Genomic DNA, 72,089 nt, shown 5'->3' with positions numbered 1-72,089 from the left:
AATCACACAATACTGGGAATCATGGCCTAGTCAAGTTGACACACATTTTTGGGGGACATAATTCAATCCATAACACCTGGACCTTAGAGTTCTCTCTTTGGGGCCTCCTGGATCAATGATAATACCCATGCACAGAAGAGGAAGTGGCATGTCCCTGGGGACAATAGAGGCCCCCTGGTGCCAGGACATCTCCCAGACTTTGCCTGATGTGTCTCTACTTGTATCCTTTCTGTAATAAATGGGTAACTGTAAGTATAGGTAATAGCTTCCATGAGTTTTGCAAGTCATTCTAGCAAACTATCAAACCCACAGGAACAATGAGCAAACAGCAGCTGGCAGTCGATTTGGTAGACCCAGCTCTAGGTGGTTAGGTGATAGAGAAAGGCTTCATAGGAAGTTGATGAAGAAGGATAGACTCCTTCTAGCCTGTGACCTAGTCCCAAAACCTAGCGGCCTTGCATCAGCAGAAAAATATTAATAGCGATGACAGCATTTCTATAGTATCTAAAGGCAGCTTGGAGCAGAGTACAAATTTAGAGGATGTCATTAATTCACTATTATGTCGTTACCGTATATTTTAAACCTCTTTAAAAAGTACATAATCACCATATAGAATATCATACAGAGAACAAAGGTTTTGAATGAACCAATGGCGTAGTGCTGAAGAAACTGAATAAAGCAGATCTGAAACAGAATCGCAGCAAGGTCACCAGGTGCCCCACTCCAAGCCAAGTTCCAGCAGAACAGCGCCTGCAAAGCTGCCTGCACGAAAGGCCATCCATGGGGACCCAATCAAGAACAGAAATTTTTTCTACAGATAGGACAGTTTTCATCAAGGTGGAGCCCTAAAAAACAAAATGTATAATGAAGCAAGAAAATCCAATGATCAAAAATGTTAAATAACATAAAAAGCCATGAGAGATTAAAAAAAAAAAAAGACCTGTGGATCGCGTCCACACAGCCGAGTATTTTCCCCTCTGAATAGCCTGTATCTGTAGAACATTTCCTCAGAAGGCTACTGCTGAGCAAAATGCAGAAAAATACCCTTCTCCTGTGGATTCTGTAGGTGAAGGGATGAATGCAATCAAACTCTGCCTGCCCTTCGATGGCATTAGTTTTGGTAAAGAGGAAGCAGAGTGATCCTGAGGTATGGCATGGTGGTGAGCTCAATGAAGCAAGAGAAAGACAGAGAAGAACCTGGTTCTAGCTGTACTACCCACAAGCACACACACAAAAAAGAGGTAAACTCTTTGAGCCTCCATTTTTTTATCTTCAAAATATCTTCCATGCCTTATTTTTCTCTACTCCTCTTCCTCTACTGCCTACATTTCCTCTTCTAGCCACTATGTTCTCCTTTCTTTTGCACCCACCATTCCCTTTGCCAAGGAGCCCTAGTAATGCAATTGTTAGGCACTGGGCTGCTAACCAAAAGGTTGGCAATTTGAACCCACCCAGCAGCTCTGAAGGAGGAAGGACTTGGCGATCTTCTCCTATAAAGATTACAGCCTAGGAAACCCTATGGGGAAGTTCTACTCTGACATGTAGGATCAGTCACTATGAATCAGAATCAATTCAACAGCACCCAACAATAACAACATCCCCTTTGTCAGAAATCATCGCTGTACACTCGCTGCCCCTCCATGCCCACTTAGCCAATGTCTATTTATGGTTCAGTTCAGATTAGACATTACTTCAGAGTAGATAATACTTTCAGGAAGGCCTCTCTGATACCTCAGTATCAGCTTGTGTGTACGTCCTATGTATCTCCATAGCAAGTACTTACCCCCATCTCAGTATTCCCTGTACTGAAACCCTATCTCATGCTCTGCTGCAAAACTCTTGGCAAAGAGTGAGCACTCAAAAAAATACATGTAGAGGAAACGAAAGGACAGGACAAAGAGTGGGGAAAGCAAAAGAGACCAAAGAAAAGGAAAACAGCCCTACACACTTTACCAAGTTCTATGGAGGACCAAACAAGACAACGTTTACAAAAACACCTCAAAAACTACATGTTTCAGGCTATTAAATGAGGCTTTTAAGGTTCTCTGGAATTTGGAAATTTCTCTTGAGGATTCAAGTTGAGAACAATGGGAGATCTAAGTGACTATGAACTCAGTCAATCATTCAAAAAAATATGGATATATCCATATACATCTATATCTATTGTACATCTAGTCTATTATGGGTGAAGCACCATTGCAGACACTTAGGATCTGTCAGTGAACAAAACAAAGACCACAGTCTTTGTGGAGACTGTATTTATAGGAAGAAGCAGACAAGAAAAATAAACATAATAAATAGGAAAATTACACAGTATGTTAAAAGGGAGAAGAGTTTTAGGGAAACAGAAAAGAAAAGCAGCTTTAAAGATCACAAGAGTGGCAGGGATCTGTGGATTTTAAAGGAATGATGATGGCAGTCTTCACTGAGAAAAATGGTCTTTGAGAAAAAGCCTAAAGACGAAATAAGAGTTAGTCAAATGGATAACAACGGAGAAGACCACCCCAAGGGGAGGAAATAGTGCAAAGGCCCTAAGGAGGTGTTGACTTACTAGTTATGATTGAAAAACAGTGAGGAGGCCCGTGGGGGTGGATCAGAGGGAACGAAGGGTAATATGAACAGGAGATGAGGTCAGAGGGGCAAGGGAAGAGGCCAATCATGCAGTGCCTTGCAAGAATTGTAAGAACTTTGTCTTTTACTGAATGAAATAGAGAGCCACTGCAGGTTTTCAAGCAGGGGAGGGTCATTATCTGACGTTTTAAAAGGACCACTCTTACAGCTATATTGAAAACGGATTGAGTTAAATGGTGACCATTGCACCAACTCAGGTAAAGATGGCAGTTCCTTGGACCTGAGTGACAGCAGTGATGGTGATGAGAAGGATCAGATTTTAATTATATTTGAGGGGTGAAATGCTAGGATTTCCTGATATATTCAGAATCTTTAATGCTGTCGAAGGTAAAAGATTTAAATCATCTTAAAAGGGCTCTGCCCAAGATGGTTCCCTGGTAGAATGAGTTGACTGTAAACATACATAGCCAGAGGGCAGGAGGCCAGTCTTGAAATGGCACCATACAAAGGAGTCCCACAGGAACTTTTCAAAGAACCCACTGGCCCCTTATATGAGAACAAAAGCATTAGTCTTGTCAAGTCTAGAACAATGGGTGACCTAACAACAACAAAAAAAAAACTAAACCCATTGTCATGGAGTCGATTCCAACTCATACTATGAATTCAGTCAGTCATTCAAATATACGTATTTTTTTCAGGAAACATGTGAGAGCTGAAACTCGATAGAACTGCCTTGTTCTTCAGGGTCTCCCAAGTTTTCCACCTTTGACAGGATGCACTCTTACCACTTTTCTATAGCTCACTTTAGGCGAAATATTTGTTTTCCTTCCCTGGCAGGTCCCCACCTTACACAGGTGCCAGCTTTCACAGGTTCTACTCTATCTGTATCTGCATGACATCTAGCCTATTATGTGAAGCACTGTTCCAGACTCTTGGGATACATCGGCGAACAAAACAAAAGTGACCGAGGGTACACAGCAGCCAAGAAAATCTATGAACAGCACCAAGTGAATTAAAAGGCATTTGCCCCTTTCCTATCAGAGAAGCTTACTGAGTAGGGGAAGAAGAATGGATGAGTAAGCTACAGGGATATGAAACACTATCTCTGATCTGCAGAATCGTGGTTCAGCCTTGAACTGGAAGGCAGGGAGAAGTTTGAATCAGATGAGACTGAAGTTTTAGATTGGAATGGACTTTTTGATACCTGAAAATTATACCTACCTGGGAAAAGGATAGGGATCTACTCAAGATACAGAGAAGGTATGAAGAAGGAAGGTTTAACAAATCATGTTTTAAAACAGTTGTGAGAGGAAAAGAAAAAATTTTTTTTTCTATTTGTACCCTATAAATTCAGGTTTCCAATATGCGTATATATAACATACATATATATATGTTATATATATACATATATAACAACAGTAATAACAAATACTTATTGAATAATTACTACATGCCATGCCCTTTTCTAAGCACTTTCATTTATTAATTGTTTACCCTATCATGTGGGTATTGTTATTTTTCCTACTTTACAAATGAGAAAACTGAAGTACAAAGAAATTAAGTAGTTTGTCTAGGGTCATTGAGAGGCCCTGGTAGCACAATGGTTAAATTTAAAGCACCAGACTGCTAACCGAAAGGTTAGTGGTTTGAACCCACTAGCTGCTCCAAGAGAGAAAGATGAGGTATTCTGCTTCCGCGAAGATTTACGGCCTTGGAAACACTATAGGGCAAGTCTACTCTGTCCTATAGGGTCACTGTGTTGGAACAGACTCAACAGTAGTGGGTTTGGTTATGGTCTGGGTTTTTCCTTTGCTTTTTTGTTTGTTTCGTTTCGGTTTGTGGCCTAGGGTCAAACGGCTAGTAAGTGGCATTCTCTATATAGATGTCTCTGGTAGATAACCCTGGTGTTTTTTGTTTTATATTACGTTTATATTTGTATTTTGATTGCCTTGAACAGTGTTTCTTGTTTGCTTATTTATTTTTTTCTTTTTAATTTGAATAACTTTAAGCTGTGTACAAGCTCCTCAGGTCAGCACCACTAAAAAAACACCCACTGCCATCAAGGTGACTCCAACTCATAGCGCTATGTAAATCCTTATAGAAGTATACTGCCACATCTTTCTTCCACGGAACAGCTGGTGAGCTCCAACCAATGACCTTTCAGTTAGCTGCCGAGCACTTTAACCACTGCATCACCAGAGCACCTTCCAGGACAGCACACATCCCATCATTCCTAATTGTCTTACATTCCTGCTCCGTACATTCCTTTACATTACCTGCCTGGCTCATAGAGGCATTTGAGTTTGCAGCTCCTGCCAATCAACCTAGTCTTGTTCCTGTCATTTGCCTTTGTCCCTTACCCATCTGCCTACACTTACCCTTCTCTCTTTAATAGTCCCCATGGCCTCCTTTACAGATTCAACTACCAAACTTCACATCTAGCTTAAGATCTAGCTTGGAGCCTTCCTGGATTAACCTCAGTAAACAATAACCTTTCAAATCTCTTGAACTCCTACAGCACTTGCCTAGCTTTGGATTACTCTCTTACTCAGTCCCTTCATGAATGCACACCTCATGCCCCGCTCAGAGAGTAAATGTAGTGTAGTGACTTTTTTGATGTGTAGGCTACGATCCCCAGTTATTCAATCAAACACTAATTTAGATGTTGCTATAAAGGGATTTTGCAGATGCATTTGGGGTCTCTGATCAGTTGATTTTAAGTGCTCACATTTGGGTACTTAATTAACACTGATGAATAAACCTAAGACACTAAAATTGTAAAAGGCAAAGTATTATATGCATAGAGAAATATGCAGGATAAATTAGATAAATAAATGCTGAATAATAGAGGAAAAAAATAAAAAAGGAAACCATTAGAGCAAGCCAGTATCAATCAAGGAAACCTTCTGGAAAGAACAGTTTTTAAAATAAAATCATCGAGTAAGTTTTAAACGTAGATTAGCAGCAATAACAGAGGAGAAGAGACTGAGAAACACTTCAGCAACACTAGCAGTACAAGTAAAACAGTGAACCGTATGTAGACCCATGTAATTGTTTGAATAGCTTTTCAACATATAGAGTTCCAAATAATTAAAATGCAACAAAACATGCATTAAAACTATCTAGAGTCCAAATTTTTTCATTCATTCTACCAAGCAGTCATATTGATAGCTATAATTGATGTTTACCATTTTAATATTAAAGTTTTCTCACTAATGGCATTAGATATAAATGACTTTGATTTGTGATTTTCTCCCAACACTGTGCTTTTAGAATGCATGACATGATTATGTATGAAATGGGAATTGAAAATTCCCTTAATATCCATGAGCATGTATTTATGCAGTCTTTAAAATTTAGAATTATGTAGGATGCCTAAGCACTAGATTCAAATGTTCAAGTATAAATGATTACATATATATGGTAATCTTCCCATATGTGAAGGAATTGCAAGAAGGGAAATGAGCAGGGAGTATGGAAGTTCAAGGTCGCAACCTTCTGGACTTCCAGCATCTATAAAGCACGCATATTTTTTAAATATTCTAAGGCTCCTGCAAGGACTCGGAATTGGCACACAGTGTCACTAAAACCAATGGATAAGCTTTTGGTTTGAAAGTTGGTTTCTTTTGTCATTAAAAATCCAGAAACACATTTTCTACTCCATGTCAACCTCATTCTACCCCCTCACCATTTTGTAAAATTATTTTAATCAAATGAAACTATGCAGATCAAGCTTAACTTTTCACCAAGTAATAAACCTTAAAGGGAGATGTTATAGAATGGAAATACTGACATTCCACCCGGTGAAGTGAAAGAAGCAGCCATTTTATTATATTATTTTAGGGGCTAGGAAAGATCTCCTGCCCCCAAAAGACTAAATTTAGTTCAGATTGAATTTAGCAAGCATATATGAAGTATCTACTACTTACTAGGTGCTAGGTCAACAAATGTGAATAAAACAAAGACTTTGCCTCAATCCAAACACTGTGTAATAAAAGCAACGCTGTAAAACAATATGATAAGTATAATAGAGGCCTACGTCAAGCATTATAGGATCAGCAAAAAGGGTCTTCTAAACTATTTATAAAGGAGGGGAGTGTCGGGGATAAGTTCCTCAGGCAGTTATCCCTGAGCTGAGTCTTAAAAGGTGAGCAGGAGACAACCAAGAGAAGAGGGAGGAGGCTCTTACAGACAGAGGGGGCACGTAAGTAGAGCAAAGGGCAGAGCCAGCATGCTGGGTTTAAGGTGCTATAGATAATTAGGGTTGTTGGTGCATAATGAATGAGGCAAGGAGGCAATACACTTACTTAAGTCCATACCAAACTGTAAATATGATGACTAACAAAACCTTTCTTGATAGATGTACTTGGCATCAGAGAACGTGGAGAATGGAAAAACAAGAACCAAAAAAAAAAAAAAGACTTAAAACATTAAAGACAAACTTTGCTCCTTTGTAATTTTGGTTAGGCGAGTCCTAAGCAGTTGTAAAGACAAACAATTTCCCCACTAACATCAAAACACAGCATTCACAGATGATTAAGCTTGCCCTCAACATAAACAAAGGGGCCATAAACACACTTACACAATTTCAAAAATATCATTAATGTTAGGATTAATCAATATAATATTTTGAGGGCTTTATTTTTTTTTATTCATTCTCATAAAAGAAAATTTTTTCAAGGTGTATAATCTCATACACCCTTAAATCATTATATCGACACATATCTCCCTAAAAATTAGATTCCCTGATTGTTTTCTATGTAAACAAACGAAAGCAATAACAGTATATGTAACATGTAATGCTTTTCTTAAGAGATCTTAACTGTAACAACATTTGTTGTCACTAGAGGGGGAATGTGGGGCCTGGTGGTGCAGTGGTTAAGGGCTACGACTATTACTTAAAAGGCTGGCAGTTTGAATCCACCAACCCTTCCCTAGAAACTCCACAGGGCAGTTCTACTTGGTCCTATGGGTTTACTATGAGTCAGAATTGACTCAGCACAAACAGGTTTGCTCGTTTTGTTTTGTCCTGTTTTGCTTTGTTTTGTTTTGTTTACGGGAGAATAGAGCTCTTGTGGCCCAGTGGTTAAGAGCCACAGCAAGCTACAAAAAGGTTGGCAGTTCAAATCCATCAGCCGTTCTTTGGACACCCTATAGGGCAGTTCTACTCCGTCCTATAGGATTGCTATGAGTCAGAATCAAATGGATGACAATGGGTAGAGAGAGAATTACCGGTGGCAGGCAAATCTATTTGTTATCATCTCAAATTCTGGTGACAGTCTAATGATGGACACAGAATCAAAGATACATAATACATGCATAATACAATCAAAGATACAAGATACATAATCACATGACAATTTCAAAACGTATTCCACTGGAGATCAAATCTATGCTTGATAACTAAGAATGTGTGAAAGTTTTGCTCTTCCCTGCCATCTAACTGTCTTCTAGATTGGTGGATTTTAAACAGGCACGAGATTATGTGGTTTATGAATATAGGCAAGCATCATAGCCTGGTATTTAGAAGGAGGGTATAGAGAGCCACACAGCCCTGGATTCAAAGGCATCTTCTGCCACTTACTAATCCTGTGACTTGAAAAGATGTACTGTACTTCCCTAAACTTGGAGAACAACAAAAGAGACACATTTCATAAAAGCTCCCCAAAACTCAGGGCAAGGCTAAGCCCCAGTGGTGCCTGGGCATGGCCAAATCAATAATGCATCCAATGGCATGCCTGAATTTCCCTCCTTCCCCATATCAACCCCTCTCCTAAACTCCAGCTCCCTGAGATCAAATGTCTAAATCAACTACCTCACCCCAAGCCTTAACCCTAGGCTCAGCTCTCAGGACAGCTCAGTTAAGACAGTCCCCTAAAGTAATTGCAGCCTATAGGCCTTAAATGTAGAGCAGAATCAAAAGTTTCAGTTTCTTACCACACCAGATAGATGCCCCAAGGACACTGGGTCCTTCTTCAAGTGAATGGACTGGAAAGACTGCTTCTATAACAACTACTTCTTAGGCCTCTCAGGATACTTTGGTTGGAGGTTCCTGGAAGAAAGCTCTGGCAATCTGCTTCTGAAAAATCAGTCATTAAAAACCCTATGGAGAAAAATTAAATACTTACAAACCCACTGAGTAGATTTTGACTCATAGTAAACCTATAGAACAGAGTAGAACTACCCCCTTAGAGTTTCCAAGGCTATAAATCTTTACAGGAGCAGACTGCCACATCTTTCTCCCATGGAGGGGCTGGTAGGTTCAAACTGCCTACATTCTAGTTTGCAGCCAAGCACTTTAATCACTCTGTCACCAAGGCTCCTTAATTAAATACTTATACTAATCAAAAGACTTTTTCAAGAGTAAAAAGACTACTTAAAGGCTGGGAAAAAAATCTTCAGGAACAACATATCCAATAAGGGTCTAACATCCAAAATACAAAAAAACTTCTACAAATTAATAACAAAAGACAACCCAATCAAAAAATGGGCTAAGGACATGAACAGACACTTCACTGATGAGGACATTCAGGTGGCCAACAAATACATGAAAAGATGCTCACTGTCATTAGCCATTACACAAACCAACTCATTGCCCTGGAGTCAATTAGGAATCATAACAGCCCTATAGGACAGAGAAAAACTGCCCCATAGGATTTCCAAGGCTGTAATCTTTATGGAAGCAGACTGCCACATCTTTCTCCCACAGAGTGGCTGGTGGGTTCCAATCAACTTCTCAGTTAGTAGCCAAGTGCTTTAACCAATGCATCACTCCTAGATATATATCCTAAGGACCTAATAGAAGAGATAGGAACAGATATATGCACGCATGTGTTTACCAAAGCACTATTCACAATACCCCACAAGTCAGTCAGTTTGTCATACTGTGGGAGCTTTCATGTTGCTGTGAAGCTATGCCACTGGTATTCAAATACTAACAGAGTCACCCATGGCAGACAGGTTTCAGCTGAGCTTCCAGACTAGGACAGACTAGGAAGAAGAACCTGGTGGTCTACTTCTGAAAAAAGCTAGCCAGTGAAAACCTTATGAACAGCAGCACGACATTGTCTAATACACTACTGCTGGAATGTTAACCCCTCAGGTTGCAAGGCACTGAAAATGTGACTGGGGAAGAGGTGCCTCCTCAAAGTAGAGTTGACCTTAATGACATGGATGGAGTCAAGCTTTAGGGAACTTCATTTCCTAATGTGGCATGACTGAAAATGAGAAGAAACAGCTGCAAACATCCGTTAATAATCAGAACCTGGAATGAACAAAGTATGAATCTAGGAAAACCGGAAACCACACCTGAATTTAGAGACCATCTCAAGAATAGATTTGACACATTGAACACTAATGACCGAAGATCAGAAGAGTTGTGGAATGACATCAAGGACATCATACACGAAAGAAAGAAAAGACCGAAACGGATGTCAGAAGAGACTCTGAAACTTGCTCTTGAACATCAAGCAGCTAAAACAAATGGAAGAAATGATGAAAGCAAAAGAACTGAGCAGGAGATTTCACAGGGTGGCTCGAGAAGACAAAATAAAGTATTACAATGACATGTGCCAAGACCTGGAGTTAGAAAACCAAAAGGGAAGAACACGCTGGGCATTTCTCAAGCTGAAAGAACTGAAGAAAAAATTCAAGCCTGAAGTTGCAATATGTAAGGTTCTATGGGCGAAATATTGAATGGCTCTGGAAACATCAAAAGAAAATGGAAGGAATATACAGAGTCACTGTATCCAAACAAATTGGTCAACATTCAGTTATTTCAGGAGGCAGCATATGATCATGAACCAATGTACTGAAGGAAGAGGTTCAAGCTGCACTGAAGACATTGACAAAAAACAAGGTTCTAAGAAACGATGGATTGCCAATTAAGATGTTTCAACAAACAGATACAGTGCTGGAAGTGCTCACTCATTTATGCCAAGAAATTTGGAAGACAGCTACCTGGCCAACCGACTGGAAGAGATCCCTATTTATGCATATTCCAAAGAAAGGTGACCCAATGGTATGCAGAAATTATCAAACAGTATTAGTAATATCACACAAAAGTAAAATTCTGCTGAAGATCATTCAAAAGAGGCTGCAGTAGTATGTTAACAGAGACCTGCCAGAAATTCAAGCCAGATTCTGAAGAGGACGCAGAAGGAGGGATATCATTGCTGATGTCAGATGGATCCTGGCTGAAAGCAGAATACTAGAAAGATATTTACCTGCGTTTTATTGACTATGCCAAGGCATTCGATTGCATAGATCATAACAAATTACAGATAACATTGCAAAGAATGGGAATTCCAGAATACTTAATTGTGCTCGTGAGAAACTTGTACATAAATCAAGAGGCAGTCTTTCAAACAGAATAAAGGGATAATGCATCAGAGTTGTGTCCTTTCACCATACCTGTTCAATCTGTATGCTGAGCAAATAATTTGAGAAACTGGGCTATATAAAGAAGAACGGGGCATCAGGATTGGAGGAAGACTCATTAATAACCTGTGTTATACAGATGGCACAACCTTCCTTGCTGAAACGCTTGCTGATAAAGATCAAAGACTACAGCCTTCAGTTTGGATTACACCTCAACATAAAGAAAAAAATCCTCACAACTGGGCCAATAAGCAAGATCATGATAAATGGAGAAAAGATTGAAGTTATCAAGGATGTTGTTTTGCTTGGATCCACAATCAACACCCATGTAAACAGCAATCAAGAAGTCAACCGACACATTGCATTAGGCAAATCTGCTGCAAAAGACCTCTTCAAAGTGTTAAAAAGCAGAGATGTCACTTTGAGGACTAAGGTGCCCCTGACCCAAGCCATGGTGTTTTCAATCACCTCATACACAAGCTAAAGCTGGATAATGAATAAGGAAGACTTGATACCTTTGAGTTGTGGCATTGAGAAAGAATATTGAATATATGGTGGACTGCAAAAAGAACAAATTCCTCTTAGAAGAAGTACAGCCAGAATGCTCCTTACAAGCAAGGATGACAAGACTTCATCTCACATACTTTGGACATGTTACCAGGAGGGACCAGTCCCTGAAGAAGGACTTCATTCTTGGTAAAGTGGAGGGTCAGTGAAAAAGAAGACCCTCAATGAGATGTATTGACACAGTGGCTACAACAATCTACTCAAGTATAACAATATCATGAGAATGGAGCAGAACCCAGCAATGTTTCATCCTGTTGTATATAGGGTCACTATGCGTTGGAAACGACTCGATATATATATCCTATAAACAAATAGGGGCTACAGATGCTAACACTTTTTTGACATAACCGATCACCTCATCAGATTAGACCACAGGCATAGAGGTTAGGAGTTACAATGTATATTTTAGGGGGACACATCAATCCTTAACAGCCTCTATTCATCTGAAGTAAAAGGGAAAGAAGGAAACCCAAGAATCAGAGAAGGAACTGGACTACAGGACCAATTGTCTCCATAAACCGTGGCCTCCTCTACCTTAAGACCAGAAAAACTAGACAGTGCTCAGCTATTACTACTAAACATTGTGCTCAGGATCACAATAGACAGATCCTGAGAGAAAAGGAGAAAAATGTGGAACAGAACTTCAAATTTTCAGAGTCTAGACTTACTGAGCCCTTTGAGACTGGAGGGATACCCAAGACTATTGTCCTGAGATACTCTTTAAACCTTGAACCGAAACTATCCCTGAAGTCACCTTTTAATTAAATAGCAGTTAGCTCAAAAAGTAAAGAATTTCACCCTTGAGTACTGTGCTCTTTTAAAAAATTATCTATATGAGACCAAATGGACAACAGTTACTCTAAAGCATGGATGAAAAGGTTGAGGGGCCAGTGAGACTAAGTTAATACGAAGGGAAATAATGAGAATGTTGACACAATGTAAATAATGTAAACAGTGTCACTGAATATTATGTATATAAATTGTTAAATGGGAACCTGTTTTGCTGTGTATACTTTCACCAAAAATACAGTAAAATATTTTTTTTTAAAAAAGCCTATGGAACACAGTTCTACTCTGACACACATGGGGTCATAAGTCAGCATGGACTCCATGGCACCTGGTTTTTACTGGTAAGCTAAGAAAACGTGTGTTAGCAGATCACAGAATGTAACGAACACACTCTGGGAACATTTTGTGGCCTCAGGCTGTCCCGGAAAGTTGGCACAGTGAATCAGTTGGATGAAGCCCTGACTCTGATCATGAGTGGTCAAGCCATCTAGGCCTGAGCTGGCCAGGCTCCGGAAATGTCACTGTCCATTTAAAACTATAGCTAAATGTAAATCTTACATTTACATTTCAACACGGCATTTTAAACACAGCGCTGGCCAAATTCAAGCTGTGGCATCATAATCAAGTTACATCAGCCGGATTTATACTGTCTCCAGTCTTCAGCTGATTTAGGGGCATACGTGGCAACGGTTTGGAGGAACCACAGCCTCAGTGAGGTATTATTCTTCTGACCCTTTACCAAACCAAATCCCTAGCCACAGGCCTACATTTAAATGGAGGGAACAAGATGCATAACTATGAAAATTTTGGTGCCAGTACAATTCTATAGATGTTATAGTTTTACATATTTATAGTTATTATTACAAAAATGTATAAAGGACTAATGTAAGCAATTTAGACAATAGGACAGTAAAACTGAAATTTAAATTACAGGAAAAAGTACAAGAAAGATGCAGAAAGGATATAGCTTAGTGGGTAGTGGGTTACCTGTTATTCCTCTGAATCGCTAATTTAAGGCCACATGGAGATAGAAAAGGCAGACACTGATAAGAAAACAAAAGGTGGCAGGTGTTAGTAGCCTTGCCCACCAAGACGGAAGCGCCACAATTCAGAACCCAATATTCACCAGTTGCTGAGGGGCATAACTTGTAGAACACATTCCCTTTAATGTGAGTGTGGTTTTATTTGGTAGGGGTTGGAGGTAGGATGGGAGCAAGGGAGGATTTGCTAAACTGATACTGATTTGAATGTCTGTAATTTGCCAGGGTTTTTGCTAAGTGATTTACACTCCCTACTCCTTTTACTCATTTAACTCTTTGGAACATTCCTATAAAATAAACACTATAAACCCATTTTACAGATGAGAAAACAGAAACTTAGATTTTAAAGAACCTTCCCAAGACAATTAGTAAATGAGGAAATGGTAGAGTCAGACACGGCCTTGAAAACCCTATGAAGCTAGTCTACTTTGCACATATGGAGTTACCATGAGTTGGAATTGACTCCTTAACAACTAACAACAGAGTCAGGTAGCCCTGTCTGACTCGAAAGTATCTGTTCTTTTTCACTACAACGAGCTGCTCAGCTTTCTTTTTTCCTAAGTCACAGCAAATTATTGCCAAACTTTGAGTTAACATCACATTTTTCATCAATGAGAAGTGAGCGCTTTGTTTCTACAAGGATGCTACAGCATTATATGTGGCATCAAGCTAGCTCAGTAACAGCAACAAGAAGAACAATCCTTGTATGCTCCAGTATTGATACCCACATTTAGAAACACAGACCTTGTTTCTGAATTAAATTGAGTTACATGGAAATTGATTGAAATAGGCCTGGTTTAAAGACTTTTGAATGTAAAGAATTTCGGTGAACATTATACATTAAAGAAACTCTTTGAAGAGGAATAAATAGCCAGGGCTGATATCTTTCCTTAAAAAGGGAAAAAGCAAACACTGAAAGAGAAGTGCCATTTCCAGACAGAGAATGAAATTTAAGCTCCAGGTCTTCAGTGATTCTTTCTAACTCTAAGACTATTCTCCAGAGAACGATCAGGAGGGCTCTCCGCTCTGAGCAAATCTCTTTGGAGACGGCTCTGCATCCATCCTGCTCAGCTTCTTCCCTTTCTAAAAATGTCTCAGCTTGTCTTTGAAATATTTTTGACATTAAAATGCAATTCTGTCTTCTCTCTTGCCTTTTCTCTGAACAGCAGTCCATAATTACTCACTCTACCACCACCCATAAACCCCTAGAATGTCTGCATATATAATATATCATGCATGTGCTCAACAGAATATGTTTTTGCTGCGTTGAGAAAGCCTTGGAAATCTGACAAAGTCTTCAAGTTTCTAAAACAGAATTTTAAGCACAGTATCTCTTTTATTCTGCATTTAATATTGGCCCCAGGCATCTGCTGTGGCTTTAAAGTCTACAAAATTATTATTCAATTCACATTCTTAGAGTTACATGAGTACCAATTCCTCCCAGGCATTGTGGTTGGCTTGTTCTGAGATCTTTGAGTTGCCTTATCCCCATTTCTCTTGCAAACTTAGTCAAGACTTTTAAAGTTTGTGATTTCTATTAGCCACTTGAATGTCATGTTTCGAGAGCACCTCGTCCATGGTCTGGCGTTCTATCTTAGGAGTGTGCGCGGTCACCCGCATCCTTGACAGAAGCAGCTTTGCTGAGGGTGTTACACCAATTGGGAAAGCCCCAGATAGAGGATAATTTATCACAATAACAATAGAGTATGAGGTTATTTTCAAAGAAATGTATTAACAGATAAATACGTAGCATGGATATCAGGGTGGATTAGCCCTGCATGCCATTTAAAGAAAGAAAACTACTTTGTAATAGGAAAATTATTTTTATATCTCTGATCTCACCTGCTGCATTTCCCTTCCATTCTGCTGATGATTTCATACACTTTTGTGAAGAGCAATTCCAGACTTCATTATTGTTCCAAGCTCTGACATTCTCATAGAAAATGAAAAACTGCCATAACCTTCCCTCCTGCTCATAAAGTCCTGGAAGAGGTGGATCAGACCAGAGAATCTTCTGACTTAGGGTAAAATTTTATTCTTTTGCATAAATCCCCCAGGCAGGAATAAGGAAGAATTATTTCAAACCCAATTCCAAATATTTCACTTGGAATTACTCCCTGAGAATAATGGAACAGCTGCCAATTAGCATATCTGTAGACCTTCTGAACAAACTCAGTAATATTTTCATTAATAAGTTGACTGAACAGAGCCTCCAGCTGTCACCTGGGTACATACCCCAACAGGTATATATTTTTTTTTTTTAAAGAATAAGGCCAGTCCACTACCGACTATTCTCACTGTTCTTACCAGTGACACAATAGGAGGTCCTGGATAGAATGGGAGAAAAACGTAGAACAAAATTCAAATTCCTAAAAAAAAAAATAGAAACTAGAGGAACCCCCAGGACTATTGCCCTAAAATACCTTTTGAACTTGCAATTGAAGCTATTTCTGCAGGATAGCTTTCAGCCAGATAATAGATTGACTCATAAAATAAATATCACCCATGAGAAACATATTCCTTAAACAATTAACTATTTGAAACCAAACAGTCAACGTTTACCCAAAAGCAAAGATAAGAAGGCAAGGAGGGGAAGGGAAGCTAGGTCAATGGAAATAGAACAAACAGAATGAAAATAATGAGAATGCTGACACGTTGTAAAAATTATAACCAATGGCACAGAACAATTTGTATAAAATTCTTAAAAGGGAACATAATTTGCCGTGTAGACTTTCACCTAAAACATAATAAAATATTATTGTTTAAACAAGAATAAAGCCAGATGATTACTATTTCTTAAAATGCCTTCCTAAGACTTGGAGTATCAGAGCTGAAAGGGTCCATTCAGCCCAACTGGTCCCTCATTGCATAGGTGAAGACATCAAGGTCAATGCCGTTAGGATAGCTGAACAAGGTCATGTGGCTCCTTAGAGGCAAAACCAGCACTGGAGCCCAAGTATCTTGACACTTGACCTAGGTCTTCTCTCACATTGATAAAAGTAATTTCTAATATACTATTTCATTACGTTCATATCTTAGAGATTTAACATAGTGATTTGTTTTATTTTTCTCAAGAGCTTAATTATACCTAATAATCACGTATCATTGTTCTTTCACATAGCCGCTGAAACAACTGTCATGTCACTGAAATATAAATGCTGTGGCCCCATTTTCTTAACATCATAGTCGTAAGACTTAGTCCATATTATCTCAAAAAGACCTCACATTAAGAAAACGAAACTATATATTGACCATACCAGCTATCTCATTTTCATTTTCTATATTGTTTTATGATTATTTCATGGGTGCAGCTTGCCTCCCTTTTATCATGTCCTTGCTTTTGTGCACAGCCCTTGACCTATAACAGGAATTCTTTTTCCATTAAAATAAATTGAATTCTTACTCAAGACTTCAGTGGTGGGCGATAAAAACAAAGTCATATATTCAAGAAGAATGTTTGTATAGCCTTGAACATTTGAACAATAGTGAACAGCTAGAAAGGAAATTCATAGGGGCAAGAAAGTCTCTGGAGTAGCCGTGAGCTCAGCAGTCCCTACATCAAGCTTCAGAACAGCCAATTTGGGTAGCCTAGTTCAGAGGATCCAGGAACAAAACCAAAACAAGGTGGCTGAATGAGAGAAAAACTGCTTGTTGAAACAAGCTACACCCTTGTTTTGCATTGACACCCTTCGCAAAAAAAAAAAAAAAAAAAGGGCTGACAGCCAAAATGATATAGTATGCACCCAAAATTAAGTCTAAAAATAGTCTTTTTACCCTAGATAGTAAAGGCTAGAGTTGCCCAGAGCACCCTGAGTGGCTATAGCTCCCCAACTTCAGGATGCCTATGACAAGTGGGGAAATTAAACTAACTACGATATTTACCTGATTTTCTCAGGTACCTTCAAACATAGTTAATAGCTCTAAATTCCAGTATTCACAGGAAATCTGAAACTTGGGATAAGATCAAAATAGGTCAATACCAAGAAAAAAAAAAAAAAAAGAAATAGGTCAATACCAGAGGTGGTCTTTCTGAGTCCCTTAAATGAGCAGAGGAGTTAGGCAGGGACAGAGGGTGGATGCTATATCCTAGTGCACGTTTGCACAGACTAGAAGGAAACATCTATTTAGACTCTAGATCTAAAAGGAAAAGGGAGTGTGTATTCTGGGAGTGTTCACTCAATTATGCCTGTATAATACAATGTTCCCAAATATTTAAATAAATGACATTAGTTCCTTGGGGCTCTGGGAAAAGAGGAATTATCAGGAATTAAATTATAAATCTCCAGGAAGAGAATGCATCAATGAGTATCTCTTTTGGTTTCCTTAAGTGTCTGTTTGTACTCTTACTTCAGTTTTAAAGCTTGGTCAGATAAATCCTTATAACCCACTTCAATTTTTTGCTACTTCAGCTATTACTCATCATCTGCTCCAAATTGAAATGTTCTCATTTGTACTCGTCAGTATAGACAGAACTCTTTATGCGTAGAATTTTTTTCTTTTTTCAAGGCATTTGTACCTCTCGGATAGTGAGTCTAAAATATTCCATATTTAGAAAAAATAATAAAATGTAAAAATGATATGACTAATATTATATTGCCAAAACCTAGAAAGGGCAAATGTGCTGTACAAAATTTCGACCATCTTACCCTGATTTACATTTTTAGATTAAAAAATCATATCTGTACATTCGAACAGTGTCCTAATTGCCGTTTGATGGCGGGGTTCGGAGACTGAATCGATTGGATTTTAGTAGCAGTTGGCAGTGAGATGCTGCATTATTGGAACAGGAAAGTGGTCCCTTTCCTTTAACAACATCCTCTCCTTTTAACTTAGTGCCAAACAAATACAACTCCTAGGATGAAGATTTAATAGGAAAAAAAAGAAAAATTTCCCAATAATAGCGGCACCACCTAAAGCACGTCAGGAATTAAGATCCATCTCTACCACCGAATGAGTAGTGAAGAAATCGGGCCCGCTGATTTTTACTGTGCCTGCAGTAAAACAGACCACACAAGCCTTCTCCTCTAGAATCTGTAAGCTGTGCTTTAAACTCCTTACATGGCTTCTAGCACCTGCAATGACAGGATGTTCAGGGATGTCTAGAGGAAAAGGCACTCAGCATTTTCTTACATACAAGGTTAAAAATAATTTCCCCACTGTTAGCAACTGTGACCCAGAGGACAGCTGCAGGCCCAAACTCCGGAGGTATTATTCTCTACTCACCTATTATCTACATTAGCTTTTTTTAATGTGACTCATCAATTACCCCTATATAAATTCATCCCCTAGCCCTATGATTGATATAAATGTTCCCCATCCATGATAACATAATTTACAGTACTAACTTCTTTTCATCTACAATTCTGCATAGGTTTCTGACTTATACATCACTTTAATTTTTCATATTGAATTCATTTCAAGAACTGCACCCCGGGATCCCCTCATATGACGATTCATTTTCAGGACAATCTGTAAACACCATGGCAAGCTATAAGCCAACCTGATAGGAGGCGATGTTTATAGAGACCCCAAGGAACTGCTGCTGCTAAAGGGAGAATCTCACTTACCATGGGTGCCCCCATGTTTCTGACAGTTCTTGCTAATGGCATCCTGACTGATGTCAGCACAGAGTGCACTCCAATACAGCAGAAATCACCGTGGTGAGGTTTAGGAAAGTGTACAACCTTTAGCTTTCTGGGAGCGAGGCAGGGATCAAAGTGTTTATACAGAGGTAGAAAAACCGTATTCTCCCCCCCACACACACACCCTAACCCCCAAATTCCTGCTATCCAGTTGTGTCCTGTGTTATGACAGAAGTTTGACAGCTAAGAATTTGAGGAGAACTCCACAGGTTCTGCGCATTTGCCATTATTTTCCTACAGCTCAATTCTAAACCTGATCATGTTTAAAACAGACATGTCCTTGGTAATTATAACATGGACCTAAGACTTATGCCGTGGGAAACCCACCAAAATCACTAGGAGGCACATATATATGACACATATTTAAGTGGGCATTAAACAGTTAAACAGCCAAAGTCTGTCAAGGCAGCAAACTAACAGCTTTTAACCAAGGGCTGCTGATGTCATGGGGGGTAGTTGATAGCAAGACACAGGAAGTTAACAATAAAGTAAATTACTTCAGAGTAGTGGGGGAGACTTTTTTTAACTAGTGCTCAGCCTGAAATTTGTTCTGTTTCCCGCCCCTAAAATCCAAGACAATCTTCAAAAGCTCTCCATTGCTACAGCAAAGGAACAATATTTCTAGGCAGCTGTAGGAGAAGTAAGCAAGTTTCAAGCAGGAAGCTAGTCACATTTCCAGTATTGACATAATTTATACAGTAGAAGATAGAATGAAAATAGCAAAAACCATGAAGGTCATTAGACAAAAGTTTTGCACTTCAAATGCTTAACTTTGGAACCGAGAATTCTCTATAATTCGTCTATCAGCCCTGACACTAGTACATAAGTAGCCAAGCCTAGAAGGACCACTATAAGACAGAATGCATCAATGTGGGGCATGGATCAATGTGGACACCAGGGGTTAATAGAGAAAACAAATACCTAGCCACATCTGCTACTTCCCTTCGATTTGGTAAGAAGAAATTGAGAGAAAATACAGAACCACAATACCATTATTTCCAAATATTACTTTGAGTTTTACCTATTTAAAAAAAAAAAACAATTGTAAAAAAATATCCATTGCTGTGAAGTCAATTCCGACTCACGGCAACTTGATGTTTTACAGAGCAGAACTGCTCCATAGGGTTTTCTTATCTGTAATCTTTACCAAAGCAAATCTTCCAGGCCCGTCTTCTGCGATGCTGGTAGGTGGGTTCGAACCACCAACCTTTAGGTTAGTAGACAAATACAAATAGTTTATGCCACCCAAAAGCCTTGTTTTACCTATGTGTTGTTTGTTGTTGTTAGGTGCTGTACAGTTGATTCCCACTCATTGCGTCCCCATGTGACAGAGCAAAACTGCCCCACGGGGTTTTCTAGCCTGTAATCTTTTTTTTTAATCTTTAGGGAACCAGATTTCCAGGTCTTTCTCCCATAGAGCCACTGGGTGGGTTCAAACAGTTGGCCCTTTGGTTAGCAGCTGAGCACTTAACCATTGAGCAGTGACGCTCTTAATTGTTCTTAATTAATATATTCATACCTTTATGAAGTATCTTTACGAATATTTCAAATAACTCCATTTCACAAATTTTTTTTTTTTTTTTTTTTTGCCCATTTCACAATTTTTTAAAAAAGGAAATCAAAAGGTCCCATATTATTTTTCAATCAAGATCTTTGTGTCCGGTAAGCACATTTAACAAAATAATGTTCGATTTAGGTCTAGCTCTGTGTGGCTGCATCCCACATTATACCTTTTATTTAGAACATGATTTTATCTCATATATTACAAATGTATGAACTATGCTGTCTGACCAAACTGAACCTTCAAAACTGCCTAACTTTTTGCATTTAATGTGAAGACATATATTATCTAAACCTGCTACTCTTACCTACCAGTGTGAGCCAAAAAGTTATTGCAGAAACACAGCCCAAATATATAATCCAATTTTCCTCTCTTCAGCAAAAAAAAAAAAGTTATTTTAGAAAAAAGAGTGATTTTCCACTTTTTAAAAACTTTTTATGTAGAAATATACTCACACTTAGAGTCACAAGAATTGAACAAATTTCCCACATATTCATCCAAATTCACCATTTTTCCACATTTGTTATGCCCCCCATTCTTTTCTCCCTCTTTCTTGCTCTCCTGAACCATTTGAGAATTAAGATGCACACATCACACCCCTTCACCGTAGTACAATTATCAAAATCACAAAACTTAACATTGATTCAATATTATTTTTTTAAATATATTCAAATTTTAGCAATTTCCCCCAATAAATCCTTATAGAAATTTTTTCTTTGATTTAGGTTTTAATCCAGGATTATGAATTGCTTTTAGTTGCATGCCTCTTTAATATTCTTTAATCTGAAACAATTGCTTGGCCAGTCTTTATCTTGCATGACAATGATGTTTTTGAAGTGTGCAGACGACTGGTTTTGTATAACACCCCTAATTTAGGCTTATATGATGTTTCCTTATGATCAGATTCAGGTTACGCATTTTTTGCAAGCATACCACATAAGAGACATTGTCCCCTTCTCACAGTTTTACATCAGGAGCTAATTAAGACTGTGGTAGCCAGTTTTCCCCACTGATAAGTTAACATTTTCTCCTTTGTAACTAATAATCAATCATTGGGGATATACCTTCAGATAATATAAATATCTTATTACTCATCAAATTGTATACATTAGTTTGAGGATTCCCTGATCATTCTTGCCTAAATCAATTTTTACAATGGTGGTTGCAAAGTGGCTTAGCTGCTAGCTGAAAGGTCAGTGGTTCAAATACACCAGCTGCTCTGTGGGAGAAAGATGTAGCAGTCTACTTCCGTACAAATTGCAGTCTTGGAAACTATATGGAGCAGTCCTACTCTATCCTATATGGTCACTGTGAGTCGGAATCAGTTCAACAGCAGTGGGTTTGGGTCTACACCTTAGTTCATTGCTTAGTGCTGGGAGTCTTAAAAGCTTGCCAATGGCCATCCAAGTTACAACAGTTGGTCTCTGTTCAACTGGAGCAACAGAGGAAGAAGGAGAGTCAGGAATAAAAAGAGGAAATGGAATGTGAGGCTAATTGCCTCCATGAACAACTGCCCCCTTGCACTGAGACCAGAAGAACTGGATAGTGCCCAGCTACTATAACTGCACGTTTTAATTAGAGATTCTATAAAAGAGTCTTGATCAAAAGGGGGAAAATGTAGAACAGAATTTCAAAATCTCATGGACTCCAAACTTTCTGGAGCCAGGGAGGCTGGATGAACCACTGAAATTATTGCCCTGAGATAATCTTTAAACCTTAAACCAAAAATATCCTCAGCAGTCTTCTTAAAACAAAATAACAGTTCAGCTTAACTAGTAAACGATGTCTCCCTTGAGCATTATGCTTTATTAAGAACTATCTATATGGGATCAAATTGACAACAGTACCTTGAAAAATTAGATAGGAAGATTAGAAGGCAGTGAGTTTATGTTAATAAGGCAGGAACAACTAAGAAAAGGAGTGTGAGACTTGTTGCACAACTCAAAGAATGTAATCAATGTCACTGAATTATACATGCAGAAATTGTTGAATTGGTGTGTGTTCTGCTATGTATATTCTCAACAATAAGAACAAAAATAAAATAATTTTTTATTTAAAAAAGAACTTCAGCATGCATTAGACTCTTCTGAGCACTTGATTAATGAGATTCACATGCTCCATCCCAGGGACCCTGATTCTGTAGCCCTGGAGTAAGACCCAGGCATTTGCATTTTTAACAGGAAGTCTAGGTGATTCTGATGCAGGTGGTCCTTGGCCGCCCATTGAGAAACAGTATTCTTCAGGTTCGTCTTTACTGCCACCAAGACTAGGGGAAATATAAAGTTTATTTGGTTTCCTTCTCTTGGCTTTATATGTAACCTTAACCAAATCAATTTATGCTCCTCTCCTTTCACATACAAAATAGGAGTTCTAGTCACTTTTTTTCCATTTTGTAAAATATGCAATGGCAATAAATGAAAAAATTCAAATTCCAAGTAAGTTAACATTATAGAGCTACAACTTCACACTTGCTCATATATTTGACTCAATTAACCACCACAGCAACCCTAGGAGAAGTGCTTACATGCCCATTTTATAAATGAATAAACTTAGGCAGAGTCCCTTAAAGTCACAAATAGCAAGTAACTAGACTTAAAGTCAAGTTGCCTGTCTCTAACCACCTAGTGCTTTTTGCTTCAAGATTCATGTCTTCCTTCTTCCCCGTGGATACTTTGACAAGTATACAAATCTGGCATGTTAGGACTTTGTTTTCATGATGGACTACGGCAAGAAGAGCATCCTTTCTGGGAACTAAGTATCATTTCTGCTAAACAGGTACATGCCAGGCTTGCTGATTTGCTTTGAGGAGCCAGAAAGCTGATACCCAAGGGAAAAATATGTAAGTAAAAAAAAAAAAGTGTATGGAGAAAGGAAGAAAAGGGGAGAAGATGGAAAGAAAGCAGAGGGGAGGGAAGAATAGAGAAGAGAAAGAAAGGAAGAGAAGGGGTGGAAGGAAAACTTAGCTTTGAATGATAGATTATTTTTTTTATTTCTCATCATCCAACCTAAGAATTGACATCTCATTTCTCAATTTGACCCTGCATTCCTTTGGAATAGCTATGTCTCTTTAAGTTTTATATCCTCCACAGTAGCTAGTGCATTGCACTATATATAGTAGAGTTTATGTTGAAATTAAGTGAATCACTTGCTCAAGGTTATATAAGTATTCAACGGCATGATGTAAAGTTTCTGAATTTTTTTCTAGGGTTTGAAGTTTCCCTATTGTTTAGAAAATCCATTGTCCTCTACTCCCATCGTTTGACTGTGTATCTGAGATCTATGCCTTTGAAAGAAGATCTGACAGGCCACTTCAGAGTAGACTCAGCCTTATTACCTACATCAACGCTAAGACACTTCTATGAATACCCTATTTGCCTGTATGCAATGGCATGGATGGGACCAGCTATAAATTGTGAAATCAGTAAAATATATCTTCAGGGTTTCCAGTGACTTTCTTCTTTCAATTTCAGTTCAATAGCATCTTCACCCATTATCCTAGGTACAAAGAGTATGGTATTTTGAATCCTTCCCCATATCCAAATAAGAAATAAGCTATAATCATCATTATACTTTGACTGAAAATCATTCATACTAATGGACTGCTTTACCTGTAAGTTTGTGTTTTAAAATCTTGAATTTGTAATAGAGAACTGAAAAACTTTACCTTATGTCAAAGAAATTTCTGGCATAAAGAATCATGTAGAAGAGATATTTAAGGGGAAGGAAGCATTTTATTTTCTCAGAATCTTATTAAATTTCTGGCTGACCCTAATTTAAATTTATTATTTAAGGGTCCTAAACGTCAGGCTTTTAGTTAGAAAGAACAGTGGCATTACTAGCCATTTTACTCACTTCCAAACCAAAGCAAACTCATTGCCATCGAGTCAAATTCCAGCTCAAAGCAACCCCCTAGGACAGAGTAGAACTGCCCCATAGGGTTTCCAAGGCTGTAAATCTTTACGGAAGCAGACTGCCACATCTTTATCCCATGGAGTAGCTGGTGGGTTTGAACTGCCAACCTTTTCGTTAGCTGCCGAGCACTTAACCACTGAGCCACCAGGGCTTCTTTTCATTCAGTTACCCACTCCTTGATCTATTCTTTCCTTTATTACTTCTTTTTGTCTTTCTGTTGTTTTTCTTTTTCATCCTTGCCTTTATCCCTTCCCCCTTTGCACATTTAACCTACCCCTTGTCTTCCTGTGCTTCCCAGTCCTGATGCTTAGATGCCAGAAAGCAGAAGTCTTTCTCAAAAACCAGTTCTCTCTCTTCCTCCTGCACCCCCACCCAAGACCTGGACATACAACCCCCCATTTGGCATGAGAAGATTGAACACACGTGCACACACATAAACACACACACACCTTTAAAATCATCTAATTCATTCTTTCCTTAAAAAAATCTACCTAAATTATTGTAGTCAACTTGATCAATGTGGATTTTCTATTATAATTTAGAGAACTCTTTAGTGTGGCAGAATGTCCATTGCCAATTAGAAGACTTCCAGACAGTCAGCTGAAAATCTCTTTTTAATTGTGTGTCCCTAGACAAGACTATTAACTTTTCCCAGCCTCCCTTTACTCAACTGACTCTCTGGCGGCCATAGTATTCCAAGTACTTGTCTTGGAGGATTAAATGAAACAAAACGTGTGAAGGCACACCTTAACTGTAAAAAGCTAAACAAGTATAAACTCCTATTTTCATTGTACTTTTCAACAAAAGATTTTCTTTTGAGTTTGCTTAAGGCCCAGATCTTATATATCTATATGCGTTTGGTTCTGAAGATGTCAGTTAGAAGAAAAAGACATAGTGTCTGTACTGAAATGATAAAATTTAAAGATACTGAAGTATATTAGCTTTCCTCTATGTATATCTTGGAAACTCTACATCTGAAAGTGAAGATTTGGTTGGCTCTGTGATCTATTTAAAACAGAAGAAGAGGAAGAAGAAAATGAAGAAGAGGATCCTTTATATATTCTCTGTATATTGGCTTCATGTATTAAATCTCTCAAGAAGAAGAAAAGGAGGAGGAGGAAACTATAAGACAGAATACCCCTGAGTCTGGCAGTTCTGATTAAACACTCTGTGGAGTTCTTGTATAAAGGACCAAACTCTGATGCTACTTCTACAATATTCTTGATGAATGTTAAGTGTTAAGTTGCTTGTTTTTCTTCCCTAAACAAAGAATCCAAATGTATTGCCTGTGCTTTTTCAATGCCACTATTGTGCAGGGATTCGCTCAGCAAGCTAGGGGAAGAGTATGTGGGTTTTGAATACAAAGAGGCAGCAGGTTCCAAAAGCAGCCTCCAAAACCCACACCCGGCATGGGTCAGAAAGAAAGTATGTTTTGTCCAAAATAAAAGAGCTTGACCTGCGGGTCCTTAGAGGAGAAAAAGATGTCCTACAAAGGTGACACCTGGATTCTCTCCTTGTTTCTGCTTTTACTGCTGATTTTACTACCGTTTTCCATATTCCCATTTCTTTGCCACAACTGTCAGAGTTCATGTTTGAACATATCATTTTAGCCTGCCCTCTTGCATGAAATAGTTTGGGGGACGGGAAAGCTTAAGATTTCTCAAACGGATGCAGTCATCTTATTTTAAAAGGGTTTAAAGGTTCCACCATTTCTTCCAGCAATTTTAATAAGCATATAGAAATAGCCAGCTGGCTAATCCTAGGACTATCCCTCCTCCCTGTTCATTTTATAGAAAGATCCTGTGGTCAGGAAATATAAAGCTTTCAACACATTGACCACAGCTAGGATTATAGCCTCATATGGTAGAGCTTTTTCCTACTGTCTTTTTTCTGGATGTTGCAATATCCAGCTGTCCTCTCCCTGGTGTTTAAGTCACCTTCCCCCTTCACTCACCGGGGAGAACTTTGAGATTGACTGCACTAATGAGGGAGTCTGGAATTGAGACATTACATGTAAATCCATCAGTATGATTAAACTTAGCATGCACACTGTGTGTGCTTGGTAGTTTCAAAGAGCCTGGCTATTCAATAGCTTCATGTTTTTATACCTTTTGGCACCCTCATAAAAGGACTTAAGGAAACAGAATTTTTCCTCCACTGCTACAGATGGACTAAGGCAAATCTCTGTTAAGAAGCTATAAAATGATTTAAAATGTCTCAGGATCATTGATAAATCAAATCAGTAGCTTTGCAGGATATTTTTAAATGTATAAAATATATTTATTTAAAGTTCTGGGTTTTTTGGGTTATGTATATATGTAAAGGCAGATACATGGTTGCAAAACCTATTAAATTACAAATAAAGTAGAACTTCATTAATTCAGAACTCTTTTAAATCAGAATTTCTGGTCTACCGAAAGTCTGACTGAGTAGAAGTTTGCCTTTACGGTATCAATGGAAAAAGACTTGCTGAACCATTTGCTAGTGTAGAGAAGGATTACAAGGAAAGTGTATAAACTGTTGAAGAGAACACTCTGGTTTTAGTATCTTCGAGCACTTGAGGAGCATCATTTCCAAACCAATAGTTGAGAGTATTATTACAAAACATAATATATTAATCAAAGTAGGCATTCCAAGGACCTCTAAAAGAAACTTGTGATTATTGCAAATCCACTTCTTCTATATGCTTGGAAGATGTAAAAGTCCATCCTTTTTTAATATTCTGTATTCCAAATTTCTCAGAAAACATATGAACATCTTTACCCAGTTGATATAAATTAGCACACTGCCAAAATATGTATAATGCTATAATATGTTGATAGATTTTTTGTTTTTGCTTTAACAAAACTTAATACCTATGTATTTGTGTGATGTATATGGATACATACTGACATTCATAATCATACGAGCTCAGTGTGAAATGATAGAAAGAACACTGAACTTACCAATTCTGGTACTTTCCTACTGGATGAGCTTGGGTCTCAATCTGAGCCTGGGTTTCCTCACCTGTAAAAAAAAAAAAAAAAGAGGTGCTTTTGTACTCATCTTACAGCTCAAACTTTTTGCAAGGAAGGATCAAATCAAATGATGTTATTTAAATTAATGAAATTACTTCGTAAAATGAAATGTAAATATAATTATTTTCTCCCTATAGCAGATGTGTGTCTTTGATATAGAAGGAAATATTGGTAAAGCATACCATACTAACATATCCAGATATAAATTGCAAGTTCACTATCGCCTGAAAAATATACCATGTCCTAGTTTGCAGTTAAACTAGAGTAAATAAATGGAAGCAATCTATAAATCATTATTCACTCTATTTGCCATCTAGAGTGCAGAGTTAGGGATTAAAATCAAAGATATTTTAGGGATCTGTAGAAATCTTTTTAGATTTTAGAAATCTTTTCAAATTTATCATGTAGGTAAGTGGGGTTAACATGAAAAGCTCACAAATGGGCAGGGTTTAGGAAACACGGGGGTGAGCCAATCCACAGGGCAGATAAAACAGTATGTGCAAACAGAGAGGCCTGCATCCAAGTTTATCTGCCCTGATGTACCCAGGACCTAGTACAGTGGCTGGCACATGGAAGGCACTCAACAATTATTTGTTGTTGTGCTATGATGCCTCTTAGTAAACTATCAGCTAGCCCAAGACAGATTAGCAAATGTAGTGACAACATACTTGCCCTCAAGGACAGAACCTGTTAATTTCACAAGCTCAAAGACCAGGTCTGTCTTGTTTACTTTGGTATCTCCAGATTCTATAGACTGCAGTAAGAGTCTGATAAATGAATGACAACTAATATATCCCATGTTTCACGTACGTTTACTAAGACGTGATCTTTACAGCTTATAATATGAGGTAGCCAGAGAGACAGACATTTATATAAGTACAGGACAATGGGGTAAGTGCCATGTTATGAACAAAGTCCTCTTAGAATATAAAGCAGTGGTTTGCAATTCTAGTTGTACATAAGAATCACCTGGTAATCTTTTTTAAAGAAATACCAGTGCCCTCAATTAAATAAATCAGAGGGTGAGACTTAGACATCTGTATTTTAACCAGGGCTTTGAACATGTTTGCTCCGGTTCAAACCCCTGCCAAGAATTTGTATTTTTACCCCAGATATCTAGATTTTAACAATATTCCCAGGTGATTCTTATGTATAATAAATTTCGAGAATCACTGCTCTGCTAGTGAAACCCTGGTGCTGTAGTGGTTAAGAGCTATGGCTGTTAGCCAAAAGGTCAGCAGTTCGAATCCACCAGGTGCTCCTTGGAAGCCACATGTTCTATAGGCTCACTATGAGTCAGAATCCACTCAATGGCAATGTTTTTGTTTGTTTGTTTGTTTGTTTTGGTGGCTCTGCTACTGTTTCTCAGAGTTGGTCCTTAATCAGCAGCATTACCATGGACTGGGAACTTGTTAGAAATGCAAATTCTCAGCAAGGGTTCAAAATGGAATAAACTGGTTCTAAACCCTGATTATAACTCTCTAGAAGCCTGGTACAACAGTAGTTAAGCCCCCTGCTGCTAAGTGAAAGATGGACAGAAGAATGATGTGGCAATCTGCTTCTGTAAAGATACAGCCTTGGAAACCCTATGGGGCAGTTCTACTCTGTCCTAGAGTCTCTATGAGTTGGAATCCCTCAGAGGCAATGGGGAGTTGCTTCTAACGTGCTGCCAGAGTTGAGGACCAGCAGCAAAGTTTTTAGAAGAGTGATTATGACAAGAAAAAAAAAAAGAGGTGAGAGTAAAGAAAGCTTTCTCATGAAGTGATCTTTATACTTGGCCTGTTTGTCTTTATGATCCATTGAAACCAGAAAAATGGTACAATTTTTCTCCTTTCCAAATTTCTGTGAGTCTCCTTCCCCAGGGACTATGAAGGCCAGCTCCTCTCACTCAACCAGATCCTTGAAGTTCTTCTATATTCCAGACTTAAGTGGATCAGAGAGTCTTAAGGGCCTAAGTCACATGTCACTTGGGGGTAAGACTCAATATCTCAATCTGGAGCAAGGCTGAGGGAAAAAAAAGAGAACAGGGACTTTGTGGTTCTCAAGTTGATGAACTACCTGATATCATCTAGTTTTCTCCACTTTGGGAGTGCTTCACATGCAGCTATACCCAAGGTCTAGTGGACACACATGATTTAATGACAGCTGGCATGCTCTGAAAAGTCAGGGTATTATCTTATCTGTCATGTTTCACTCATATTCACAATGAGTTGTGTTAATTTTTATGTTTTTTATAATAATAAGTGACTAACCTGGTCCACTTTATTGAAAAGGAAAAAAATGCGGTTCTTTATCTTATTATCCTGATCTTCCAATCCAAATCAAGTTAGAGAAATAATTTTCACCTTTTTTTTTTTTTTAACAAATAATACCAAAAGGTACGATACCAAGAGTTATCTGTTGTCAGCTATTTAAAAAATACTGTACTTCGGCCCTTTGGATCAGAATTTTTTAAGCCCTCTTCCTTAAAAACTGCTGATTTTTTTTTTTTTTTAAAGTCACTAATTTCTAAGAAGAAAAACCCAAGCCCTGAGATCTATTGTTGAGGAAGGAGCACTTAGAAACCAGAGTTCTAATTGTAGTTCTGCCAGGAACCAGGTGCATGATGTTAGACAAGACATTCTCTAAGCGTATGTAAAATGCAGTGTTTAGGTTGATGGTGTTAAAAGAGCCCTTGCCATGCTAACATTCTGTTCTAAATTCCACATATTAACTACAGTTTCCAAATGCATTCAAGGTAAGCAAGAGAATATCCTGAGGCAAGAAAAAGTCAAGCATCCCCTTAGTTTTTTCAACATTCGTTTATGATGCCAACATTCAAAATCACTTAAAGTCTAATCCCATCACCACCACCTTTGGGAAGGGCCATTTACTTGTCACTGTAAGTATCTTAGTCCTGAGCTCATTCTACCTTGATCAAATTATGAATCTTGTATATATATACATGCTCACACGTAAGCTTTGATCAGTGTGGGCAGCCCATGTGAATTTCATTGGTCCCTAAAACTTTTTCCTCAACAGCTATTGTTCATCTAAATTAAAGAGCCACATCTCGTGCGCTCAATTTTCCTGCCTAATGAAGACTGTGTGCGGATAAAATGAAGTGGCTGCTAGGCAGCACCAGGCAACAAACAAAAGGTACTCTTTACTGTTTTAGGTTCCATTGTATTTATTTAAGGATTACAAACTAATGAATAAAAAAGATACCTGAGTAGAATGTCAGGACCGATCAGTCGGTCCTAAAGATAGTTATATTTCCAGGCCCAACATCATCAAATTCAATCTATTCAAAGTACACTTACAAACCAAACCAGAGCCTGGCAGAATTCATGACCGCTATTGCCTGTGTCAACTCAGAAAAGTGTTTCTGGGAGAGGGTAAACCCCTACCCCTACCCCCACCCCTATATATTTCAAAGGCCCTTCCCTCATGTTAATGAATGACACCCAGGATTTTAGGTATTGCCAACAGAATCCCTAAAAGCTTTGCTATCTGCCTTGTGTGGCCAGGTGCTTATGGACCCAAAGATCTGTCACGGAACCAGTTAGACAGGAAAGGAATATAAAGTGCATTTGTTCAAGCATCGTGAATTATATTATTAAACCAACCTGGTGTATGGATGATGGCAGGTCCAAAGGAAAATTAAAATCACCCAAATCTTCTCTATAGCTGCAAAGGGCCACAAAGGACTGAACTGATTATAAGGTTAGAAATTACATTTTCAAGTTCCCATCTGGAGGCATGTTTGTTTCTTGCTGTGTAAGTTTGTTCCTGAGTTCTTCAATGGCTTGTTTTGAAAGGGTGCGACTGACTGAAACAAATGCCTCTGTCTTAAGGACTTAAAAAAAAAAAAAAAACTGAAAACAATGTAAGGACATAAATGTCTGTGCCCACAGCCAAGATAAAAAATGCAAAGTCTGGGCCACCTTGCCTTTAATTTTCTAACTGCTGTTTTGTAAGGCTGTGTCATGCTTCTCAGTTCAAACACGCTTTGGCTCTTTATTATTCATGGACCTTTTTCTCAGTCAGTGGTGTTGAATAATAAAACAGCCCAGGATCAAATGGGCCAATTCTCCACGCCTGACACCAACTGCTACTGTTCGCTGGGCTCTGCCAAGCGTTGCCTCTGATAATGAGTGGGATTTGGTTAAACAGTAAATTAATGAATAATGAAATATCCAGGTTGATCAGTTAGAGAGCACGCTTGCTTTGCCCTGGGCTAAACGCTTGGGGCAGAAATTACTCTCAAACGGCACTTGCCTGGCTGCTGGTCTGGATAACTATTTTACAGCCTATTGCTTGACAGAATGCTGGGGAGGGGGGAGCCAGTGAGGGAGAGACAAGGAAGAAGGACAGAGTTATTAGCAGCAAAAAAAGGGAGAGAGGAAGAATAACCTAGTTATCACCTTGTATGTTTCTAAACTTCGTGTATAAGAACAAAGTCACAAATATGAGCTGGGGAAGTCAGAGTTCCAAAATTCCCAACACATGTTTAACATCAAGGAGAAGTGATGAATGAAAACGGTCTTCTGTGTGCGCCTGTGCACATATGTGATGTAAATGTAGAATGATTCAACCACAAGCTTGTGTTTCTGTGTACATGTTAAGCGTGATGATGACATACAGAGCAGCCATCCAGTTGGCAGGAAAACTCCACATTTTAAGGTTTCATGCTGTGGTACTTAGACATGCCTTTCTACAGATTTTAAAACATTCAAAATAGGAAGCCTTTTCCAAATGAACTGCATCAGGAAAAAAATTTTACTGCAACTGAGATTCCAGGATGGACCCATCAATCGACTGATTGATCAATCGGTCAATCTAGCTATCTATCTACCTATCTTTCTGTTTCTCCCTTTCTTTCTATATACCTACCTATCTACTTCATTTTTCAACCTTAATTTTACCCAAAAGTATTTAACTCTTGTATCATTTCACAGATGCATATGTAATGGGTTTGCTCATTCAAGATCATGTGTGTCCTTTCCAAAAAAAAACAAGCTTCGAATCATCAAAAACCCATAGCAGAGTGCCATAAGGACAATATGCACTGAGAAAAAAAAAAAAAAAATTTTTTTTTTTTTTTTTAATGAGAAAACATATTATTTCACTCTTGACATTTGTTTTGGAGATAAATTTCTTTAATTGGTTATCTCTGGAATACTTTATTCTTTCAAGTCTTTGAGTCTTTCAAATGTGCTCAAGATTGGTGGACTTCGCAATTTTATGCACTGAAGCCTAAGATTCTTTTCAACAAATCGATGAACACTTGGTGGGTTTTGTCAAGTTGTTTGAGTTTGGTGTGATCTTTGGTTTTAGGTGGGAGAGAGAAGTATCTTCACAAAATTGGTGGGAAAATGAGAATGTATTCAAGAAGCTAACTGTGTTCAGGGCTGGAAGAACAAGGTTGAAGAAAGGTGGACATGATCTTTCTGGGGTAGAGGTGATAGGATTTTTTTTTTTTTTATTTGCCCTAAGACCAATAAAGATGGGGAGGAAAGGAGCAATATGAATTACCTACAGCTTTATTTTTTTTTCAGTGTACATAATTACTACACTCAATTCCACAGGGCCTAGAAGCAGCAAGGCCTACTGGCTGTTATTCCCCTAGTTTCATCCTGTAAAGCAGTGTCATAAACAAAGATCTAACCTCTCTTCACTGGCACCCAATCCCCCCTTAAAAAAAAAAATACTCTAATTGTCTTTATTACTTTCAGACATTGGCCACCAAACACAGATGTTCACTGTTGAGAATTAAAGGAAGGGGAAAAGGTCACAGAGACCCGGATCAGCTTGATCCCTCTTTGGATTATTTGGCCCCATTGTCTTGAATGGCCGTTATCTTTGAAAAAGAAAAGAATATTTAGATTAAACATAAAAGTGAATGAGTCACTCAGTGAGTCCGAGTTGTATTGTTGGTAGGGCTCATGTCCCTCACCCCTAAAAAGAGCAAAAGGGAAAGTTTGTGAAACATCCCTAAAAAGAGCAAAAGGGAAAGTTTGTGAAACATCCCTAAAAAGAGTAAAATGCCCTCAAATCTTGACAGTTCCCTATCTTTCCAAACTCCTAGCGGAAAAAACTGTACCTTAAAAGCAAGAGCGCCAGAAGTCAAGAAATGAAAAAAATCTTCCCTCCATTCCTTGGCACTCTCACATCAAAAAAAAATTCACATTGGTTAACGTTGTTTTGTTGTGGTTGTATTTTGCTTAGCCTGAGTATTAGGCGAGTTTCCATACTGTAATATTGTGTGCATGTGTGTGTGGGTGTGTGTGTAAATAGCCTTAATTCTAATCCCCCCCAAAAATGTTTCTCATCTATTCACCTAGCAAAACATTTATCAGGGAGGATAACATACACACAAAATTTATCCTGAACCAGAATTGATATCTTGATCTAGAATTTAGAGGGTTTTTGTTGTTGCTGTTGTCATCGAGGGCCAACTAATGGAGCCCTGAGGTTTGTTGGGTTTTATACTTGTTCCCAGCCATTTTGTACAATCCCTGCTCGCCTCCTTGCAAACCTAGAACAAGCAGTCAGCAGTTTAGCAGGAAAAATCACAACAGCATAGAAGCTGTCTAAAACCTTATTTCCCGAGAATTTGTATTAGGGATCGTCCTGTCTGCCCACCGATGACCATTTGCCCTTCCATGTAATCAGGCGCTTCTGGCGAAGCCCGCACGCCGAGCTGCAAGGCCTCTGATTCCACGTCAGGACGCCTGGTTCCAGCGCTCAGCACGGGAAGATTCCCTCCGTCAGCGCTGGAACTCTTCTTGTTCGATGCAATCCTTCGACCCTTCCCAGCTAGGAGACCCGTCAGATTTGGGTCTGATTTCCAGCCCCAATAAGACTTGCATGTCCAGTCCTAGTCCAGCTCCTTTTCTTCCCTTTCCGTGTCTTTACCCCGCTGCTCCTGCGCCAGCTTCTTTTCTCCGGCTACTTGATAAATGTCTGTCCAATTCGGGACATTTGGCTGTTACAGGTGACAAATTCTGACCCTCAAAGAATATCTATGCACATATGCCCTGGCCATGCCTTCCTCCCAGTTAAGCAAATGGCCCGGTGAACAAGCATCGGCTAATGACATCTGACGGTCACATCCTTGAAACCTTTGCAAATATCTCCGCGAACAGTCACGTCCGGGGCGCTAACTGGTCGAGTCACAGATGACTGCCAGAGCTGCCCTGCGTGAGGCCTGGGCAAGTCACGCTGTGCTAAGTCAATTGGCCATTATGCAGCTTTTTAAAAAATTTAAAGAGCATTTTTATGCAGAGACTCTCCTGGCAGCAGGTGTGAACCCTACTTGGGCCTGGACACGTCTCTCCTGAGTCAACTCCAGAAGGCTGCGGCACTTGGGGGGGAAGAGAAAAAAAGCAGGGTAGGCAGGAACCAATAGGTTACATGCAAATAGGCGAAAAATCACCTCCCGACCTTACTAGCTTGCGACCAGAATGGAACGTGTTAAACTTGTGTGTTAAAACTGCTCCTTCCATCTGAGCATAAACAGCTTGCAAAAAAAAAAAATTAATAATAATTAGTATTTGCAAACTCCAGGCCTTGATCCCGAGGTTGCCCTACAGAAGGCCTCGCGTGAGGGCCGGCTGGCAGGCTGGCCGCGGCTCTCTGAGCAATCTTCGGGGCTAGGGTGGCGCCCAGGGGCGCAGCGGCCCGTGCGTGCGCGCGCTCGTGGACACCATGTCCTGCAACCTTGAGAGCGCTCCCAGACGCGGACAGCTGGCGCCTCGTGGGTCCCCTCGGCGCAGCCTGGGGCCGCGCACGCGTAGTAGGGGCGTGCGCGGAAATAGAGACTGGTGTCAGAGTGTCACTGCGTTGGTGCCTCGTTCCCAAATTGCTGCCGGCGGCAGTGTTTCTGAGACCTGGGGAAGGGGGAGAATGGGAGGCAGTGGGATTGCGCGAACCCAGGAACTGTGGGAAGGAGGAAATGAGAGACTAAAGGCAAGGGAGTGGACCCGGGGAGACATCGAACTGACACCCTAAAGAAGCCAGTGGGGTTATTTATGAGGCCTGATGTAAAAGTACTGGCTGCCAAAGAATTGAAAAAGGAGCTCACCCCAAGCTATGAGAGAATCTCCAGTTGCAAGAATGCTGTTTATGACGATATAAATCAATGTGGGGTTTGTGATAGGAAAGGTGGAGAGCTCGACTTTGGGATACAAACAAGGAAACAAAGTCAAGAAGGAAAAATGAGTTTGCGCCCTCCCTTTTCTATCCCGTTCCCGGGCCCCCGTACAATTCCTTCCTTCCGCCAGGAGGCTACCATGCATTGCAGCGTGGAGGGAAGGAGGGAGTAGCTCACGCTGTCGGGCCAGGCCTGCCCAGGTCTTCTCCAAGTTTAAAGGAGGCTCGTTAGAGGGCGAGGGAATACACGTAAATAAACAACTTGGAAGATTTATGGGAAGTAGCTCAATTTTATAGGACTGTATTTATAGACCCAGCGCAGGCTCACTTATAAATAGATTAATGGGAAGTTAAAATTAATGGACTTGTGAGCCGCACGTTTAATTTCTGAGGCTTCAATGTGACAGACAACCGCCCTCGAAGTCCAAGCTGTAGAAGGCAGAGAGCGCCAGAGAGCCCTGAGAGCCCTCAGGAAGGGACACGACCCGCCAGGCTAGCATCTCTGTGGTTGCTCTAAGCTCTGGCGCACGGGGTCCCTGGGGAGGGACTCCACGGGGCTGTTATTTACAAAGAAGAAAAAGAATGTGACCTCATAAAAAAGTAATCTGGTCTTCCTCCTAGCATTATTTTCAGTCAGGTCTCTTAGCCTGGAATACTGCCAGGCGAGTGGGTTTCTAGAATACTGTAAGCTGTGCACCTGGCCTACCGGCCTCCTGGCCGGTAGAGGCGACAGTGACACCTCCTGTAGGGTCACGGCTAGGTGATGGTCAAAGTCAACTGCCTAGCATTCTATCTAGCTGCAGATTATTTCCCTAGTCACGCCACAATCTCTGGAAGACAGTAACAAAAGGGCTGGGGAGCTGTGACAAGCAGTCCAGGGCCCTTTAGTTAGGCAAGGCTATCTCCAGCTTCTACCCACTTTCCTGTTTCTTCTTCTAGATCTTTCTTCCAGTTCTAACATTCAGGCCCTTCACAGAGGACTTTGGGTTTTGCCTAGTAAAGGGGATTGTTCCAAACCTTGCCAAATGGGGTTAGGGCTGGGGAGCTGGCTTGGAGCTTACCTATGAGATAGCAGGTTGCAGGTCGGTTTCTCCAGGGCTGGGCCATGGGATGTGGAAATTACCACCAATCCCTTTGTATAATTCTACTGATAACAGCCCTTCACTCTCCAAAGAGCAGATGAAAAAGAAATTCTATGTAACACAACTGAGCCAGGCATTAAGGCACATACCTGTTTTCTTTCTAGATAAATGGATTGCACACCCTCACAATCACACTTCTGTTGGATTGGATTGAATTTGCTTCCTTCCAAGCCTTGTCCTCTTTTGTTTGTTTTTTCCTTTGATTCCATCAGTTATAGTTCTGGCACTTATTCTCCCCCCACCGCCCCCCCCTTTTTTTAATTAATAATGAAGCTAAGAAGTGGAAAATCTCACATCGAGCAGATTTCATTGTCCCTACTCCCTTTCCCTGTGGGGGATTCCAACTAGGAACAATTCACCTGAAGAACAGGAGATGAATATGGCGTGCATATCACTAATTAACTGAGCACCAGCTATACTAAGCACTCTTATATGATCTGAGGTTATCAAGATTTAATGTTGTTTATTCTCCTAAAATGCATATATAGGTTGCTGTTCCTGCTTTTTATAATTAAATTAACTAGGCAGTGTTGACTTTGGAAAGGAGTATCACATTTTACAGATAATGACCTTGAGGCCCAAAGAGAAGCAGTGACTCACCCAAACTGTGTAACAACTTGTACAACTTCACTTTCCTGGCCTCACAGGGAAGATGCCCAAGTTTTGGGATGAAATACAGATTGAGAAGATCTTTGATCACGGCAGCCCATAGGGTTGGGCCACAGCCCGTTAACCCTAGTGGGAAAAGCTTCCATAGGCAGTCTCGGAGCCTAAGGTAAGAATCAATCGATGTTCTAAGACACCAGTGCCTCTTTCCTCCTCTGGGTCAAGGCAGCTTTTTACTCCTTTGTTTATGGAAGGCCTTTCATGGGTGGATTAATCAATAAGCAAGGTACACAGGGGCTTACTTGTGTTTACTTACTAATCTGTAGTGCACAATTTCACACAGGTTTCGCTACATCAACCCATGTGAAATTGTGCACTACAGATAGTAAGTAAACACAAGTAAGCCCCTACATACCTTGCTTATTGGGCATTTCATCCCTGGGTAACACTTCTAATAAGGCCAAAAAAAAAGGCCAAGATCCCGTTTATTCCTGAAATGGGCCAGTTAATGCCTCCAGATCCCAAGGCATGGAGTTCAGGAGTCCATACCCAGCCCCGTGAGCACCTCTCCTATGCCATCTCCCTCAGGGAATGCTGCCCAGAAGGCCATCCAACTAGCAGTGGAGGGGGATCATTTTTGACTTGGACCCAGAGCAGTCTTTTATTTACCTGGGAAATGAATTTGACACTTCATTTTCTAAAAGGTAAAATAAACCAAAAGATACAGTTAACATGATCTTTTATTGCAAATCTAGTTAGAAATAGGAGAGAAAAGTGTCAATTTGGAATTAAAAAATCAAATACACCCCCTAGTGAAAATAAAAGTGTCCATTTTTCTCAGAAGCAAACTTTATTGTATTTCTGCTGTAACAAAAACACTGCCTGTGTTTGGGGGGAGAGGGGAAACAAAAAAAACTTGTTGGTTGTACTTTTTTATCTGTCTGTAGAATTAAACAATACCCATATTTGAGCAACTGAAGATGAAAACACAACAATCTTTTTATTTATGTAAATTAGATCAACACTGGACAATAAACCAATTTCTACCCATTACCATAACTGCTTGTCTATAAAGAACAGAAGAATTCAGACAGGATTCTACCTAGGGTCAAGCGGGTTTTTTTTCTTTTTTAACCACCCATTCACAGAGGTATAGATTCACAGATAAATAATCCCAAACTACTTGCTCGCCATATTTACACATTCCCATTAAATTAAACATAAATAAATATATACAAACTTAACATGGATACCCTCCAAAGCTCTTCTCATGAAGAGTCAATAGACTGATATTTCTCGATGGTGTGGCAAAACAATGTTAGTGAATTAGTGACCAACTCAAAAGAGGAGTCAGTTTTGGCATTTAAAGACAGATAGCGTTCATTCCACTTTTGAAAAAAAAATGAATTTTGATATTTCTTCTTTTTCTACCCCCAATAGCTTAGCATACATTGGTACAGAAAGGGAAACAGTGTTTGGGGCCTTGAAGCAACATCAGATGGTTTGAGGTTATTTCCTTTCGGCATAATGTATTACACATAGAGGATATCTGATGTGATGACAAATTCTCCATCAATACTCTAATTAGGAACGCTTTGCCCTTTTAAGTCAGGCTTTGTACTGGAGGAACAGTGTGTAGGTAAGTTTGGGGTTTCAGGTTTTCCATTCCACCAAAGTTTTCATAAGATATGAAATAATTGCTTGAGAGAAAGCTGTTATCTTGGCCAAAAATAAAATAAAATAAAACAGCCAGGTCCTTGAAAGCCTCTTCGGTTCTTTATGTGGGGGTGGAGGAAGCTAAGGAGGTGGAGGTCAGAGAGAAGGAAAGAAAATGTAAGATGATTGGTGAGGGCAGAAGGCTACCTTCCCAGTTCAGGTGAGAAGCTGAAGATCCTTTCGAAGTTGTAATCCTCTCCCAGAACAGTCCTTTCCTTACTGTCCTGAGACCCACAATAAACGTACCAGAATGGTCAGGAGACCTTCAAAGAAACTTCCAAAGTGGAAAGTCTGAGCGCAACGCCGCCACTTCCAGACTCCTTCTTTCTATCTTTAGCTATTCTGGTTTAGGACTAGCATTAAGAAAGGGGATATGGAGGTACGCGCGACATGGTTAAAATGCCTAAAGAGTTCGGGGTGGGGGGAGAGCTGCTACCGACCTGTTTGGTTTGAAAACAAAGCTCAAAAGGGCTTGCCTTAAACGTTTCCCTTGACTTAAAAGGCAAACTCTCGCGTTAATCCTACTGTTTATTGATTTATGGACCCAAGGAAACCAAATCTTTTAATAACTCTATCAGATAAACGTAGCAGGGGCCTGGCTAACGAAAGCAAAGGATGTGTGTGTGTGTGTGTGTGTGTGTGTGTGTGTGTGGTTCCTACATGAAAGGAGAAGGGGGGGTAATAAGGGGGCTCTCTCCACGGCGGGGAGGGGACCTAAGGGTGGCGGCACATAGAGGCTCTTTCTAGCTGGAGCGCAGGAGGAATGCACGAATGGTTCTTCCCTGAAGAACCAAGCAAGACAATTTCCATCCTTTCACCCGCCTTTAGGAGCGTGAGGGTTGAGAGAGTTGCGGTCTTGGCAGAGGCGGAGAGAGCTTCCAGTGGGTACCCTGAACATTTCCCGGCCGCGCTGCGGAAACAGGCGCCCGGGGCGGCGGCTGGTAGCCTAGGGCCTTGACAACGCTGGGACCCCTCCCCGCCTGCGGCCCCGGGGCGCCGCCCCGTTACCTACTGGAGGATGGGGCTTTCTCGGTCGCCTTAGCCCTTAGGGTGAGACCGAGAGCGGGAAGGGCCCGAGCGGCCAGCGGCCCCTCCAGCTGCTGATTCTATGTCCTCAACACGACTGGGCCCGAGTGGCCCACACGCTCACAGGACCTGCACAGTAAGAGCAAGGCGCTTCCATCACGCCTCTCGCACGTCACACGCGTGGGGCGCGTTGCCCTGCAAGGAAAGGAGACGATCGTTTTCAGTGTGGTTTCTCCCGGCCTGTGCAATCAGAATACACCTAATGCAAGCGGCCAGGCCCTTGGACAAAGGTGAGGGCGTCTAAGCTGGGGAGAGATGGGTGTCTACACGCTGCATAAAGCCCAGTCCTCCGCCTTTGCACTGCTCACCAAACATCTAGAGCCTGGATCCTGCAGACCCACAGGCCCCAAAGGAGCTGGGCATAAGTAATGGGGTGGGGCATATCCTCAACGGAACCCACTTGGTGACCTGAAACCAGGTCCCAAAACCTCAGCCCCTCACTCCAAATGTCTGCGCAATGACTTCAGCCGGTTTCTAAATCCCACCCCCACCCCCACTCCAAGATCAAGGCCCATCCAAGGGGGCAGAGCTGCGGGGTCTGAGTGGGTCCTAATAGCAAATCTTGCAGAACATCAGGGTCTTTTAAGGCATGTTGCAAAGATCCTTACCGTCTACTTTGTTTAAGGAGGTGCCTCTAACTACGCTCAACGATTTTCTACTTCCCACTGTTTTTTGTTTTTTTTTTTTTTTGCAGGGCGAGGGGTGGGCAATGGGCTCCAGATCTTATTTCATAATAATGCTCAGATGGAGCCCGAAAAAGGAGCTTGACTGCCAGAAGAGATATTAAATGCATGGAACTTTATCCACTGGGAATAGCCTCAGTGTATCCAGACGGTAAAATTCAAAGCTCCAATACATCTCCTTTCACTTTGCATTATTTTACCATTATATGCCAAAACAAGTGCACGTCTGGGAGGGAAAAAAATGCCTCATTCATAAAGCATCTTGTAAGAAAGCAATTATTGCAGAAACACAGGAGCTTGCACCACCCTCCTCCCCATTGCCCACTCCCAAAGCTGTTTCTTTCTCCGTGAAAACAGCATTCACCAGAGAGCTCACGGAAATCGAATCCGTGTTAAAGGTAGGACAATACTGTTAAGAGTATTGGGCTCCAAGAACCATTCCTCTTCTCCCTCCAAATTCACTTTGCAGCCCCCTCCCCCTCCCCCACCCGTAATTTCGGTGTTGACGTCAAGTTACCAACTAGATTCAAAGCTCCTTCCATCTCATATTGGCCACTTTCTAAATTATTCCCTTTGAGCTTCTTTAAAGAAGTGCACCTGCAGAATTCTGACACATAGGCTTTGATTAAAAAGGGATCAGTTTTTTTTTTTCTCTGTACCTTATAGATTGTGTAGGAAGCCCAAGTCCTCTTTGAAGAAGCTCATAAACCATGCGGGAAAAGCTTTGGAAAACAGAAGAGAATGAAATGGTACATACCCCTCCGAAGGAATTACATACTAATCAACGTTTTCATATTGTGGTTTTTTGTTTTTTGTTTTTTTTACTATAGTTCTTAAAATTGGTAGATGACACAAATATTGTAACAAATGCAAGATTCTCTGTATGCAGATGCTGGCAAGGTTGGGAACTAGTAACATTTCTGAAAGGTACTGATGATGAGTCTGAATCAACTTATTTGGTCCGGATTTTCCTCAGCCGCGGGAGCCTCTGTTTGGTCCGCACCAAAAGCTGAAACCACCGCCTGCATCTGCGCGGACCGCCCGCCCCGCCCGCCCTTGCCATCCCTAATTATTCAAATGGCCAGGGAGTTGGGCACCAGTGAGTTAAGATGGAAGGGCGGGGCGGGGCGTGGGAGGGGGTACCGAGGGGACTGAAACAGTACAAAAGGGCCTAACCACACTCATTGCATCCCGGAAGATTCCCGTAACAGCGTCTGGAAGGGAAGGCAACGTAGAAAAGGGGGGCTGGGAGAGGAGTGAGGTGGGGTGGAAGGGCGGGGACTGCGAGAGAGTTTCCTAAAAAAATATTAAAAATTAAAAAGTTCGTGCGTCTCAGTCAAACAGCTCTCAAAGCACTGACACCAACAATGTTTCTCCGATTTTCTTCCAATAAGTTAGTGTTTTCTCATGTTTAGTCTTATGTTTATTTTCCAAAGGGGGGAAAAACCATGGTTTTCTTTTATTATCAGTATTACTAAGCTCGAAAGAACCGAAGTGGAAAATCCGGGCTGTTGTCTCCAAGTGTATCTTGAAATAGACACTGAGAACAGATATTGTTGCTCCGTTGTACGCCTCAGTTTTTTTTTTTTAATGTTATTTAGCTTTCCTTTTTTTTAAATTTCGATTGTATGTGTATTCTACCTAATATAATTCTTCCAAAGCCAATCCAATATTTTAAAGCTAAAATTAATTTTTTTCCTTTTGTATTTAAAACATTTTTTTCCATCTCATTTATTTATTGTTTGTTTTAATTTTTTTCATTTCCTGTGTTTCTCCTCCTTGTCGCCAGTTTTACTACCTGGGCCTTCCCCAGACGTGTGCCTGTTAGTGGTGGTGTTGTTCAAGAACATCTTGTCCATGCCTTTGAGCGCCTCGGTGAGATAGTTCTGCAGGGCAGTGAGCGCGGCGCAAATGGCCGGGGCGCCGAAGCCATGCGTGATGAGGCTGAAGTGCGTGAGGCAGCTCTGGATCCCCGGCTCCAGAATAGGGCTGGGCCGGCTGTTCCCGATAGGTGTCCGGTCCTGCGCCAGCAGATCCGTAAATTCTTTACAAAGTTGCCTGCAAGGAGAGTGAGGGAGAAACAGAAAATCACCCTCGTTGCCGTTGTCATTGGCATTAGAAAGGAGACACTCACACAAGCCCAGAGGCGACCGGTCACCGAAGAGCGAGGCTAATGTGGGCGATTCCGCTCTGTTTCCTTTCCCAGCGCTCTCCTTTCCAGAGCAGCTGGGACTGGAAGGAAAGCGGGGGTGGGGAGGTAACGCAGCCTTTCACCTCAAAACCTTTCCTCTCCTCCCCCCCCCCCGCACCTCTTTCCATTATTTTCCTCTCTGTTCTAGGGCCGCATAGACTCCGCTTTGGGAAATTTGCCAGGCTTTAGAGTTTGATTTTGAATATTTAATAATTTTGATCTTTTACCCTGCATTTTCTTTTTAAAGCCCCTTTCTTCTCTCCCCTTTCTCTCCAGCCTCACGGTCATCAGAAGCAAAAAGCCCTGAAAGATTTAGGCCCTTCTGCCACAAGCCTGTCCCTGGCACTAGAGCAGATTGTTTGAGCTTTGCATAGCCTAGGGCAAGCGACTGTTTATTCCGGGAGAGAATGCTGAGTCCATTCAAAGCAAAAATCCCTTTACCTGCAGTATTTGGGGGTGGGGGTGTCTTCTTTCTTCTAAGCCTAAAAAAAGCCTAAGCTACTGGAAAATCTTTGTACAACAGCATTGTTGTCAATATAAAAGGATTCCCATGATTGTTTAAATAAAACCTAACGATAGATGGTTAAGACACTGGGGAGGGTAGATCTTTATTTGTTGAAGGTTTTTATTTCCTCAAGGCACCTAGAATTTAGAGGAATCTCCCAGCCTTAGAAATCCCGCCTGCCTAGCTATAGACTGGGCTTATTTGAGAATTTTTAATATAGGAGAGGGAGGGAAGAGTTTTAGCCCTGAAGGTCAAACAGCTTGGCTCTGCTGGCGGGCAGAGCATCACAAAGACCACAGTTGATATCTCCTATCAGCCTGCCTCTCTCCAGGCCTAGGGGGTGAACCATTCCAGCCCCAGACCCCTGATAGGATGGCCTGCAGACACATGGCAACACTTGGCCTATCCAATAAGTAAACAGGGCATGTGCCTAAAGGCAAATGTGGGATACTATGGGTGTGCATTCCAATGGCTCTGACACTTTAGGGAGCAGTAGTGGCTAAACCAGATGGGAAATACCTCCTTCCTCCCCCAGGCCCCTAACAGCTGAAAGGTTGTTGGTTTTAGGGCTGCTGAGCAGAGAACACTAACAGGTACCTTCTGTCCACCCTCTGGTTTCTCATTTGAAATGCACACATGCTCCCAACCAGGAAGAAATAGGGGTACTAGTTTGGACCCAAGTAGGGCAGTTCTTAGTCAGAGGGTACTTCAGATTCAACTGTGGCATTACCGGGGCAAGGGGGAGAGGTGTTCAAATGCACATACCCAGGCCCCACCTCCAGTGATCTAGATTCAGGAGATTTGGGGCTGGCTAAAACCACAGGTAGATACTTTGAAAAAGTTCCCTAGGTGATGCTGACACGCATTTCAGGTTAAGAAGTGCTTGCCTTAGAGAAGCCCCAAGGTTTCAAAGGGACAGGGTGCAGTTATAAGCATCCCTTAGGGAAATGACAGAGTAATTTGTGGAACCCTGTTATCTGATTTATATATTTTGTTGTTCCTGTTGTTTCCAAATTCCCCTTTCTCTTCTATAAAACACCAACAGGTCCCCAGCCACCAGAGTGAGGGTAGAAGAGCAATCTACTGACAAAGATCTATTTTATTGCTAGTTGGTGCATCAGAGGAAAACTTTCTAAAAAGAGGGTGGGTATTGGGTTTTGATCATTGGAAGAGATGGATAAAGTCTTCCCTTAAGTTTGTACTCATTACCAAAGTGCCAAAAAAGGAAATTCTGAACTGGAGAGAACAAATGCTTAGAGTCAAACATTTTAAATCTTCAAAGCCCAAACCAGGGTCTGTAAGCAATTAAAGTTCTGGGACATTAATATTTTTTGACCCTGCGGAAAGGGGCAATCAAATTCCAATCACGTCTCAAAAACATCTGGACAAATTTGAGCAAATGATTTTTCAGCCTTCCATATATTTCTTTAAATTACGCTGTCAATGGAACAAACCGGGTCCTCGAGCACTAAATAAATGAGCGCCGCTCTTTGGGCCGTGCCCGCGAGAGAAACGTGCGGGTGCACGCAGCGCCTCCCACTGCAGGCCTGAGCCGGCCATAAAACACCAACAATATGACAGGGAAGCCAAAGACAGGAGTAAATCAAATAAATAGAAAACCCACTGTAAAAGTTCAAATGAGCTCTAGACCTAAATTTAGCCAGAGATTTACTATTTTCCCCTCTGGAGTTGTAGTAAATTTTGCAAGTCTGTGGAAGATGACAAACAGCAACGTTATAAACGGGAGTAATTAGAGCTGTGGGTTGAGATGGGTGCATGTGGATGACATATAGATACTCTGAGCGTACACACACGCCTGTGTGGCTATGATAGGGAGGCAGGTGTGAAACCCAGGCAGAAATATGCACCTAGGGGTTCAGAGAAGAGCTAGAACAAGAAGCCACCCCAAAAACGTCTGCCCAACATTCCCGGATTTGAGGAGGTGAACTATCGCTAGGCACCCCACTGAGCTGGTGCCCTTCTCTGCCCCACAAGGGAAGCCTACGTGGTTCCTTCCAGCCCGCCTCCTCCCAAGTGGTGTGGCCCAGCGTGGGGGGAGGCAGGGAGGAGCACCAAGGGTCTGGGGCACTCACTTGGTGGCCAGCAGCATATTCTTTCGGGAATGCAGGTCGCTGGGGTCCGTGTGCTGCCGGTTTAAATATTCAGAAACAGCTTTGGCAGGAAACTCTGTTTCGCAAATGTACCCAAAATCCCGAGCTAAGTGAACAGCTTCTCCTGAAAAGACAGCAGTGGAGGTGATAACCAGCAGTCAGTCTCTAAACACCCCAGGGCAGGCAACCCTCCCTGGCCCACTTTCTTAGTATTTACAGAGAGGCAAAGGTGGGACAGATGCCCAAATGAAAAATGGCTCTGAGGCTGTAATTCAAGTTGAAGGGACAAACCACCTGCCCTTCTTCACAGCCTCTCCCTGACCGTCCTTCTAGCCAAGTCATAGTTTGGCATTCCCTGAATAGCTTTCGGGTCTCCCTCACCCCAAGCTTTGTTTTAAGGGGAAGGTAAGCTGATAAATTTAGGAGCCCCCTTACAATTAAACCTAGACTTTGAGCTGGATGTTCAAGTCAGATCCTCCTCCTTTTGAAAGCATCTGTTATACCTGCTTTAAATGAAATTTAGACATTATCCCCATTTTCCTATATTTGTATTAAGAAAAATATCTTATTAATAACTAATATGTATAAACACAAATCCATGTGTGTATATGTCCACATATATTAAAGACTAGCCAGCACTGAAATGATTCTCCTTGTCAGTTTTCCTGCTAGTCAGGTTTCGGGTTTCTCCCTTCAGAGGTTCCTGTCATCCTCCTCCCAGTTAAGGACTTCCTATAACACAAAGATGACACAGCAGCTATTGAAAACCTGAGCATTTGAAGGATTCCTTAGCTTATGTGGAAACTCCTTTCAATAAGGAATTATAACCCTTTAAAGCACAGCCCTAGGGGCATGGGGGAAGATCCTAAACATGAAAAATAGGTATCTTGAATTATCCTATAGATACATTACTTTTAAGGAGGATGACTTACTTTTTAATCATCATTATCACAATAACAACAAAAGACTCCAGGCTTATAATGATTTATCAAGCTGAAAACTGCCAACCAAATATTGGAATTTCAGTGCATTTTCCAGTTTCTTTACTTTTCACCCCAAATCTCTGTCTTGGGCTGAGATTACTTTTACTTCTTTTCAAAATGAGGACTGGAATATTAGCAATTCCCTGAAGGGCAAAAAGTGAAAACTCCAGGCTAACAGTCAACCATTAATAAGCATGGTCTGGAAATTCTTTGCTGCTTCTGGAGAGTAGCTTTGGGCCTGGTAACTCTGCCTTAAAAATGGCAAAGTACAAGGCCTTTAACTGTGATGACTTTATAGTTGCTATTTAAATATTCAAGATTCCCTCCTCTAAAACCAACTCTGCACAAGAGTGCCATAACATCACGTTCATAAAAATGGACGGAAAAAGAAAGGAAGAAAGAAAAAAAGACCTACATGCCCCTAGAAATAATTCTACAACTTTCTCCATTAGGACCATCTGGCTGCATTTCCTATCCCTTCCCCATTCCACAAATTCACCTGCAGATCTTCTTGTTCTAAACTGTGTAGTCAGTCTTGTTTACTACAAACCATAAATATCATCCCCAGCCCAAAACTGATCAGCAAATTAGAATGTGCTTATTATAATTATGGCCCTTTAATTCACAACTAATGAATCTACATTAAAGATCATACCTGGCTCTCCTCCCTGTTTTCCTAACTGCTACCACCCCAATTTTCTCCCAGGCGTCACTGGCTTCATTAAGCTATATCTCAATAAGACCCAAGTAATCAGCTGATAGAGCCCAGGGAATGACATGAGTTTTAAAATTATCATTCTACAATAACAGTTTTATAAATGCACAGTGTGTTTTCTAGCACTGATGATTCAGAAGTGAAATCTGGGAGGGGAAGGGTACAGAATGGATTGTTGCTTACAGAGTTATCCTTGCAAAAGTTCATACAGAGGGTGTATCGGGGTAGAAGTGACCCCTGAATGGGCTCAGAGTCTGGACCTGAGCACTCTTCAGAGCATAAGGACCATTGCACATGTCCCTTAGTCCCCCTATAACTGCTGGCTCCCTCTAAGTATATAAAAGGACCTTTGAACTTCTCTCAAGCAGCCGCTTGACATCCAACTCATAAGGGCACAACAATTGCAATGATTTCCTGTTAATCATGAAATGTGTAAAATGTCAGCCTTCAGCCGACAGTTAAGCTCAGCTCCTTCGTGAAATGGCCATGTGTCTTGCTTACCTTCCACCAGGGAGGTGAGTAACGTGACATTTGCAGCTTTGCGCCTGCCCGCGGGTAAATTCAAACCGATTTTTTCTAGCCTTTCTCGCAAAGATCTCCCCCCATTTTTCGATTTGGCTCTGAAATTGCAAGAATTAACATTCTGATTAACCTCAGAGTGTTCCTGAAACAAAGTTTAGACTTAGCAATCTAAAGCCCAGTGGAGCTTGAAGAGGTTTTAACTTGAGGTTAGCACATTTTCCCCTCTTCCTTTTGGTTATTTGCTGATAGTTTGCTGAGGTTTGCTTAATTTCTGCAATACAGAGCATAAACAAACAAAAAAGAGTCATTTTCTTTTTTTTATCTCCTGAGGAAAAAAAATGATACCAGATGGGAATAATTAGGGTATAGGTTTTGAGTCCAGAGAAGGTAAAATTTGCACATGCAGAAAAACACACACATACACTTTTTTGCAATGCAGTGAGCGTGAGGAGCAAAAACCGGAAGCACAGCCCAGCAGAAAAAAGGAGCTGGTGGCACTGAGAAAACAAGGCACTTGCTGAAACAGGTGGGATCTTTGGAAAAGGGGCCAAGAGTCACCATATAATATAGTTCAGTTAAACACCCAGGGGATGATAGAAAGGAACTTCCATAGTCTAGGCTCAACAGAGTTGAAAACTGAACCGAAGAAGAGGGGAGCAAGAAGATTCAAAATGACAAAATCTGGGCAAAATACAAGCGGGTGGGAACAGTCCCTGTGTCCTTTCTCGTGGTACTATTCACACAACCACTCTTAGGAAAGAAGGCAACTTTTAACCCCCAAGCTTGGATGGGTGATCTTTGACAGTTTGCTCCATGTAAAGTCACCTTCACATCAGAAACACTGCCAAAAGGCTCAAGCGCTGGAAGGGACTTTTTGAGAGGCTTTAAATCCTAAATTAAAAGCCAGGTCCTTCCCCATTTCCCCAGAGTAATCAATGGCTTGTCCTCCTCCAATACTGGGGGACACCTGAATGGTCCCAAGTAATTACTATTAATGCTTATAGAATGGTATTATTGGTATTATTAGTGATGGTGGTTGTGTTATTAAAGAAAGGAGGCCACAGGTCTAGAACAGAGTTTCTCAAACCGTGGGCACAATACATTAGTCGATGGTGAGATCAACTTAGTTGCTCACTGATTTTAAAACATAAGTTAGAGAAAACTTTTTTTTTTTAAAGAGTGCACTGAAGGTGTATAAAGGGGCTGTTTCAAGAAAATTCTATCTTAGGTATATGAGTGTGCAAGGTCTGGAACGCACTCTTGGGTTCAAAACTGTGGTTTCAACCAAAAAAAAAAAAAACTGTCAAGCCCTGTGGGCTAGAGAACACACTCAACGTGTCCCGGGGGCTGGAGGGAGCTGGGTAAGGAGTGTGGAATCGGCTCAGGTCCGGAAAAACAGCAGCAGAGCAAGGCTGCGCGTGCGCGACGCAGGCCTGCAGGGCGTAGGTCCGAGGGCGGCGGCGTTTGCGCACGCGGCTCCGAGCACGTGGCGGCGGCAGCGCCCCGCACGCGCTGCGCCGGGGCTAGGCGCTTGTTGCCCGGTTGCTAGGCAACCGCATCGGCTTTAGAATTGGGTTCCGCCCGAGCCATTCCCTCCCCGTCGCCCCCTCCCCGAGTAAAACTGGAGCCGGTTTGGAGGTTATTACCTTCTAAGGACGCCGCCGAGGAGAGACGCATTGAGGCATTCTGGGGGCGAGAGCCGTCTCTGAACTTCCCCCACAGTTACTTTGTACTTTGAAGTTGAACTAAGCAGTGACAAGCGGCCCGGGACTGAGCAAAACACCTCTCCAGTGTTGACGGACATCCCTCCGAGGAAGCCGTCTTTATTCATCATCAGAGAAGTCACAGATTTGGGAGGAACCGGAACTAGAGAAAAAAAAAATAAAAAATATACCGTAAAGGTGACCGAGTTTCGATCCCGGTGACCGGCTGATAGAATGTGTCAGTGCGTGCGCAGGGCGAGGCCTCGGGACAGGCGCCAGGTGGAAAGCTGAGGGAGGAAGCTGTTTGTTCCCACGGGGCTGCGGCGCGTTCAGAGCGCTGGGTACAAACAAACGGAAAAGCCATCACTGCTCTGGAAACTTACTCCATGTGTGCAGGCCTATGAGTGTCGCTGGCCACAGCCCCACTCACTACACAAGTCAAGACAACAACAACCCAGACCTTGGATTGTGCTGCAAAGCCAGACAAATTCCAGCCCATCACCTGGTAGCTGTGTGACCTTGGACACGTCACTCAACCTTTCTCAATCTTGGTTCCCTTATCTGTCCCCTGAGGGTAATAATAATGTCTTTCTCATTTGGTGCAGAAGCCCACAGGTGATTATTCTATTCAGTGATATAAAACGGTAATAACAATTTTCTTTATGGAAACCCCTCCTCCTCTCCTATTGCACCAAAATCTGTGGTCCTCCTCTTAACAGAGAAGACTAGGAGGGTGGGTTCCATCAGATGCTATGATCAAGCCAAGTAATACCATTGAGCTGGGAAGTTGGGCTCCAAAGAGTTGTTCATTAAAGTGAGTCTCTTTCTTTCCTGCATAGTAACAACAGATTCGTTTAGAAATTAACCAAAACACTTGTCTCCAGTGAAAGCAATTCTGCAGTGACATGAATTTTGTTTACAAATTAACGTAAAGTACCGGCTGGTGATTGTTTGGAGCAGTTATGATTTACAACAGGTGCCCTGATCAATCAAGCAATCACTTTAATTCATATGAGCGGTGCTCTTGCCTTGCCCCAGTTGTTTCATTTCGGCAAGTAATTGATAACAAACCGCACTCAAGGTATGTTTTATGCAGAAGTTAATAAGAGCTGACAGCTGGTTGCCACTGCTACCCAGGCGCATTCAGCCTCTCCAGCCTGTATTTCTGTTTAATTGTGTTTCAGTGTCATCTGCACGTCAGGAAGAGGCGGGGCTCAATGGAACCAGAAAGCTGGGAATGAGAAACAGTGATCAGTCAACCTCCCAATTCCCTGGCGATCTTCCCTTTTAGATTTCTATACTGCTGAAACCCATTTTCTTTCTGTAGGCTCTAAAGACACTGGGAAGGTGACTTCTCCTCCTGACTTGCCCTACATCTTAGTTTCTTCCATTGGGATATGTAGCCCCAAATCTTCAGTGTTTGTTGATCATCAGTCCAGGGAACCTACTGAAACATGCATCTGGTGTGAAAAATAATGCTGTTGTCCCTGCCCATTTAATAAACACTCTGTCCCACCCTATAACTCTGGTAGTACAAAGATATGCTTTTCATACCATCTGGGGCCAAGAACCCTATAAAACCAAAAACAAATAAACCCATTGCTGTCAAGTCGATTCCTACTCGTAGTGACCCTATAGGACAGAGTAGAACTGCCCCACAGTTTCCAATGAGCGCCTGGTAGATTCGAACTGCCAACCTTTTGGTTAGCAGCTGTAACCCTGTGTCAAATTGCTAATTGCATTTTGTGCGGAACACTAACCAATGCTGAGTATATTTTTAACGGCTTATTCTCTTTACTACAGATTTCAGCATTCAAACCTCCAAGATAGTTTAAAGAAACTCCTAAAAGACAGATAGGCCCCAAATCTTATATGAATTTTATATGAATTGCAATTGGCCCTTTACAAACACCTTGTGGAAAAAGGCTTTCCTAGGGGAGTAGATGGGGGGACTGAAGCACTCCCTTTTGCTACTTCTTGGTAGATATTTTCAGGTCTCTGGATCTGTCCAGGGAACCCAAGCCCTTGTCCCAGGCAGATGAATGACAAGTGTATCTTCTGCAGTCTCATGGGGGTGCTAAGAGGGAGCTTTTTTCTTTCTGATTCCCTTCATCATATTTTTTTTTATCAATAAAGCTGCTTCACATTTAAGAGTGAACCAAAGAAAAGTTTCAGTGTGCGTCTTAGGCAGATTTGAGAATCAAAGGCACTGGAGTTAAAGTCACTTAATAGACAGTGTTGGGGTGAGAACACAAGACCCACATCTATTTTAATCAGTAGTATTCTTCACAGCAGTCCTGATTTCCATATTTCAGATTCATATTCAAGGCACCATAAACAAATAACTTAAGATCTTGCGAACTGGCATTAGGTAGCCTTGGAGAAACTTTCCCCAAGATGTAGATGGTCCTTTTTAGTTTCGACATGAAGTGAACTATAGAAATCAATTGTAAAAAAAAAAAAAATCTCATCCTTGATACTCTAAAAATTTTTCTTTATCTTTAGAAAATGATTTAGAGAGAATATTTTAATAACGATAGCAAAAAATCCTAATAAGCTGAAAATACTAAATTCACTTCCTGCTTCCCTGAGGGTTGGAATTCTACCTGCTTCTCACAGTCCCAGATGCCAAATCTCTTGGAAAGCCAGGCCTTTTGAGACACTTTATAACCTGCCTTCTCATTTCACAATTGTTAATTGCCTGATTTACCTGACAAGAGCTGAAGAGCTGTTTCCTTTTGCCCACTCCCAGGAGCTGTACTCTCTGCACGTTATCACCTAGATACCACCAATCCAGTCAGGTTCTGTCAGCACACTGCGGTCTGGGGGGAGTTCTGTGGGGTTTTTTTTGTTTGTTTTGGTTTGTTTGTTTCTTTGATTATTATTAGAGCAGATGCACTTCTGATTTTATTTCCATTTTCTAATTTAAGTGTCACAACCCTGGTCACACTCTCTACCCTCTCATCTCAGGTTCTAAACCTCTCTCCTACTCCAGCCCTGGTATGGATCCCCTAGACTAGACCCTACACATTTCTTGTTCCAACTTCACTTTAAGTCCATTGCTCCACTATTCTCTATTCTCCCTTCCACTCGCACACCTCCTTAGCTCAGCTGATTAACCCCAAATTTTATTCTCTTTGTCTTTCCCCTTCTGCTTTTCTCCAGCTTATCAATAAACCGAGGACGCAACAGGGCCCGGTTGATTTGTTAGTAATTATGAGCACACTGTTCCTGCTCACAGAACCCAGAGATGACGGAGATAGGTTTAAAGCGACAGCAGGAAATGGTAAGGAAATGGAGCATAGCGAAACTCAGCGTGAAGCTTTCAGTTCTTTACATGTTTACAATTTTCTGTGCATACATTAAAACTGGGTGGCTCCCCCCCCTTCAGTTCTCAGTTGGATGGCATGGCCAACTTCTGGATGTAAAACACCCACAAAACTTACTCCCCTCCCCTTTTCTCTGTGTCACGTTGGGGAGAAGGATAAAAAAGAAAAAAAGGTTTAACAACCGATCAATATTTCATTACAGTGACTGGAGTTTTATTTAAGAGAAAGGAGGGAAAATGATTAAGAAAATATTATTCATTAAAAAAAAAGTGAACTATAAATCCAAATAGCTCTTAATTTCTACTCTTTAAACTTCAAGTGTGAAATTGTAGCTTTGAGATCTTTGTGTTTGACTGTGGGTCTGAGTTGCTTGTGGAGAAAAGGGAAGAAGTGAGCCCACCTTATACATTCAAGGGGTACGTTTCTCTGAAATGCACACAGACTTCAAAATAAATACATCAACTACATTGGAAAGCCATCGAGAGGTTTAACATTGGTTCAGAGTGGTCTCCAAAACTGAAATAATTATTTTCACCACCAGAGTACCCCTTTCCTCACAACTGCATAATTTCTCATCTATCTGAACGATAAATTTTATATCACATTCATAGCATATGTATAAAAGTGAGCATTGAGATACTGGAATGAAAAATAATTCCCACAAAGAAAGGTAAAATGTAAAAATCAAACTACAAACATCTAGTGTTGGCATCCTTTAGCGCAAATGTCTAAGAGTGGAAACTGAGTTGCATTTCGTCATATACTTGCTGGGTAGAACCTTGAGAACATCATTTATCTTCTGTCTGCCTCAGTTTCTAAACTTGGGGGAATTGGAGAATAGTGTCTAACCTTTCCAGTTTCCAAATTCTATGAACTCTGATTACCCCCTGGGTGGCTGGAATGTATCTCAGGGTCTTTTTTCTTTTTTTTTTCTTTAACCTAAATCAGAAGGAAGACTCCCACAGAACCCAGTGTAATTGAAATTTGGCAATTTCTTTATTTCCCCAGAAAGAACATCCACACCAATCAAAGTGTTTATGTGGGGAAGGGGCCAGAACTAAGGGGTGGAGGGGGAGTAGGAGAGAACAGAGGTTGAACTGAAACTAACCAAACAGGATATCCCTAAGACCAATGAAAATGCCCCACAGTCACAACATTTGAACCTTGGACTTCAGCCACGCTAGCCTTTCCAAGAAATCCCAGCATATTTTCTGCTGTCTAAGGTGTCAAACGGATTGCACACTGGCCTCTGACAGCACCAACAACGTTTCCTTAAAGTCTAGGTGAGCCTTTTTTGTTTTGTTTGAGTTAGGCTGTATGATGGTGGCAGTGATCATTTATATTAGCTGGGCAACCCCCCCCCCCGCCCTGCAAGATTCCTAATCTTAATGGAACTGAGAGTTAAGAATGATTTTTTAATGTCTCGTTGGATTTTTAGACTGTTAATGTACCGCATCCTTCTCATTATTACTTTATTGATTGCTCATTGACCAGCCCCCTTCAAATCGTATTAACCACCCTCTGCCGGTTTAGATTAGGAGAGTTTAAAAAGCACCTTTCATTACTACCCCCCCCCCACTTCTGCCATGGAGTTGAGACTCGGCAGCTTAATGGGAGCTCTAATGGGGCAGCTAAGAGGAGAGGGGCCACGGTCCCTGCCGATTGCATTAATAGCTCAAAGGGGGCCAATACAGAAAATTAGCCGTAAACGAGCTCTGGAGATCTTCAAATGAAAGAGCCATTTATCACGCTGGCTACCTTCACTCCACTCGTTTGCTCTCTCTACTGGGAACAACTCATTTCCTCTTAACTAAATTACTTCAGAAATGTCAGCTAAGCCCAGATAGCAAACATAACAAGAGTGGGAGTCTATAATCTATGGGGTGATATCAATGTGGGTGAAAAATTGGACCGGTTAAATTTTAAAAGGGGCATCCTGCCACAATTGAAGAGAGAGACAGAGAGATAGAGATGTATACCCTTTATGGCCAAGTCTTCTGGCTTCATAACCAGGGGCAGAGACTCTCAAAGCCCAGCTAATTGCTGGCCTTTTATTAATAAGGTAGAATTAAAAAAAAAAAAAAGGAAAAAGAAAACCTATCTAAAAGTCCATTAGAAAATAAAGAAGCAACAGTCTCCTGCCAGTTGTTGAAGTGTAGAATATTTAGTTCAGAAAAGTTTCTCACCTCCTACTTTACACAATTAATCTCTTGGAAACATCCCTCTTAAAGGCTGGAGGGAAGGGACAAAGATGTGGGATTGGAGGGCAGGGAAGGGGCTAATGAACGCAGAACCTTATTTTAAGTGGTTCACGGTGATTTAGAAAAACAAAATCAACCATTTATTCCCATTTTGCCCATGGCTCTCTAAAGATAAAAACGTGATATTAGGATCTTTTCTCCAGGTAATAAAGCAAATATCTCAAATATTCACTAGCAGAGTTGACCTAACATTTCACATTCATACCATACCCCCTGAATCATTTGAAGTGACTGTGTGCCACTTAGATGTTTTAAGCTGCACATTTTTTTTTTCCGAAAAGCTTTTGGGGGCTCATTGATTGGGTATATCCCACTGCTAGTCCAGATGATGTTGCTAGGATGTAGAACCCTGAGCTATGGAGTTCTAGCTTTCCATGAAAAGGGAGGGGAACTAAAACAAAAAACCACCACCATCAAGACAATGGAGAAGCTTCCCCCACCCCTTCTCCCAAATTACCCAGCAATTAACCAATAGAGAAGACCCATGAGGAAATGGGGAAAGTGAGCTGTGAGCACAGTTGAAAGTCTAAGCACTGACCATGGCTGGCCCAGCAGTTTTAGCTGACATTAAAACCCAAAAAGATACTATCTAAAGAAGAGAGGGAGAGATGTTTGGAGCAATACATAAAATGAGTAGTTTCATAGCAAACCTCACATTCCAAAGCCAAATGACATAATTTCAAGTTGAGACCCTCCTCCCCCTCCATCCATCCGCAAAGCTAATCTTTCTCGCTTGGTAAAATAAGGAAATTTAGAATACCCCACCCTGTTTGGAATCCTTACTCCACAGCCCTCTTACTATCCCAGCCTGATTGTGGATCACTTTCCAAAACATCTTTTCATTATTTTCATCAATGTCATTGGGCTCAAATGAATCATAAATGACTGAAGGTGGGGATTACTGACATCGAGTATAAGGACAGGCCTTCTCCAGCATTGCTAAGGAAGAGGTACAGTAGTTAAAACTGTATCTCCAAACACCAGTCCTGTGACAACTGAAGACTGTACTGCTTACATAGGGAAGCTCCTAAGTCTGTGGCATGTGAGTGACATTCAGGCCTTTCAGCAGACACGCTAATCGCCAAACATTCTCTCAGTGACTGTCAAAGAAGGGGGGAAAAATTCAGCAGCTGCAATACGCCCGAAATGAGTTATTGTAATTACATTTAATTAGTTTAATTAGTTAATTATTTTGCTTACAGCTGTACAAGAGACTGCAAACATTTGTTAATATCACATGCCCTTTAACAGTATGGGGTGATTCCACAGTCACACTAAATCATGAATGCATATGTAGGAAGATCTAGAAATGTGCATAGGCTGCCTCAGCTTCTTGGGATGCGCATATTTAGCAACACATTTGACACACACACAAAAAAAATAGTAAGAAACAACTCATAAAACACAGAGGACCGGGAACAAAATTACCACTAAAAAACCCCACAAAATCAAGAAGAGAAGGGGCTATCAGCGATAGAGGGGTTAGCTCTGCAAACTCTCGTTATTAACGAAATAATCATAACACATTTTCAAAACCCATTTTCCCCAGCCAGTTCCACACATGATGCTGGTACAATTACGTAAGATGTACCTAGACGGACTACCAAATGTACCATGAGGAAAATGGCAACAGTCTCCGTCCCTCTGTGTCTCTCATCTGGGTTTCCATCTGCAATTCTCCCTTTCTAACCCCATTTCCTTCTTCCAAACATGGCATACCCTTTCACCCAGTCCAACAGCTGCTGTCCTATGACTGTGAACAAACATTCGTGTCTTAGAAAATAATGAATTCCCCTAAACTGAAAACTCACTATAAAGATGTTAATGCACAATAAAACTTTGCTTACTTTTAGAGTGAATAATCCATACCTTTCTTAATGACAGACTGGTCCAATAGATTCATGCCGCTGTTATTGGCATCTTCAACTGACTGTGAATATAAAAACATCACTATTCAAATTGACTGGATATTAAAGAATAGCACACATAAATCATGTCATTCCAAACTGGGGTTTCTGTTATTTCCATTTATATTCATTCACAAAGGGAGGTTTTATTATTATCATTATTACCTCCAAATCGACATAGAAATGAAATTCACCCAAATTGTAAATTCTTCCAGTGGAAGAGAGGGGAAAAGGAAACTGTCTGAGGCATCTGGGATGCAATATTGGTTTAGTTGTTATCTGAAACGCATATATAACACAGACATATAAACTTTTATATTATTTGCTCTTATGAATTGTGAAAATTTGGCAACCGCTGAAAAGATTTTCATGAATATTCCTAAGAGCAATTCTCTTTTCTATTCTAACCCAGCGCGTCTTAACCCCAAAGCCATTTTATATATACATAATAGTTTACATTATGGGATTTTAATTAAAGTCTGAGCAGTCTTGAATGGAATGCAAACAGCAACACATAGGAACACGTTTGCAAGCAGCCAGGACCGCACGCCCACTGCAGTCATACACGTTCCTGGGCGCGTGTGAGCGTTTCACTGCACAACGGCGAGGCCTCCGAGTCTGCACGGTTTACTCCCCCTCCTCCCAGCAAGGAGCACACCTGTTAGGAAGGCAGTAACCGCAGACACACACACACACACACCCGGATCCTCCCAGGCAATTGCAAGAAGCGTTTATCTTCTGGGCTACAGTTTCTTCTCAGAGGAGAGTTTCAACCCTGCGCTTTAAGTTTCAACCCCGGGCCCTGGCGGCACTTCTGAGGGAAAATAGCTGTTGGAGCGCGAAACTTACTGTCAGGCTGCGCACGCACAGAGTTCTGCTTGTGCATTCCAGGACATACAGACAGCGGTGCCCATGAAAAGGCTAGGTCTCTCGGCTTTCCAATTTGTCACCCACTCTATAGAGAAGTGAAAAGCCAAGGACCTGAGAGGAAGGTGGTATTTTCACAGCGCCTCCCACCCACTTGTACTGCATCGCCAGACAGGGTGTGTGTTCATCACAAGAAAGAGACTGTCTACCCCAAACAAGCAGCACATTCGAAATGAGATGATCTAATCACAGAAGAGCCATGATAATTTATTACTTTTTATTTTTAATAGTCACTTTTGCCTTCGGAAAGGTGAGCAAATTTGTTATTCTCCATAAGAACCGTTTTCCATGTTGCAACATGCCATGTATACCTTAAGAAATGGGTAAAAAGTTATAAAAAAAAAACAATAACAACAACAACTTCATGTTCGAAACTCCCCAGGGGCACACACCCACATTCACACCTTTCTTTGCTCACTTGTCTACAGTGGCGCTGTGTCCACTCAGGACAGAAGCATTGGCCTCTGTGTGTGGGCGGGCAGACCGGCCCTCACCCGGTCCTGGGCCCACGCGCCCCCACGCCTCACCCTCACGTCCGTACGTAAATATGTATATACGCCTCATCAGCGACGTGGGGTAGTTGTGGTAGTTAATGAGAAGGCTCTTGTCTGATTTTCTATCTAATTACGGCCGCCTGCTGGGTTTTTGTACAGGATATTCACGCAGCATGCTGGCGCTTAATCGTCACAGAGAGGATCGTAAAGATTTAATTAGGACTTCATGCGGAAGCGCAGAAAAACAACTCAGACTCGTAATTACTAGACTTCTTTAGTTAAAAGTGATACCAGGGGTTGCTTTAAGACACTAGAGCGTATTTGAGTGTGTGTGTGTGTGTGTGTGTATCTGTGTTGGGGGGTTGACTTAACATCTTTAAAGGCTTATACTCATAGCTGGTAGCGGTGATGGGAGGTTAGAGAGCAAAGATTGGAAGAAGACGTGTACACAGTAACTAAACAAATCCCTAACTAGTTGTCATCTATCTTTCCGTCTTTCTGATGCTGTTTTTCTGAGTTTTCAACTTTCTCCACACACACACACACACACACACACACACCCACACACACACACACACACACAAATGGGTGAAATGTAGCATACCCAGAACCCAAACAGCGATTTTCTAGTTTAATAGCCCCTGTGAGTAAATTGAAATAGAAATTGACAGGGTTTTATAGTTTCATTTAAAAAAATATTAGAAGCATTTGGTTAATTAGCTCTCCTTCTTTCACGGTCCGGGCGGTGGCCCCGAGAGTGTGTGTCTGGGTCGCATAGCATCCCCCTCGCCCCCGGCAAGGTGACTGCCCCACGCTTGGGTGGCCCACAGACCCCGCAACACCCTCGGACTCTGATCCGCGGCTCAAGTGGATTCGGAACAGTGATACGCCAGGCAGGCCCTTGAGATCGGACGCCCAGGCAGAGGCACTCTCTGATCCTTTTTAAGGACGGGATGGGGGCAATCAACCCAGCATAGATGCCTGGAACGTCGAAACCACCCAGGCCGTCTTTTGTAACTTTAGCCCGATGCTCCAGCTCCCTAACTCAGGCTTGAATCCTCCCGACACAGCAGATGAAGCGCAGCCTCTGGATTCGGGGTTTGGTCCTAGGTACATCTCCACCTCCCTCCCTTTGTCACCTGCCCTGTGTCACGTCAAGCACATCCTGATCTAAGCAAGCCTGTCATTGAGGCTGAGATATGCAGTCTCCAGTTGTCTCCCTACTGGGATAACCGCCTGGTGTATCCTCTGCGACCCTTCCAGCGGGCCTCCCCCCCACCCCCCACTTCACCAGGCAACTTGCCTGGGATACGGTGGAGGGGGGGCGGCAATCCGGGGGACAGTGGGGCGGGGAGAGGTGTCAGGGCCCGACGGCTACTGTTCTCTCTTGGCTCTCTTCACCTTCGTTGTCTATATTCCTGACGGCAACAACTCAGCCTGCCACGCTCTACTCACACTAACACTGAATCCTTTCCGATGCTTTGACCAGGGTGTCCTCTCAAACACTGACTAACCTGGTCCTGATTCTCTTCATCCTTCACTTTTGGCCAAACACTTAAAAACCCTCACAATTATATCTCAGCAAACAAACAAAAGCAACTAAAACTGATTTTTTAAAAAAATCTGCCACCTCTTTTTAGGGGAATTCCTGGACTGGCTGCCTGAGCCACTGGCCTGCAGGGTGGTATCAGGGCTGATACTAGCTTCATCTATAGTTTTGTTTGTTTGTTATAGTATTGGTGAGAAGTTGACCCACCTTCATTACACAGCACTTACAGCCTTAATCAGAAAGGCTGACTTAACCCCCCACACACATATTACCCCAATGCATTAAAAATACTATTAATCATTTCTTTTATGATATTCCAAAATGAGCAATCTCTCTAGACAGGAAGAGTCATGCTTAGGTAAATCAACAAAACTATCACTCTGATTATGGGTAAATCTGGCCAAAAATAAAATGATTCATTTTCTTTAAAAATAATAAATAACTGTGAATTTCCTTTAAAACAATAAACCACCATAGACCACACACAGACAGCATTTGATGCTGTCACTACATTTTAACTGTTTAAAAATATATTTCCCAGCAAGGTAAAGAAGAAGGACTTGTGCACTGTTTTCTTTCTTATTTCATTTTCCTTTTCTTCAGAAGCATGTTTAAAATGATGCATAATATACACAACTATGCCAATGAGACTGAAGTGTCAATTAAATAGCTTTCAACCATATTTATCTTTCTGGAGACAATTTAAATTAGAGGAAAAAAGGAGACCTGCTCAGAATCACCCAGACAGTTTTTAGGAATCAATTCTTTGATGTTTCTTTGTTTAGTTTAACAAAGTATTCTCAACCAAATCGGGCTCCATTGTGCAGGTTGCAGATGGGATAGTGTGTGTATGTGTGGGTGGGGGAGTGTTTTGAGCCTTTTGTTTTAAGAAATAAACACGTGATTCCTCTACAACCCGGATGGTGGCCCTGGGGAGGGACAAGTGTTAACCGAGGGGGAAGACTGGAGAATATTGCTACACAGTCATTTAATGGACCAAAAATAGTTTTTAAAAATTTCCAGAATAGTATGTTCCTCATGGATTTTCGACCCCAGTTATGGTTTTCTGAGTCTCTTCCCCCACATATATTCCATTTCCTAGGTGGCGATTCTGGAACTCAGTTATCTTGGAAAAGGGCTCTGTGGCCTGTCCGACGTTCAAACCAAGACCTGGCTTGGACGAACACAGCGCTGGTCCTTTTTTTTTTATTTTTCCTCCATTGTGCACTGTCACGCTTAGCAAAATATTTTCAAATCTAGCAGAAACCTCTGGAACTCAAGGAGGACCTGGCGCTCTATGCTGGAGCCGCTGCCTCCAGGCAGCCGGGTCTTCACCTGCCCTGTCAGCGGGGCAGGCCCACTGTGGGTGTGAATGCTGGGGGGAGGGGGATCAGGGTACCACAACGCGCTGGAGAATACCCCGGAGTCGGGTAGCCAAGGCAAGGCAAAAACATCTAGCCTTGATTCTGATGATCCTAAACTAGCCAAACACACATACGTAATTTTTTCCTTCATGATTTAATTTCTGACCTTTCTGGCTTTCCCAGTTGGACCCCCCAGAAGTCACGACTATAGAGCCATATACACCTAGACACGTACACGGTTATATATGTAATGTCCAACTGGTCCTGTTCGAAAGATGGGAACTCCCCAAAGAGGAGAGCTGCCCCTCTGTCGCCCCTCGCCCCTCCCCCCTCCCGGGGCATTCCTGGTTTATTTATTGTCTGTTTCATTTGTTTGTTTGTTTGCGGTTACCTGAACGTCTTCCATGCCGGGGTGGCCTAGGCCGTGCAGCGAGAGGCTGTCCCCCATGCCGGCGTCCAGGCCATGGTGCGCGGAGTGCAGCAGCACGTCCGGCCGGCGGACCGAGTGGTAGTCCCTCCGGGGATCGAGGCCTGAGAGCTGGGGCAGGGCGGCCCGAGGTTGGGGCAGGAGAGAACCGGCTTCCGAGCCCACTTCTTGCCGCTGCCGTTGCCCCCAGGGGTGCTGCTGGGGCTGGTGCAGTGGGTTCAGGGAGTAGGGGTCGTTGACGTGGGAGTAGGGGTCCTGGCTCTGGTGGTAGGGGAGCGGCTGGTAGGGGGGCGGGAAGTAGGGCGGCTGGAAATCCGACGAAGGCGTGTGGGACAGCGGTGGGGCGCTCGAGTAGGGTCCCTGGGACACCGAGCCCAGCTGGGAGAGCCGCGAGCTGTGGCTCGGGACGCCATCGTGACGGTCCTGGGAAGCGGAGAGAGAGAGAAGAGGAAGAAAAAAAAATACAGGCGACAAATGGAGAAGCCCGACTTCCGTACACGCTTCCCGAGAAAGGGGAGATCAGAGTCTGAAATTTAGACCCCAAGTTGGCTCCGAGGGCCACATGATTTCAGCAATTCCAAAGGCAAGATTTGGGGGAGAAAGAAAATGGGGGCGGGGGGAGGATCACCCACTTAACCAATATCTGAGCCTTCTATTGGAAATGCAAAGCCGGCCAAAGGAGTGAGGGGAAAGGAGGTGAGTGTGTATGGGGGGAGAGTCTAAATGCCTTAATTAAAAATTAAGGACTTTTACATAGGGTGTTTGCTCTTCTGGATGTTTTAAACCATTTCTTCTAACTCTTCCAGAGGCCCAAGTGAAACAAAACTCCATAGTCTCCCAAGTCCTACTCCTGCTTAAAGCCCAACTTCTGCCAGTCACTGGCCAGGCAGCCCACTGCCCAGGCTCCCGCACATAACCCAGTAACTCCAGGAGCTCAGACGAGTCGGCCTGACCTGAGTGCTCCATCACACCTCCCTCCCGGAAAAGAATTAAATGAGTAGTGTTTGATTGAAACGGATCTCATTCGAAATCATATCCTGAGCTCGTGTTAAATCAAGTTGGATTGATGTTTCTAGGAGTTATTTCTAATACTGGTTTTCTAGAGCCAGCATTATTACACTCCAGGGTGTGAAAATGAAGGACGAGAGGTTGGGAGGAGGAAAAAGCCCCAGACAACTTATTTTTGTACCTATCTGGAGTGGGTAACTAAGTGAAAGGAGAAGGGAGAGGGATGTTGCATGTTTTAAATTTCTCCCTCTCCTCTGTGGAAATGCCGTGGTAAAGTCCCCAAAGTTCTCTGTGCAGAAACCTAAACTTCCAAACTACAATGGCACACACACACAAAAAGTTTTCTGCCGGACCTCCCCCCTCCCCAGCTGACTCCTGGAGCTCAGACGGAGAACACAATGCAGAGAGAAGCAGCTGCAGCCTCGTCCAATTATGGTGCTAAATTACCAAGCCAAAGGCACTCAAAGGAAGACAGAGGGAGAGAAGGAGACACACACAGAGAGACAGTGAGAGGAGGTAGCATGCAATTCTGGTACAACGTGAATCCAAACTCACCATGGATGAATAGGTGTGGACTAACATCTGGAAAAAAAAGCCTGGTTACTGCTCAAAATCAAACAATGATTAAAAAAAAAAAAAATCAAGGAGTCCAGCAGAAAAGCGAGCTGGACACAGGAGCTGAGCTTGAGGTGTTTCCAGGACAAGCCATCAAAAAAAAAAAAATACCCCCCCCCCACAAGATTGGTGATGCCTGTCACACACAGAGCTATTCATTGACTGTCTCTTGCTGTCTTTTTGGCCTCTTTTCTTCTGCGGTTCTTTGGGGCTCCAGATGCAGTCCTCTTCCACCCGAAGCTGGGCTCAGACTGCTCAGGCGCCCCTTCCTCCCTCCGCTTGCCTACACCGCCTCATAATAATTGATATTCATGACTATTAATATTACACGAGTACTTTAAAGGGAGAATGGAGGACAAATGGAGCGTGAAGCAGCAGCCAGCGCCGAGCTCCCTACTATTGTAAATGGCGTTCATTCAGTGGAGAATTACTAGATGTAATCAGACGAGGGGGCTGGCAAAGGCAGACTGGGGAAAAAGTTTAGCAGGAAAGAGGCAGAACTTGAATTAACTGGGCTGGGGACACCCGTAGAGCATATGCCCCTGCTCCTTTGGACCAGGCAGGGAGCGAGAGCAGCGCTAGGGGCTTGGACAGAACGGAGACGTCCTTCTCAAACCTGCAGTGGGACTTTCCTCATGGGAAGAATTGATTGCCCTGGGTGTTTTGTGTGCAGGTTAAGAAAACAAAATTAAAAAGGCGTTGCCTTATCATTTCGAGGGGAGAGAAAAGTAAACCGGTGGGGCCCCGTGGCTTACACTGACGTTTGTAGACTTTTCCTGAAGGTGGAGATTGCACGTATTTATTAAAGGACAGGGCCGAGACCGGGGCTTGTCATCCCTGGCGGAGACTTTCCATCTTTAGTGCTCACGCAGCCTGAGATTTTTACCTCGATTTAAAATGTATGTAATCAATCTTCATGTCCACTAAACTTATCCTTTCCAGGCAAAGCCAGAGGCAACAGAAAACCTTTTTGGATGTTTCAGGAACCCGTTCAACTGGCCTGACTGCCATTTCTGTTAAAGTTCAACCTTCCTCCCGACTTTAATAGGCTCCTTCCACCGGTTCTCCTGTTTTCTGAGCAGAAAATTTAGGCAAGATAGGAATACCTGTAATATTCTTTCTCTCTCTGTTTCCTCCCTCCCCTTTTTCTCTTCCTCGCCACTCTACCCCTCCCTCTTCCTCTCTCCCTCCTCTTCTCCCTCCCCTCTCTCCTCCCTCCTTTCTCTTTTGGCCAGTTTACTTTTCTTAATCAAAGAACGAGTTTTATCCTGATTAATTTTAGAACCCCGAAATTCCTCTATGTATTAAAAAAAAAAAAAAAAACACCCAAACACCCTCCCTGAGCTATTTACACAGTGGCCTCATCCCCACCAGTGTTGTGCCCACTTCGGGCGCTCACACATTCTTTAGGGTAATTCTAGCGCCTTCGACTTTACCATTATCCTGCTAGTTAAGGAAAGAAAAGGAGGCAGAACCGAAACAAACCCCACCAGGCGGGGAGGCGCGGCTTTTCGTTACAGTCAATACATTGCCACAAAGAGGAAGGAAAACCCCAACTATCATTCCACAGAAAGACGAATCTGTCTCTCTCTAACACACACACACACACACACACACACACACACACACACTCCAAAATTAAGAGCCAAATTCGGGCCGCCGGGGGACCCTGGGCCCGAGCGCTGCCTGCGGGACGCTGCCAGGAGGCGGCGGGACCTGCGCCAGCTCCGTGGAGCCCCAATTTGTCCTGTAGGTGGGCCCGCGGCGTCCGGCAGGACCTTGCCGGCCGCTCTGAGTGTTGCCCAGTCCTAGTATCTCCTAGCGGATCTCCTAATATCTGCAAGACGGCTTCCTGCCGGGCTTTTTGGAGTTGCTCAGGAGCCGCGGGGTAGCGCGTCCTCCCCGGCCGGTTTGGGGAGCCTCTCTGCGTCCCCAGCGCCACTGCTTCGTGCGACCCAGCGCTGCCTGCGCCCGGCGCCCCAGGACTTTTCTTTGCTTCCCTCCCGCGTCTCCAACTTTTCGTCTTTACCGTCTTCTTTACCTCGCTTGCCCGCTTCGACCTCTCCCCACTTGCCTAACTCCTCTTCGCCTTTTCTTTCTCTTTTCTTGAAGCTTTTCTTCCTTTTTTTCCCCCCTCCCTCGACGTCTCTTCCGAGCCTTCGCTTCCCCTGCTCCCCATGCACCTAACTCGCGTTCTCCCAGGCCACTCGGCTCACAAGCGAGGTTCCGCGGAGCCTGCGGGCCGTCCCCTCCCCGTCGCGCGGCGCGCCCCGCCCGGCGCCTGCCTCGCCGGCTACTAGCGGAGCCGCCTGGCCGCCGCGTCTGTCCGCGCGGGAGACGGAAGCCCGCTCCTTGCGCGGTCCCCGGCCCCGACTAGGCGGCAGGCCTCCGCAGGGCTGGGCCCCACTTCTCTCGCCCAAGGAAGAGTTGCGCCAGCTTCAGCCCTGGAGAACTTGCGCACTAAACGTGGGCAGAAAATTTCGTTAAAAATGCCAAAACATCGGGGGACTGAGATCTCTGTTTGGACGCACTAGCCCTCAAAAGAGCAAAACACACGAAAACAGAAAATAATAAATTGTCTTCTATGGCTCCTTAGCTTGTGCCCCCTCTACGTTCATCCATCCATCTATCTATCATCTATCTACCTACCTATCTATCTACCTATCATCCATCTATCTATCTATCTATCTATCTATCTATCTATCTATCTATCATCTATCTATCTATCTATCTATCTATCTATCTATCTATCTATCTATCTATCTACTCTGTATCTATTTATCTAACCCTTTTCCTCTAATTTTCTGTTCTCTACTTGGATCCGTTTGTTACTGATTTCGGAAATTTTGTTGAAAATTAAAAGCCCGAGACTGTTACGGATTAGTCTTGAAAACCCAATTCTCTCACACTCGAAACGGGGAGTGCCACTGCCTTAACCCTAGTCTTATTTTCTCTAGCAGTCTGCCCACTTTCCCTACCAGAGCCTAAAGGGGAGGGGAGTGTCGAGGGAAAGTGAAAAATAAAAGAAAAAAAAAAAAAAAGAAATCTCCTAAGTTAAAGTCGCCAGGTTTCAACCTTAAAGTCTTTTTTTTCCCCTCAGAGTAGCGAAATCTCCCCAAGCCAGCTTTTCTTAAAGTTAGAGAAAGCTGAGAAAACCGACCGGAAAACTGCGAGTAAATAGCTTAAAAATAGGTATCAGCTGGGGTGTCAAGAAGCTCAAATTCTCTATCTGCAAAGCCCTAAGATGCGTCTGGGGGTGTCGGCTCACCTCATAGATATCTTCGTACTTGACATTCTCCACGAGCTTCCAGAGCATGATGGCAGCCTGGTCTCTAGGAGGTGAGTGCATTCATGTGAGGAGCAGATGTCTGGCTTCTCAGGACTCCGCTGTCTGTAATGATCCATCTATAATTGGAAATGGGGGATACACACCAAATCCGACGCTCCTCTCCCATCGCAACTTATATCTGTTGTCTCAAACAATAGGCTGGAGAAGTAAGCCTCAGCAGAGAGAAAAACATTATTGCACACACAGGAGTTAGATGCAACCCACAGACATATATATTATAAAAACGATAAACATGTATTTACTCCCATACACCCACATTTAGTTATATAAGCACCCCTGAGTCCAACAGCGTCTATAGGCTCTAAAGGAGCATTTGAAAGAGAGAGAGTTGTTCAGGGTGATTAATACATATACATGTATCTATACACACACACACATTTTAAAACCTCTATATTGAAAATGATGAATCATTGTAGCCACTGACTAAAGTCTTTACTGTTTATATTGAAAGACCAGGGGGCCATTAGTCCTCTCTTTTCTATGGAGATTTTAAAAAGGGGACCATTACTGAGATTTTTAAACACAAAAGCTCCTATTCATGTGTGTTTAGGGGGAGGGTGTTTTGAAAGCTGGATTTTGGAATTTTAAGGGCAATCTCTCTGTTGATGGCTACATGACTTTTTTTTTTTTTTTTAAGTGTACCTCTATCATTGCAGAACAAAAAAAAGCCACCTCATCACAGCGACCAGTTCTAATGTTTTCTGGCCATTTTGCCAAACACAATTGGGAACTTAAATACTGTCTGAACACCTCAGTGTGTATTATTTGTCATTTTAGGAGTAGTTGTGTGGGTTTTCAGTGGGCTCCATGTATTTCTTCTTGACTGAGGTCTCCATTTTATGAAGTTATATTGGATGTTGAGAGCACATACATACATTCACACAGTGTTAACTTTGAACCTCCTTTGCAAAGGCATAGGAGATTTTATATTTGCATCTGTTGTCTGTAACTTGTAAGAGCCTTTAATCACGGAGAGTCAGGAAATGGTCACCCAAATCTTTGGCAGATTTCAGCAAAATGGACTTCTGCAAAGAGATAGTGAAAAATGGTTTAGGATGTGCAAGGCTTTTTTTTTTTTTTTTTTTGAAATTCCTTTTTTCTTAACAATATGTTTTTTTTTATATATAATTCTCTTTTTTTAAAAAGGAAAACATATTAACAACAGGAACAAAGTTAACCAAACCTTGAACATGGGCTCCCTGAAGGCACAGGGTTTGTGAATTTTATCACGAAGGGAATATTCACCTCTTTCCTTTTTTTCCCACATCCTCTGCTTTTTCTACCCCTTTTCAGAGTTGCGGAAGAGTCCCCTGCAGCCTGAAGGGTAGCCCAGAGGAGGATCCTTGCCCCAGGGGCAGAAAATAAATAATAGGAGGGAATGAGGAGGGACTGGGGCAATCTGGGGTGGACGTTATTAAACCTGATAAGAGGGAGTCAGCAAAGGGTGATTGTCTTTAAACCCACGACTTCTGTGCGCTCGGTGTGCTAACAGTGCCGGACGCCCTTGCAGGGGCAGAGGGTTCCGGACAACCGCGGTGGATAGCGAGTCCATGAAAATCGAGGACATGCTTCATATATTGTAGAATGAAAAATTCTGCAGGTTTTAAAAATTTCCTCCAAGAAGTCAAATCAAAGGAACACAAAGAAGGCGCTTCAGAAGAAACTTCAGAAATAATTCCTTTCTTCATCTCCAGTTCTTGTAATTTTTGTTTTCCCTTTCCTTCCCTTCTTCCATCCTTCTTTCTTTCCCCCATTTCCTTCCTTCCTTCTTTTCATCCTTCCTCGGTCCCTTCCTTCCTTCCTTCCTTCCCACTCTCCCTTTCTTTCTTTTAAATATTAACACCTTAAACCGTACAGAATCTATACAGGTTTTCCACTATGAGCACTAGCAAACATGTTCCTTGTTGCCCGGAGAGCTAGTCTGGAGTCGGGAAATGACTGACAAGGCATTCTTCCTAACCTTATTGTGCGGCGGGATATGGAAACTTACGGTATCCCCCTCCACCACCACCACTAAAATCGGTTCCAGGTCATTACTTCCGCAAGATAAATATTATAGACTTGTAAATTCAGATTCTCCAGACACAAATTTATTAATGGCAATAATTGTCCTTTTCCTTTAAATCAATAACTCCATTATCTTTGTTACCCAAAAATCATTCCCACCCCAATAAAAAGCATTCGGAAAATCTTATATATATATATATATATACATTTTGCCAAAAGCTTTTAACATCTTTTTTTCAAATCTTTTTGGTATACTATTGATTAGTCTAAAGTAAATAAAGTTTAAGGCTTAACGAATTACAAAACAAACAAAACCTCCCCAAAAACTCATGAGGGATAATTTTGTATACAAAACTATTTAAAACGTATCATATATTGTGACAGTATATTTTAAAGCCTTTTATACATGTATAATTTAAAATTTAGCATATGTAATTTTATTTTGTGCTAATGTTAAGTATTTTTGGAAATTGGAAACATCTTGAAATATTGGTTACATTTTATTTAAATTCTTTAGGAAAACTGAAAAATAACATCTGATTTATCTGGTTTTATTAAGAATGAAGCATAAAATTTAAAATATTATACACATATCCAAATAAATATGTAACAATAATTTAAACCGGAGTCAATTTTTCAGCTTGGGCATTATTCGAAAAATCCTAGAAATTGGAAGGGAAACCTGTCCAAGCAGCCTTCCGTAAGCCATTGAACGGGCAACGGCGCCCTCTGTCGGAATTTTGTACAAGCAAACCCTGCACGACCGCTCGATTTAGTGTTCGGAGATTTCTTTAGGTTCTTGAAAATCTGCTGAGAGCATTTTAAAAATTCAGCTGTTATTATTACTGCTAATCTGAGACACTATCCACGTATATAAAATATTCAAACGCCTCAAAAAAATGTACAAATAAAAGCTCTTCCTCTACTAAGAACATGTCCCTAACTTGCTCCGGACTCTTGCTTAGCTCCTATTTGCGTTTTCACAGTAACCTCCATCGGGTGTTTTAGGAAAAGATTTCCACAAAAGCTCAATAAATGCAAACGCACATGCAAAACAAACTTTGGATTCCGAAGGGAAGCTAAACGAGGCAAAACACGCGTTTTCATCATCATTTTATGTTTTATTTCGTCTTGCCTTACGTCCATTTGTCTCTTTCAGGACACGCGCACACGGTCCGAGGTGGAAGTGCAGCGGCGGCGTTCCAGATAGTTATATTCGTAGTATTTTCCCCTGTCGCTCATATTTATTTCGATTTATAACAGCAAATAAGAAGGTTAATGATATCCTCATTTTCTCAGCCTCAGAATATTTTAGGATAAATGTAGGAGCCTGTAATCGAAAGCAAACGCATCTAGCACAGAGCCCTCTGCTGGCGATTAGCGGAGTAGGTTTAAAACTTTTTTTTTTTTTTTTAAATAAGCCCCAAAAACGGAACCTTTGCCCTTGAGTCTCGCCATAGGGATTTCAAGGAGCTTCTGGTGGATTCGAACTTCTGACCTTTTGATTAGCAGTCAAACGCTTAACCGCTGTGCCACCAGGGTCCCCCCCTTTTAATATTTGGAAAAATACTACATTAAATTAAAGCCAACTATTAGCACTCTCAAAATATAATTATTACTCTCAAAATATAATGAAGAATTATCACAATTTCTTAGGCCTTTCCTTTATTCCTTATTCCTTCCCTTATCCTCCACTTTGGCACCTATGATTTAAGGCTTTACAGCTATCTCTGCCACTGCCTGACAGACCGTTTTTTCTTTTTCCTTTACACGGTTGGCCTGGGTTTCCCTTTCTCCTCTTCCCCAAACACAAAAATAATAAAGTAGAAAAACCAAGACTTTGAATTAGGATTCAATAATGCTAATTCAAGTCCTGGTCCTGACCTTCTCGGTTTTGGATGGTTGGGCGAGCTATTTAATTGCCTGCACCTCGATGTCCTGAGCTATGAAATGGGAATGATGGTGAGAATTCATTAAAATAAGCCTGGTGGAAGGATATATGTGATAATGTTCCGCTGTAAACAGAGAAATTTTGTTGTTTACAAAGCAACAAACATCTTTTGCTTTGGATACAGGGAAATGCCTTGAGGCATTTTGAGCTGAGAGTCAGGGAAGTGGAGGTCTCCATCAATTGGGGCCTTTCATAAGTGCCTGATTAGAAAGTAGAGGTGGGAATCCTAAATTAGGTCTTCTGACTAGAACTCAGGGCTTTCTTTGCACTACCATGATGCCCTCTTCTTTCCTTCTGAAATTAAGAAGACAGTATTTTTGAATTATTCAGCTTTTCCAGGGTTATCTTTAATCTGAATTTACAAACAGGCAAAGCCAAAACAAAACCTAAACCTGTTGCTATTGAGTTGACTTCGACTCATGGTGACCCTTTGTGTGCCACAGCAGAGCTGTACTCCATAGAGTTTTCAAGGCTGTGACCTTTCAGAAGCAGATCACCAGGCCTTTCTTACAAAGCACCTCTTGATGGGCTTTTCAGTTATTAGTGGAGTTCTTAACTGTGTATGCCACCTAGGGACTCCATACGCAGGTGAAGGAAGAGAGGAAAAGGGGCCCTGACTGATTCTACATATCGAACTGCCCCCACCTCTTGCCCATCATTGTTGACCTGGTTGATTGATATAACACAACCTTTCAAATTTTTGCTGTGACAGACCAACTTCTTATTCTCCTAACATCGTTCCGTCTTGAAGCTTTCTCATGATCATATTTTTTGAGAAGCTGAGTTAGGTATTTTTAACACCAGATTGGAAAAACAAAAACTACTGTTGGCTGTGTGGGATTTCAGTTCATGCATATGCTCTCAAATTTATACACGTTGATACCGGCTAAGTGTTAGTGATCTTGGTACAGGGAAACAAAATCAGAAGTCCTAATGTTTACACTATAAAAATTCCAAACCAAACCAATTGCTATTAAATTGATTCCAACTCATGGCAACCCCAAGTGTTTCAGAGTAGAACTGAGTGCCACAGGGTTTTTATGGCTGTGACCTTTTGAAAGCAATTGCCAAGCCTTTGTTCTTCTTTTTATTTATTTTAATTTTTATCGTGCGTTAGGTGAACGTCTACAGAGCAAATTAGTTTCTCATTCCATAGTTCATACATAAAGTGTTTTGTGGCATTGGTTTCATTCCCCACAATGTGTCAGTACTCTATCTCCCTCCTAGGTTCCCTGTTTCCTTTCTCCTGATTTTCTATCCCTTTCTGCCTCTCATCTTTGCTATTGGGCAAATATCGCCCTTTTGATCTCATATAATTGGTTGT

General features: G+C 41.8%; 1 protein-coding gene across 2 annotated transcripts; it reads right to left on the bottom strand.

Moving 5' to 3' along the window:
* Positions 1 to 41,990: 41,990 nt before the first annotated feature.
* Positions 41,991 to 67,177, bottom strand: TFAP2B (transcription factor AP-2 beta). 2 transcript variants are annotated; one of them, XM_064287254.1, is made up of 7 exons: positions 66,727 to 67,177; positions 61,800 to 62,258; positions 57,037 to 57,097; positions 49,521 to 49,740; positions 47,854 to 47,972; positions 45,637 to 45,778; positions 41,991 to 42,905 (listed from the first exon to the last, which is right to left on the bottom strand). In XM_064287254.1, exons 1-7 carry the CDS (start codon positions 66,805 to 66,807, stop codon positions 42,605 to 42,607), a joined length of 1,383 nt encoding a protein of 460 aa, XP_064143324.1. In that variant the 5' UTR covers positions 66,808 to 67,177; the 3' UTR covers positions 41,991 to 42,604. The 2 variants fall into 2 exon arrangements, with proteins under 2 accessions (XP_064143324.1, XP_064143329.1); XM_064287259.1 differs by lacking the exon at positions 66,727 to 67,177 and adding an exon at positions 63,399 to 63,425.
* Between the last annotated feature and the right edge of the window lie 4,912 nt (positions 67,178 to 72,089).

Source organism: Loxodonta africana, chromosome 1, assembly GCF_030014295.1.
Source record: "Loxodonta africana isolate mLoxAfr1 chromosome 1, mLoxAfr1.hap2, whole genome shotgun sequence".
NCBI classification, from domain to species: Eukaryota; Metazoa; Chordata; class Mammalia; order Proboscidea; family Elephantidae; genus Loxodonta; species Loxodonta africana.
This window is presented reverse-complemented; position numbering and strand designations above follow the sequence as displayed.

Bases quoted from the DNA above. Each gene is read 5' to 3' on its own strand.
- TFAP2B (XM_064287254.1), bottom strand. From the start codon at position 66,807: ATGCACTCACCTCCTAGAGACCAGGCTGCCATCATGCTCTGGAAGCTC. The intron at 49,741-57,036 runs GTATGGATTATT...TTTTTTCTCTAG, and splicing joins CCAGTCTGTCATTAAGAAAG to TTCCGGTTCCTCCCAAATCT. The intron at 42,906-45,636 runs GTGAGTGCCCCA...CTCTCCTTGCAG, and splicing joins AATATGCTGCTGGCCACCAA to GCAACTTTGTAAAGAATTTA.